General features: G+C 47.2%; 5 protein-coding genes across 5 annotated transcripts; 2 read left to right on the forward strand and 3 right to left on the reverse strand.

Annotated features, from left to right (window-relative positions):
- The first annotated feature begins 2,117 nt into the window (after positions 1-2,117).
- Positions 2,118-6,495, forward strand: LOC101774193 (E3 ubiquitin-protein ligase MBR2). The gene is made up of 6 exons (XM_004966087.3): positions 2,118-2,254; positions 3,489-4,827; positions 4,963-5,013; positions 5,098-5,196; positions 5,312-5,470; positions 5,937-6,495. Exons 2-6 carry the CDS (start codon positions 3,547-3,549, stop codon positions 6,087-6,089), a joined length of 1,743 nt encoding a protein of 580 aa, XP_004966144.1. The 5' UTR covers positions 2,118-2,254; positions 3,489-3,546; the 3' UTR covers positions 6,090-6,495.
- Positions 6,496-22,705: 16,210 nt separating this feature from the next.
- Positions 22,706-26,426, reverse strand: LOC101774598 (peroxidase 16). Its single transcript, XM_004966088.4, has 4 exons — positions 25,709-26,426; positions 25,423-25,614; positions 24,021-24,186; positions 22,706-23,480 (listed from the first exon to the last, which is right to left on the reverse strand). Exons 1-4 carry the CDS (start codon positions 25,949-25,951, stop codon positions 23,062-23,064), a joined length of 1,020 nt encoding a protein of 339 aa, XP_004966145.1. The 5' UTR covers positions 25,952-26,426; the 3' UTR covers positions 22,706-23,061.
- A 21,726-nt stretch (positions 26,427-48,152) lies between these two features.
- Positions 48,153-49,855, reverse strand: LOC101774991 (peroxidase 45). Its single transcript, XM_004966089.2, has 4 exons — positions 49,488-49,855; positions 49,181-49,378; positions 48,828-48,987; positions 48,153-48,734 (listed from the first exon to the last, which is right to left on the reverse strand). Exons 1-4 carry the CDS (start codon positions 49,707-49,709, stop codon positions 48,355-48,357), a joined length of 960 nt encoding a protein of 319 aa, XP_004966146.1. The 5' UTR covers positions 49,710-49,855; the 3' UTR covers positions 48,153-48,354.
- Positions 49,856-57,680: 7,825 nt separating this feature from the next.
- Positions 57,681-59,284, reverse strand: LOC101775401 (peroxidase 45). The gene is made up of 4 exons (XM_004966090.3): positions 58,956-59,284; positions 58,657-58,854; positions 58,361-58,520; positions 57,681-58,237 (listed from the first exon to the last, which is right to left on the reverse strand). Exons 1-4 carry the CDS (start codon positions 59,172-59,174, stop codon positions 57,858-57,860), a joined length of 957 nt encoding a protein of 318 aa, XP_004966147.1. The 5' UTR covers positions 59,175-59,284; the 3' UTR covers positions 57,681-57,857.
- Positions 59,285-67,669: 8,385 nt separating this feature from the next.
- LOC101775807 (peroxidase 45) lies at positions 67,670-69,009 on the forward strand. Its single transcript, XM_004966091.1, has 4 exons — positions 67,670-67,894; positions 68,010-68,207; positions 68,312-68,471; positions 68,633-69,009. Exons 1-4 carry the CDS (start codon positions 67,670-67,672, stop codon positions 69,007-69,009), a joined length of 960 nt encoding a protein of 319 aa, XP_004966148.1.
- Positions 69,010-69,605: the final 596 nt, after the last annotated feature.

A 69,605-nucleotide genomic window follows, 5' to 3' on the forward strand; every position in this document is an offset into this window, starting at 1 on the left:
AACTGTTGCAAGGATTAATGAATCATCAAAGATTATAAACAGAGAGACAGACAGCGTGAAGAACAAAGATTCCTTTGATGGATTAACATAAAAGATCTTTGCGGCCACTATGAATAACATAGTGCATGCCGTCATCCAGAACTCGGCTTACCTGGCCGGCCATTAGTCCTCCACCTCTCTTTCTCTCTCTCTCTATCTCCTCTTTAATGTGTTATTTGTTTGACGTATATGTCCACATACACGCTGCAAAACACACACACACACACAAATAAGTGTACACGCGTGCTACAGACATGCATGGAGCTTCCCCCTTTGGCGCCGTTACAAAGTGGATCCACTTTGTCAGGCTGTATGCCTCAATGCCTCTATGTTTCTTTGTTTAGTTCTTTTTCAATTAAGTATTTCGAAAAAAAAGTTCTTTTTTCAATTAAAAAAGCATAGAACTTATAATAAGGACACGGTTGCTGGTGCTGATTTGGTCCGACACTTGTCCCGGTATTGTGCATGAGCTACCTACTCCATGTATCATTTTTCTTTTCCATTTCATTTCGTCTAATTTGCAACTGCCATAGCAACTCACGTTCACAAGCTCTGTTTCGACCTAACCCTTCTGTCTTTCTTTTTAAAAAGGACAAAACCTAACCCTTTCTTTTCGGTATCTACTTAACTCTGTTGATATGCTTTGATTAAGAAGCTTATTTATATGTGTTAGCCTGTCATTCGAGCAGCTTGAATGTTTTAATCGAAATGATCCCAATATTTAAGCACCCCTTTGCAGTTGGTAGTTTGTACTTGCCGCTGGTCCCAGTTCCTTATTGGTCAAAAAATGACAAAGAAAAGGAGTTAACTCCTCACATCACCAGACCATCAATCACCAAATAAGCACCCTTGAAGCATACATAATCACAAAACCATATATATTTTTCCATTCCTATATCAAGAAGCAGGCTTGTACCAGAAACCTGCTATTCTTTTATTCTGAAAGGCACTGTTTACCACTGTCTAATGGATTCTAGAGGAAAGATTAAGGCGAGATTAGGACTTGAACAAGCCATGCATCTGTTTCATTTGAGAAAGGAGCAACTCATCTCATGTTAACCTACCTACTCATCTTTCTAACCAAGATTAACAGGAATTATATCCCATCTACATTGAACGATGAGGTGGATTAGGCACCTTATTAACAAAACAAACGCTAAGTATATTTAAACAAGAAAAAAGCCCATGTATTCAACCTTGAGCTATAGCCTTGATCTGTTTTTCAACCTTAAACTTGAAAAGGGTGTTCATTTTGTACCCTCGAACTACCAATTTTTTTTTCAATTTGCAACCCTAGGATGGTTTTATGAGTAGTTTTGGCATGCTCTTCTCCATGATACCTAGTTTTGGCATACAATCTAGTAGTTGCATGCTAATGAGGAAATGTTTGCAGCATCTCTGTGAGTTTGGAACAAGTTTTTTTGTTAATGCAGAGCAATCTCCAAATGGCCGACATCCTTTCCCTGCTCCTGCTTTCGAATCTTTCTGATGGAGCATTGCATTCTCTATCTAAAATTTGATCCATAGCCGATGATGGATGACAGGCCCCTTCAAAAGGACGGAAAATGATGGATGGGGCCAAGAAAGCTACTCCTACCATCTTTCAAAATTCCAATTAGAACTCAATCTTTTTCTTAAACAATTAAGTTTTCCTTTCCGACTTTACTTTAAACTGAAAGAAATTTCAAACGGATAAGTCACGGAAAAACCTTGCTCTGTCATTTTTTTTTGATAAAGGATTGCTTTGTCGATTGGTTTCTTCTGCTGAAATTTCCAACCGGCGGCGGCGGCCGGCGTTTAACCCGTGCTCGCGCCGACGCGGACAACCGGGTCCTCGTCCCCCCCCCACGAATCTCAACGGCGGCTGATCTCTACCTGACCGTGCGCGTGAGCCGCCCAGGCCCCCGGGTGAGTCACGGGCACCCACCGGTGAGTCCACGACGACGACGCGTGCGCCGGTGCGGCCCAGTCAGCGCCGCCACGTGGGGGCGAGACCGAGACGGGGCTTCGCTAACCCGCCGAGGGATCATCACGCCTCACGCGCTCACTCTGCGTGACGGCGACCCGACCCGCTAAGGCCGCTAAATAAATCCGCCTCGGATCTGACCAAATCGTCCCTTCGTTTGCTCGCCGTCTTGTCCGGCTTCCATTTCCTCCCGCGAGGGAACGAAAGGAGAAAAGGGGGAGACGCCGCCGCCGCTTCCGCTTCCGCGAGGTACGGCCATGGCTGACTTTGATTTGATGGGGGAGGGAGGAGTTCTAGAATTCGGAATCCTCTGATCGTTTCCTTGTTTGGTATGTTTGAATTTGGGGGGGGGGGGGGGGGGGGGGGGTTTGGAATTAAGAAGTCGTACAGGCCTGCTCTCTGTCTCTTTTTTTTTTCAAATGATTTGTGAATATATGTCGATTTCGATTCGAAGGTTGGGCATGGATTGGTTGATGCTCTGGTGCGGCTCGTTTCGACCTTGGATTGGTGTGCTCAGTTGTGTTCTTCCCTCTTTTTTCTTCCTAGTTTGGTATACCTGTTTGGTATGTAGGGAGGTTTTCTCTCCGAATATCAGAACTCAGAAGTAATCAACATGTGTCTGAGTTCAGTGGTAGAGCTGCGGGATGAAATTTAGTGGGCACCATCCTCTTGAAATTATTCAGAAGCCACTGCATTCAATCCGCCATGGAGGAATTTCGATAGTGCCATGCATATTTTTCTTTGAACTGGATGGAATACGCAGTGCCATATGTTAGAATTTCTTTCCGTTGGTGGATGGATGTTCATTATAGAATATATTTTTTTAAGAACCTGAAAGGAATTGCTTAGCATGGGATGCTAGATAGGTGAATGATGTTTCCACATGCTATCATGATCAATGGCCCAAGTGTTTTATTCAGCGTGTGGTCCCAAGAAATGCCTCTCGTTCGGCGTATACTGTATCACACTCTAACTGTAACTTCTACGGGTCTTTTGCGTGATATTGATGTGGTAATTTCATTCCTCTGAAAGGAAGGAGCCAGACAAGATCACAAGAGTACTATAGCACACAGATAATGTCCCCTTGTCCGTTTTGCTGTGGACAAAACTTTGTGATGTCGATTAACTTTTTGCTCTTAAAGGTGAAGAACAAATATGGTAATGATCAAAGATGCTGAGCTTGCTATATTGCTACAATGCACTAAATTTGTAGGATCGCACGATCATGGTAAATATAACTATCAAGGGGTGATGATGAATTTTGTTTTTTAAAAAATGGACTGATGGTGAATATTCTTAACTAACAGTAGGCCCAAAGTTGGTTGTTGCTATTGGAGATTGGTAACATTGCCTTCTCTACTGTTACTTTGCTGAACCGCATTGCGCTTATTCTTGTTTTTTTTCCAGTATGTCTTGCATGTGTGTATTCATATCATCTTGACCCTATTGTCCATTGCTAACCATTACCAAATTTGTGTTGCAGAATTCTAGCAAAAGTCTTCTGGAGAATAATACACCTCTGCATTGTGCTGCATTTTGGTATGGACGAATCTTCCAGTAGGTCCGCTGCCCCAATTGGGTTTCTTAGAAGAGGCTCTGGCATTTCCTTGAGAAATCAAAGCAATGAGGATAGGCCAAGCCAATACAACAATAGGCCAGGGAAGAGTACAAATCTCAATCCTGTGAAAGCCCGATTCACTGAAAATAAGGAGAAGCCAAGGTATTTACAGGGTCCATTCCATTCATCAGGCTCCAAGGCCTCATCTGTGAGCTCTTCAAAAGCTCCTGTTAGAAAATATCACGATGAAAGGCAAAAAAGGCCCTTTTTGGCAGAGGCAGACATTGCTGAAAGCAGCAACGGAAGAACTGAAGTCAGACGTCTACAATGTGGCAAGAAAGCTGTTGCTAATGAACATAGGCATCCATACACACAGAAGGGTACATCAGGAGGTTCGTCATCCTCAACATTTACTGAAGGAGGCTTGCCAGAAGAACATGATCTTGGAGTTTTAGACTTTTCTGTTTCTTCAAGGAGTTCTGCACGTACTATTGATTCTGGAAATACTGCATTGAGTGGTATGGAACATAGGCAAAAGGATAGAGAAGAATTGAGTTCAGGTAGACCTCAAGGTGCTTCCACTTTTGTTAATCGGCGTACTGTACCTCAAAGTTTCACCACTGGTGCCAAGTTATCAAGTGCCCCTGGTACCACCAGTACTGCACTGCAGAGACGTGGTCTAAAAAGCCTTGGTTGCACTTCAATATCTGATGTTTTGCCTTCAGGTTGTTCTTCTTCTGATTCTGTTCACAATAGGAGGGTTGAAGTTACTAAGAAGAGAACTTCAGATGCAGGAAGTTCTTCAAGATCAAGGGGAATAAATGAACAATCTAATTTAGGTCAGCCACGTGCTAGTTTGCCTAGACCTAGAGCTGCTGAACAATCAGCAAGGACCAATAGCACAAGTGTTCAGGATTCCACAGATTCAGTAAGGACTAGACGACCTTCTACTCTGCGTGCCAGGGAGAGGATGCCGGGTGAAAGAGAGGACGGTGTATTTGCTCTTCGTGAGACTGTTACGAGGGTTCGTCGTCCAGAAAGAGGTCATTTTCCCACGGATGACATTTCCCCACAGAGACTAGCAAGACCCTTTTATGGAGAATTGCCTCATGCAGTTTATTCATCTAATCGTCAAGGCTCAAGTAGTCGGACAGCAAGGAGGAGGTCTCCTTCTCATCCTGAAGAAAGGCCTCAACAAATGTTCCACGGTCTTTTTGGGGAGAGAGATGGCTACAGACACATAAACATGGAAGGAATTGCAGAGGTTGGTTTGTATTACTTTTTAAATGCATTTTCTGAGTTGTTAATTTTCATTTGCAATGAAATTGATTCAAGCTATGTGCATTTTTTTTTGTGATGTAGTAGTAATTGTGATATCTGCAATGTTTACTCTCTGTAGGTGTTGCTAGCATTGGATAGGATTGAACATGATGATGATTTGACTTACGAGGTTCGTCCTTTACCTTGATATCCATTTCTTTCTTCTTTTACTAACTTTGCACTGAGATGTGTTCTGAACAAAAAAAAATGGCAGCAATTGCTGGTGTTGGAAACTAATCTTCTTCTGAGTGGCCTTGGCTTGCATGATCAGCACCAAGATATGAGATTGGATATCGACAATATGTCGTATGAGGTATTACTTGCAACTTGTTGTCTCCATTGTTTGTCTGATTCAATATCCTTAGGAAAAATTTAAATATTTTTGGTTCGTTGGTATGTAATCTGTCTCCCTTTGTTTTCTCTTTCAGGAACTACTAGCTTTGGAAGAGCATATTGGCTCAGTGAGTACTGCCCTTACTGAGGAGCAATTTGCCAAGTGTATCAACCAAAGTGTGTACGAAGCAAGAAATTCAGATAGAGATGGGAACAACATTGAAGTAGATGATGTCAAATGTAGCATATGTCAGGTATTGCTTTGCTCAAGTATTTTTAGTGTTCAATCATGGTTCTAAATTCTGATGAAAAATTGATATTGTAACTTGAGTACTTGACGGTATACTTCTTGTGTTCAACCAATTTCCTGGGGGAAGACATGCACTGCATTAGTGCCTTGTCTGACAAATGGCAAAGCATAGGCTAACTGGAAGGGGAACTATGTACTTATGAATTGGAATTACATAGGTTGCACACAAAGCAAAAGAACACAAGTATCATGCTGTGGAAGTTTGTGTCTAGGATTCATGTCTCCCCCCATTCTAAAGCTTCTATGTGTTCCAATTAAGAAAACGAATACATATCTATGTACTTTGCCTTTTGACATGTAATGTTCCTTAGCCATTGCTTATTTAAGATAAACAACTATCTACCTGGACCCTAGATGATTATTGTTTTCTGCATCCTGTACTTCTGAGTAACACCGACTTAATGTTCCAGGAGGAATACGTTGAAGGAGAAGAGATTGGTAGGATGCAATGTGAACATCAGTACCATGTGTGCTGCATTCACGAATGGCTAAGGCAGAAGAACTGGTGTCCAATATGCAAAGCTTCAGCAATACCATCAGAGGTGGACAAGGGAGACGCGTGAATCTTTTCTCAAACTCGTAAATAGTGCGGATTTGTTAGTAGACACTGTAGATGCTGACGAAGTTCACTCCAATTTGTGAATATGATAGATCCTCCCTCTCCTGTACATTTTGTTACTGCATCTTTCCTCTTCATAGCACATCCTCGATAGTAGTATGGTCAGAAACTAGAAAATAATGGGAGTTCTCCCTGTTCTTAAGAAATGGTTCTCCTTGATTGAAATGTTTGGCACAAAAACATTCCTGCTGAAAGGAGATGTGTTCATGATTGTATAAGTGGCTACTGTGATGGCTGTAAAACTTGTGGGGAGTAGAACAATGGCAAAGTGCATCTCAGCCCTCAAAATAATCTGTAGATACTGGTGCAGTAGCGGTGCTGAGAAATTTTCTGGGCAACACTTCTTGTTCTCCACTTTGCTTGCACTATACTGCTGACTACAGACTAGTTTCTTCAGTCTGTCACTCGTATTCCTACTACTCTTGTGAACTTGGATACCGTTCCTTGCTGCGCTGCCTGGATATGTGGTATTCTTTCTGGTTGATATTCATATATCTTATCTCCCATGATGTTCTGCGCAAACTACTATGTTAGGTTTTTCTACTAGATAAAACTGCACCATAGACTGATTTGCTGTGTTGGTCTCAAAGGAATTCGAGCACAACAGGTGGATCTTGAAAACCATCAGTCTCTCTCTCCTTACAACAGAGTAGGGCTCCCTTTTTATAGTGACCCGTGAGCCACTTTACATTTTGAAAATGTTCTTTCTCATCTGCTACATTACTATAATATGTCGTACATAAAGGTTATTGGGGTAACGTGTACAAATTGAATTCTCCTACGTGGTCACGCTTCTCACGCCTTCATGTAATCATGCTTGTCACGCTTTCATGTAGTCACGCTTGTCATGCCTTCATGTAGTCACGCTTCTCACGTCTTTGTCTTCTTTTAACCTCAGGACTTCTTCTCCGCGTTGGATTAAGCTTCTAACCGCCAACCTCGAGCTGGGAAAAACCCTTAGCCTCGTGCCTTCATCCTTGGTCTAGGAGAGATGCTTAACCTCGGGATGCTTGGTCCAGTTCCTGTCCTGAGTTAAAAGTAGAGTCGAAAACTCGGTGTTCAATACTAGCTTCGAACACTCGAAGGTAAGTTAAATTGCAGCATAGTTATAAACCAATAGTTGTTAGCTTCGAAATCTCAAAATAGCAGAGAGGATGCGAGGTTAGGTAAGTTTTAGTTAGTCCATAACGGGTGAGGTTAACGAGTTTCTGCCTACTGACGGTCCTCGAGGTTGAGTAGTTTTTGGGCGGTCCCCAACAGTAGCCCATCGTGGGTGAGGGTCGACTCCGACGGGCTGAACCTGCGACAAAGCGGAGTCGACCCTCACCTGCGATAAAGGATCGCTCTACCAAAAAAGTCACCCTCGAGCGTCGGAGGAGAGATGAGCCAATGGTTACTTTCTGTGCCTTACGTGTCGACTTTTGATTGGTTGATGCTTCGGCTTTGGTTCGAGGTTCAAGATGCCCGTTCGCGCCCGTTAGCACACCTATAGAAGGCGGGAGGGGGGGTGCAAGTTGCCTTGGATTACCCTCGCGCCTTGTTGTTACTTTGCGCGCTGCCTGCTTGGTGCTTTAAGATTCGTGCTTGTTCTACTATTTTCCTTGATCTTCAAAGCTTCCAAGGTATTGATGTTGTCTAAATTTTTCATTCTTGCTTAATTCTTGTTTTATTATTTCGTTTTGATTTTCTGCTTGTGTGTTTTTCAATTGGCTCGGATTATGCAAACTGCAAGGTTGATGTCTTCCAAAGAACAAGCAGAGAAAACAAGGTTGTGTGACAACGCTGCTGAGGGACAAGGGTCTGGCGAGGCTGGTGAAGTTTTGGTTTCTTCTGATTTTGAGAGTGGGGAGGATCTTTCAAACGTAGAAGCTGACCCATCGGAATTAATGACTGGCAAGGACGAGTACCCTCCTACCTTGCACTTCGGACGATCATTGGCTTCGCAGACCACTATTGACTTCTATGTCAACAAAGGATACTTTCCCGAGGGTGTTGCTAGGCCTCCTGGTGATGAGCTTGTGCCGAAACCAAGAATTGGCGAGGCTGTGGTATTTAGGAACTTCTTTACCGCTGGTTTGCGGTTTCCCTATGACAAAACATTGCCTGTGATCTTGGAAAGATACAATGCCAAGCTTCACCAGCTTACCCCTAACTCTTTTGTTGCACTTTCCAAATTTTATTAGGTTCAGCGTACTTTCGGAGGTGCCATCGATGTTGATGGGTTTGCGAGGTTATTTGAGCTTCATGTTCAAAACAAAAGGGTGGATTTTGATGATGAGGATGGTGTTTTTGAAACGCAATTTGACTTCTGTATGTTCACGACTCGAAGGAAGAATGAAAGCAGGAAAATTACCAGGGTCGAGCTTTCTTTGGCACAAAAGAATAGATGGGACGACGGCTGGCTCAACTATTGGTTCTATAATAAGATGGATATGTCTGAGACTTCCAGCTATAGTCAGTCGTTTTATCCATTTTTTACCTCATTGTCGCCTTTGGACATTACAACTGCTCCTCCATTTGTAAGGTCAAAAGCTTTTCAAGAATGCGAAGATGCTTTTGTCCTTGCCTCCTCATCAATTGCTAGGTGAGATTTGGTTGAGGAATTTTTGGTGGCTAACATTTGGCCCCTTTCTAGTGGATGGGCGCCAAAGGAAATCGTGATGAAGTCTGTGCCGTGGTACCCTAAGCCAGTTCCTTATCCAATATTTGGATTGAGTTTGTGAGAAGGTGTTAACGCCGGCATTTTTGTTGACGAGGTTGAAAGGCGGGCTGTGGATCTTATTGGACCTTGTCATGCGAGCGAATACTTGTTTGCTCGCAAGTTTGTTACACACGGTCTCTGAGTGAACCGTGTTCTTTCGGAGATGGGTATCGAGGTCGAGGCTTGCACCAAGCCTTGCAAGCCCTCCAAATGGATGCGCAAGGTTGGCATGACTGGCTCAGTTGAAATTGGTGGGAATGGTGGCAAAGGGAAGAAGAAGAAAGCTGATGACTTGGCCTCTAAGCCTGTGAACGAGGTTGGCAAGAAGTCCAAGACCTCCAGCCTCAAGGCTCTTAAAAAGAAAAGCTTGCTCAGCCAAAACTCTTTTGATGATCAACAGCTAGACATCTTTGGCGAGAAACCCGAGGTTGTTAAGAGCTCTATGCCCCCAACTCGCAATCCCGAGGCTACAAAGCCAAAACTCGAGGCTGCCAGTGCTCTTGCTAGTCTGAAGTTGAAGAAAGCTGGCAAAAACATCGGGAAATTATCAGTGCCATTGTTAGTTGGCGGGGCTAGAATTGTCAGCGCCGTGGATGAAGAGGAAAATGAGGGTTTTCTGGATGAGGATTTGTCTCTGGCCTCATCTCAACACCCTGAAGCTAAGACTAAGTCTCCTCTGAAAGAGGTGCAACTCGGGGCTACTGCTGCTGGTAAGACGGACAAGCCTGATCCGGTGCCTGCTGAGCCAGGTAAAAATGTTGTCAAATTTTTGCCTAAGTTAGGCCTTGTCGATTCCATCGGTGCCTCTGTTAAGTTTTTGATGGAATTGCAAAATACTGTTAGCGCAGCTGGAGAGGCGTATAGCGAGCCCCCGTTGCTTCTCAGAGTAGACCCTTTACCCGAGGGTTCCACTTTGCCTCCGTTTGTTATTGGATACAACAAGGCTTTTGGCACCGATATTAAAGAAAAATTGTTATCTATTCATGTGCCCGAGTCAGGTGAGGATGACGACCCTTACAATCCACCACTATTGTGGGTTTTAAGGACTCACTCTGTGCTGTAGATGAGACAGCGAGGGCAGCTTTGGGAGAAGCTAAGGCTGACAATGACGAGGTTCGTGAGGAGGGTATCAAAAAAGAAGAAGAAAAGGATATGGTTCCTCAGGCCTCTACAACGGCTATGTTATCTGTTGAAGATGATGCTCGAGGCAACGCTTTTGATCCTGAGAGTTAGTATTTTGATTGTTTCTTGTCTTGTTTTGTTCTTTGCTCACTTGCTTGCTTATATGGTGTCCTTCGTTTTGACAGAGTATGAGAAATATTTTGGGTGTTTTGACCCCGATCACTTGGCCAGGATAACAGCTACCCTCGGATATAAGGTATTATTTTTGGAACTATTGAGGTTTCTATATTTTTATCAATATGTTCCTTTTTCTTGGTTTTTTATTTGTTTTCATTGCTTCTATTTTTCAGGCTGTAATTGCTGGTAAGGTAGCTGTCGAGAAGCTTAAGGAGAGGGAGAAGGACACACTCAACCACAACACTAGATTTGTGGAACTCAAGACTGAAGTCGCGAGGTTGAGGAAGGAAAATAGTGCCTTAAATCATCTCAAGACTTCACTTTCTGAGGCCAATGCTGACTTGCAGAAGAATAAGGATTTGCTTGTGAAATATGTAGCGATCTCGTTCAGAGGGTGGAGATCTTGGAGAAAAATTCACAAGATAACCTTGGCGTTTTGGAGAAGCTTCAAAGTACTACAGAGGAGGACTCAACAACCATCTCATCTTTGAAGAAGGCCTATGCCGATAAGGATAAAGCTTGTGAAGAAAGAGACATGATGATTCATACACTTGCCAAGAACCTCGAGGAACAGAAAGCTTTCATTGATGGAGCGGAACAGGTGCTAAAGGCCAGGTTTACAGAGATTTGCAATGGGTATAAAGCGACTTTAGCAGAGTTTGACGCTGAACGTCTTCCTTTCCCCACCGATAAGGGTGCAAAGTAAATGTTCAATTGGATGGACCAGGAGTTCGAGTATTTGCTTGGGGTTATAACTGGAACTAACGACTATGCTACCTCGTTTTGCATCGAGGGCATGCTCAAACTGCTGGAGAATGAGGGTTGTTGTGACTTTCTCAAGTTTGGGGCACGTAGTTATCAGTTTCCTTTAGCCTCGGAGCTTGAAGAACAGGAAATGTCTAAGAATATTAGAGTTGTGAAGAGAAATTTTTATAAACAACTTTAGGCTGCTTCTAGGTGCGACCATGCGAGGCTAGTTGCCCAAGATCATCTTGTGAAGGTTTGGGCTCTTTATCTTGTTTGTTTTGGTCTTATATTTTCTCTGCTTTTTTCTAACCGATATTATTTTGCTTTTGAACAGGCCAAGGGAGAGGGCTCAAGGGATGAAGGTGAAGCTAATGGATCTGGGCGACATGAGGAATAGTGCTTGAAGCTATAAATGAAAAACTTGACTATTGTAGTGTTTTAATGAAATCAAACACTTGGTGCCTGTAAAATTTGGCGGTTGTAAACTTTTAGTGTAAATAATGGCTTGTTTAACCTTATCTGTCTTAACGTTGCTAACTATTTGTGCTTTTATCTTGTTTTTGTTTCATATACTATCCCTTGTGAAAGTTTTTGCTTTGAGGTTGGTTCTATGTTTGGCTCGAGAGTTTGTTATGCAACAAAAACTATTCTTGGATTTTTAGCAAAACTCATAGCATAAACGAATGAGCACCATTTTCCTTTTTTGAAAAAACATCACCCTCCCTATTCCTTTGTGCGAGGTTTTGCGTAGGTAGCTAAAGCTTTCTGATGCTTGTTTGTAGTAAAAGTTTTTTTTTGTAAATTTTCATGTAAAGGGATGAAGAGCTTTTTTGTTAAAAAAATATCACCCCCCCTTTCATTCCTTTGCGTGAAGAATGTTGGTTGGTGTCTTTCTAATTAAAGGTTAAGTTATAGCTTGGGTAACCTGGAGATAAGTTGATAAAAACTTATTCTCAAGTTTTGTTGACTTAAAAATCTAACGTAAGGTTGGGTCGAAGTCGCAACTCTTGGTTGCTTCGACCGTAGAGCTTTTGGATCTTCGAGGTTAGAGTGTTTTTATAAAAATTGATTTCGTGACACTTGTTAACCCGTGAGGTTGGATAGAATTTATTCGTCGCTTATGGGAGTGAGGTTTGAATGCTTGCATTTTATTGTTGGTTTTGTCTCCTGCTTGAACGGAAACACAATTTTTTGTCTTATAGAAACAAGCGAGGTTCTGCAACTTGTTGTTGCTTCACTATGGTATTTGCGCAAAAAATGCAAGTCCTTGCGCAGTAAAGCAAGTTTTCGTCGCACGGAAATGCGAGGTTCCGCAACTTGTTGTTCCTTTATTGTAGATCTTGCGCAGAGATGCAAGTTTTCATCGCACAGAAATGCGAGGTTCCGTAACTTGTTGTTGCTTTACTGTAGATCTTGCACAGAAATGGAAGTTTTCATCGCATAGAAATGCGAGGTTCTGCAACTTGTTGTTGCTTATAAATGCATGTTCTTGCGCGGAAACACAAGTTAGTAGCCTCTTTGAGGCTTGATACTCGCAAGACATAAGGGGAATTGTATTTTATTAAATAGTAAAAGGTTTACATGGATCCGTCATGTTAAAAACCTCACCTCCAGTGCGGAGCCCCCCTAGCAAGGAAAAGAGTACGGTTCGTTTGCGAAAAGTAAATACGATAAAGTAAATTTGGTGCCCTCGACATTGTTTATAGATTCACAAGCCGAAGGCTTTGCTAAATGTAACGACTAAGGGTAGTATTTGTGTAAGTTGTCCACATTCCATGTATGTGGCAACTCTGCTCCAAGCTGGTCTGCGAGGTAAAAGGATCCTGACCTGTTGCTTCGAGTGACAACATATGGCCCTTCCCAAGTTTCTTGCAACCTTTTGAGGTTCTCCCAGTTTTTTCTCTTCTTGATGACCAGGTCTCCCACCTTAATTTCTTTTTCGACCACTTTCTTATCTCTCCACTTTCTCGTCTCCTTTTGATACTTGTCAAGGTTTTCTGCTGCTTGTAGTATGTCAAGCTCTATCATGTCTTTTTTGATTTTTTTTCATTATCTGAGTTAACCTCGATCTTCAGCACTCTTAGGCTTTCATTCTTGATTTCTTCAGGCGTCTTTGCCTCAGAGCCAAATAAAAGACAAAAAGGTGTAAAACCTGTTGCTCTTGATGCTGTGGTGTTGTGGGACCATATTGCCCTCGGGAGCTCGTCTACCCATTTTCCTTTCTTTTGATCAAATAGAAATTTTTTGATGCTTGAAAAGATTATGCTGTTTGTTGTTTCTACAGTTCCATTTGATTGAGGATGATATACCGAGGAAAATTTAACTTTAGTGCCTACACTTGCATAGAATTCCTTGAAATCATTGCAGTCAAATTGCTTGCCATTGTCCACTATTAGTTCTTTAGGAACTCTGAATCTGTAGATGATGTTTTGCCAAAAGAACTTTTGCACAGAGCTCGAGGTTATATTTGCTAATGGCTTAGCTTCGATCCACTTGGTGAAGTAGTCGACTGCCACCACCGCGAATTTGCAGTTGCCTTGAGCGGTTGGTAGTGGTCCTACCAAGTCCATGCCCCATCTTTGCAGCAGCCAAGTTGGCGGTATGAGTTGTACTAGAAGTGAGGGTGCCATTTGTTGATTGGCTGTTTTCTGGCAAGCCTCTTAACTTCTTACCAAGCTTCGAGCATCGAGGATTGTAATAGGCCTGTAGAAACCTTGTCTTATGGCTTTGCCCACCAAGGCTTTGGTTCCAATGTGTGAACCACAAAAACCACTATGAATTTCAACTAGCAAATTCTTTTCCGTTTTTTACGGTTATGCACCTTAGCCAAGGAGATGAAATTTCGGATTTGTACAGCTCTCCATTGACTATTGCGTAGCCCCTGGCCCTTTGCTTCATTTTGCTTAACTCAGCTTCATCGTGAGGCTCGAAATGTCCCCTGAGATAGGTCATGATTGAAGCCCTCCAGTTAAATCTGGTAATTTCATTCACAACCCTCGAGGCTAGTTCTTTTGTTGATGGCGTACAAATGGCTTCGTAGAATATATCAGGAGGCATAGGTTGATTTTGTGTTGCTGCTTTTGCTAGGGATGTGCTGTACAGTGAATCCCTTGAAGTATTTTTCCATCGCTCTTACCGCAGCCAGGTACTTGATAAGTTCTGGATCTCTAGCCTCGCTATTTTTTTTTTCAACATACTCTTAAATTACTTTTGAGTCCGTCTTTACAATAAATACTTGTTGGCCCAAGATCCTCATTTTTCTTAGCCCCAAGAGCAATGCTTCATATTCGGTGGTATTGTTCATGGAGCTTGCTTCGCTTGTGAAATCAAGCCTTGCAGCGTATCTTATTTTGACGCCCGATGGTGAGGTGATGATAGCGGACACCCCAGCCCTCTTGTCACATCAGGCCCCATCACAATTTATGATCCAAGAGATCTCGATCTCAGTTTGGCTAGCATATGGGGATGTCCAATCTACTATAAAGTCCGCTAGGACTTGAGATTTGATTGCGCATCTTCTTTCAAAGTCCACAACATACTCTGATAACTCTGATGCCCATTTTATTATTCTTCCTGAGGCTTCTCTATTTGTGAAGAGATCGTGAAGCGGCTGATTGGTGACTACCACTATTCTGTGATCCTCGAAGTAATGCCTTAGCTTGCATGCTGCCATGATTAAAGCATAGGCAATTTTTTTCCAACTCTGAGTAGAATAGCTTTGAGCCTGATAGTGCCTCTGATGCGAAGTTCTGATGCGAAGTAAACTGGTGTTTGTTTTAACTTGCCATTGATCTCTTTTTCTTGAACCAAGGTGGTGCTGACTGTTGAGTTCGAGGCTGACAAGTATAGCAGCAAAGGGGATTTTGGTTCGGGCGGGTATAGCTTTGTCATGTTTGTTAAGTAGTCCTTTAGCTGCGTGAAGGATTTGCTCTGTTTCTCCCCCCATTCAAATTTCTTGGAGCTTCGCAACACTTAGAAAAAGGGCAAGCTTTGTTCAGCAGCTTTTGGGATGAACTTGTTGAGAGCTGCAATTCTTCCTGTTAGCTTTTGCACATCTTTTACTGAGGTTGACTCTTTCATGTCGACGAGAGCTTGGATTTTGTTTGGATTAGCTTTGATGCCTTTTGTTGAGACTAGGCATCCCAGAACCTTGCCTCGCTGGATTCCAAATACACATTTTTCTAGGTTCAAGTTTAGATTCGCTGCTCTCAAGTTGGCAAAAGTTTCTACGAGGTCGAGGATGTGATTTTCTCATTTGTCACTTTTTACAACAATGTCATCCACATAAGTCAGGATGTTTCTTCGGAATTGCCTGCATAGGACTATTGCTATCATTCTTGAAAAAGTTTGCTCCGCATTCTTGAGCCCCTCAGGCATTCTCACGAAGCAGTAAGTTCCAAATGGAGTTATGAAACTTGTTTTTTTTGCTCATCTTCCTTCTTCATTCGGACTTGGTGATAGCCTGAGAACATGTCAAGTAGTGACAACATTTTACTATCTGCAGTGTTGTCTACTACTTTGTCAACTCTTTCTAATGGGAAGTCATCTTTTGGGTAGATCTTGTTTAGGTCAGTGAAATCTATATACATTCTTCATTTACTGTTCTTCTTCTTGACTGGTACCGTGTTAGCCAGTCATTCTAGGTACATGACTGGGCGTATAACATTTGCATCAATTAATCTTTGGACCTCTAATTTTACTGCTTGTGATTTTTCTTCTAACATTTTTTGGAGTTTTTATTTTTTTGGTTTCATGCCTTTCTTTATTTCAAGCTCGTGCTCAATTATACCTCTGTCCACCCCTTGCAGGTCACTTGCAAACCAAGCGAAGACATCCTTATTTTTATTTAGGAACTTGATTATCTTTTTCTCTTCTTCGGGCTCGAGCTTAGCCCCTATTATCACAGCTCTGTCTAGAATGCAATCATCTAGCAATACTCGTTTTGTTTCGCCATCAACACTTACTTTCACTTTTTCTTTGTCCCTCTTAGGCTCAACGTACGGTTTTTTTTTCCTGTTGCTCAGCCTCGTCGGGACTTGTTAAATGGTGCACATTTTTTTGGCCCGAAATTGCACCTTTTTCAATGTTCCTAGTAGTTTGCTGATCACCATAAACTGTGATGACCCCTTTCAAGGCTGGGATCTTCATGCACAGAAATAATTGCCTTATTGCTGCGTCAAACTTGTTGATGAACCCTCTGCCAAGGATAGCAAAGTATAGATAGTACATCTCGACAATGTAGGTTTCCAAATGACATCGGAAGCGATATTTTCCCCAAGGCTCTAACTGGCCTTCCCCCGAAGTCAAGCAATGGCACTTCTGCCGGCTCTAGTAGGTGAGGATCGATCTTCATTTCTCTAAATGTATTTGCGAAGATGATGTCTACTGAGCTTCCGTTATCGACTAAAACCTTTCCAATATTCCACCCAACTATGATAGCTTCGATCACCATCGTATTGTTATGTGAGGTTGTCTTTAGTTTGAAATCCTCTTCTATGAAGGAGATGGGCATGTGTGCCCATTGCGGCTTAGCTGGTGGTCCATCGGGGATGATGGTATTTACTTGCCTGAAGTAATTTTGCTTTTGTCTTTTATTTTCGAACTCAAGAGAAGATCCTCCTGCTATTGGCATTATCATGCCGTAGGTGGGTAGGGCGTTTGGACTGGTTTCTGTGTGCTCGAGTTGTGAGGATCCTCCTGATATTGGCAATATCATGCTGTAAGTGGGTAAAGCTTTGGGGTTGTTCTATGTGTTGTTAGGCTTGGCTTTAGGTATTTGGTTGGGTAGGTTTGGTGGGCGTAGTGGTATTTCGTGGAGAGGCTGGGAAGGCGTGAAGCTCGCAGCTTGTGAGGCTTGCTGAGTTTGGGGTTGGAACTATGGTGAATGTTGCCACATTATGGCAGGTTGAAAGTTTGCGAGGTTAGTGTTTGTGAAGCATGGCTGTTGTGGCTAAAAAGAAGTATGGTGGATGGTTTTGGGTGCTGCGGCAGCCCTTTTCTCTCCAGCTATTCTTTCAAAGGTCTTTTTTGTTTCTAGGCAAAAGTCAGTTGTATGGTCTAGTTGCTTGCCATGGAAAGTGCAGTAAAACATTCGAGGTTTGTTGTTCTGGTTATTCGGCCTCAAGGGCCCTCTACGTAGGTCTCTTCCTCTTCCGGCGTAACCGCCCCTCTGTCCATTGCCATAATTTGGCGGTTGTTGCTGCTGAGGCTGCCTGTTATGACTTTAATTTTGTTGTTGTGAGGATTGAGCACCCTTGATTGGCAGCACGTGTTGAGTTGGGTATGGGTGTTGATGTTGCGTGTAATTGTACCTCGAGACTTCCTAGTTTTGGTCTTTTTCGACTTGCCTTTGGCGGTTTCTTTCCATCACTCTTTTTCTGTGATCCTCATCCGACCTGCAATACCTTTCCAACTCAGCAAACAAAGCTTCCATGGTTTTTGGCTTCTCTCTTGTTAGATGCGAGGCTGTTGGGCTTGGTGCTAGCCCTCGGATGCAGGCTGCTATGGTCACACTTTCATCCATATTTGGAGTTTGCAACTTTAATTGCACGGATTTTTTGACATAGTTGGCCAGTGGCTCTTTATCTTTCTGGATGCAATGAAATAGGTCGCTCAGGTCTGAAGCTGCCCGATGGAAACCTTGAAAATTTTATATCAGCTTGGTTTTGAGGTCTATCCAGCTGTATTTTGACTGTGGTGGAAGTAGCAAGTATCAGTTCAACGCTGCTCCTTCACAGGCGATGATTAGAGACTTGGCTAAAATCACGTCATCTCCTCCAGCAGATGCTACCGCAGCCTCATAGCTCATTAGGAATTGGCGAGGGTCATTTTGCCCATTGAATTTTGGCAATGTGACTGCCTTGTAAGTTGTAGGCTACGGAGCTGTTTGCAAGCCCAAGGATAATGGAGAGTTTTTGTTAATTGTTATGTATGTATTTATCATCATTGGGGCGTTGTGCCCAACGAGGTTGGGATTTGTGTGCGGGATAGGTGTGTCATTCATGACATGCTATTATCCCAGAAGTGGTGGTTGTGATGGCATGGAGTGCAAGTATTGCAGCTCATCCAGCTCCTGTTGCAATTCTGCTAGCTATTTTCTTACTTCATTTAATTTTGCTATTTTGCTGGTTGTTAGTCATTGTGCCTACAGCTCTTGAGCGAATCTTTCCTTTTCTTTTTTCAGCATTTTGATCTGCTTTAGCATCGAGGCTAACTCTTTCTCCGTCTCCCCAAGTGGATAATTTCGTGTGCTTATTTCTGGTTGTGCTTGGCTCGAGGTCTCCACCTCGGCTCTTTTCTTCTCACTTCTTGTTCTTAAGCTGGCTTTGATTCTTTTTAATTTTTTCAGAGTGTCCGTGTTGTCTTGATCAATAGGAACAAACTGTCTCTCTTGCTCTCTTTGGCCCTCGGTGGTCTTCTTCTTATTTTGTGGTGGCATCGTGGGTTACTTTGTGGCTGAGAATACAATGGGCGCCCTATTGGTCTCAAAGGAATTTGAGCACAACAGGTGGAATGGGAAAGACACTTGTAACTTCTTGAAAACCATCAGTCTTTCTTTACAACAGAGTAGAGCTCCCCTTTTATAGTGACCCGTAAGCCACTTTACATTTCGAAAATGTCCTTTCTCACCTACTACGTTCATAGGATATGCCGTACATAAAGGTCATTGGGGTAACGTGTACAAATTGAATTCTTCTACATGGTCACGCTTCTTACGCCTTCATGTAATCACGCTTGTCACGCCTTCATGTAGTCACGCTTGTCACGCCTTCATGTAGTCACGCTTCTCACGCCTTTACCTTCTTTTAACCTCATGACTTCTTCTCTGCGTTGGATTAAGCTTCAAACCGCCACCCTCGAGCTGGGAAAAACCCTTAGCCTCGTGCCTTCATCCTTGGTCCAGGAGAGATGCTTAACCTCGGGACGCTTGGTCCAGTTCCCGTCCTGAGTAAAAGTAGAGTCGAAAGCTTGGTGTTCAAGACTAGCTTCGAACACTCGAGGGTAAGTTAAATTGCAGCATAGTTATAAACCAATAGTTGTTAGCTTCGAAATCTCAAAATAGCAGAGAGGATGCGAGGTTAGGTAAGTTTTAGTTAGTCCATAACCGGCGAGGTTAACGAGTTTCTACCTACTGACGGTCCTCGAGGTTGAGTAGTTTTTGGGCGGTCCCCAACACGCTGATCTGCTGTTTGCTTTATCATTTCTTTTCTGATCCTGACCTGCACCATAGATGGACGCCAAGGCCTCATAGAGCTTCTCGGCGTAGTTCGCCTCACCCTTGATGTTAGTTTTGACCGAGATAACCCTGACCTCCCGACCGGCCCGGGATCTTTAGAGTGGAGTAGGCATAATGTACGGCAGCCATTTGGAGGCTTTTCATTTGTTTGAGAATTCTTTGGGATTCAAATTTGAAATAGATTTCAAATTTGAGGAGGCTTTGAATTGTAGGTTAAAGATGGAATGCTTTTGGAGGTAGGGGTAGATGATTAGCTCAACCATATGCATACGAGGTTGAGAATTGGGAGGATTGTCCCTATCATATTTCCTGATATTGATATAAATATGCTCCCATATTCCCATATCATAATAAGAAAATAAATGGATACTGTTCATAGAATATTTTCTTAGGAACCCACAGCAATTTCATGACAACTTTATGGCAGATATGCTTTGCTGCCATTCAGGTTGGCCTTATCTAGACGTGTCATTATTCAAAAGAATCCTGCACCATCATTTCCAATTATCTGAGATCTTTGTAGGGTCTTTGGTACGGAATGTAGCACATTATTTTCACATTTATCCTGGCACGTGCGATGATTCATAAGGTTCTCTGGTGTAGCAGAAATTATTTGTAGACGATTTTTTTGTCCTGAAATCCCCTTTTGCAGATCTGCCTGTAGATTTCTAGTACACAAAGTGCCCCCAATTAGCCACATCCACATGACATTAGCTTATAACGGTTTCATGTGACCATGGCATGGCCCTCGCCACATTGTGAAGCAAGTCATGTGCTTTGGTTTGCGAGACGTGCCCCACTAGAGATTAAGAGGGTGTTTGGATACCTTGAGCTAAAGTCTAGTCTATGTCATATCGAATCTTCGGAGGCTAATTATGAGGACTAAATATGAGTTAATTATAAAACTAATTACACATATGGAGGTTAATTCGCGAGATGAATTTATTAAGTCTAATTAATTCATGATTAGCATATGTTTATTGTAGCATTATATTGTCAAATCACGGACTAATTAGGTTTAATAGATTCGTCTCACAAATTAGCCTCCATCTGTACAATTAGTTTTGTAATTAGTCTATGTTTAATATTTATAATTAGTATCTAAACATTCAATGTGACATGAACTTTAGTTCGACTAAAGAACCAAACACCCCCTGAGAACAGCACATCAGCAGATACAGCCCAGCCGAATAAGCAGAGAGACAGGTACTTGCTTGTAGCTTTCTGCAGAAAAGAGCAGGGCATGATCAGATTGATCGTCCTGGCCCTGCATGCCACCTGTTGCAGCAACATCGTCTGGGTTGGTTCTTTGGGATGCGTTAGGAGTCCATGAGTACAAAGGGAAGTGAGAAGTCGACTTTTTTGTTGCATTTAGGTGCTAGACAGGATGTGCGCTAAGACGAGTGATTTTCAGATGAATTTTGCATTGCTAGGTGGGAAGGGATAAGGGCATGAATAGGTACAGGGGCACAATTTGAGCATGGAAATAGGAGTTTGGTAGCTTCAACTTTTCAGAGCTATGGTGCATGTTGTTGGTACTTTATCTATGTCAAGTTGCCAAAATCCCATATATGTTCTTTTTTTAAAAAGTTATTCCTGGTTTCCCAAAACTGAAAATTTTGCTATCTTAGTAGGAACTTCTCAATTCCCTGAATTTTTTTTTACAACGACATGGCTATCTTTTTTGCACAGCCTGTGTAAAACCTGTGTAGGAAATTGCTAGGTTCTGTCTTTTGTAGTCCTGTTCCCAGTTTACTAGCTGATAACCTCAAGCTATAGGTTAAAATGATCATGATGTATGCTTTGGCAGCTTGGTATTGATTTCATAATTTACCAGCCTTGGTGGTTGGATCTATCTGGACCATAGGATTCAATTTATACATGAATTGTACTAATTCTGTAAGGTATGTTGGCCTAAATAGTTATTCAAATTCTTCCTTAAATCACTTGGCATGGTAACCAGCTTAAAATCTTTAGTTGCGACAGCTGCTTTACCTTCAGAAAGCGACTGCACATTTTCGCCAAACAAGGAATGGAATGATAGAATGCAATCCAAAGGCATGCTACTGGCTTCAATAATGTAAACCTAGAAAAGCAGTAGAGTGTGGCAGGCAAGAGGAATTATACTCTATAGCCATATATTTGGGCACTAATTCTTTTCTTGTGTGCTTGACTTGTGGATTCTAATTTACGTTATTTTGCCAAGATAGGGGACCAAACTAAGAGCATGCCTACTGTCAGTGCTTATAAAATCCTCTTCTATATTCAGTTGCTTAGAGCAGGCAGATTTAGCCAAAAAAACGAAAAAAAGAAAAAGGAAAGAAAAAAAACAGTTTCGGACAACCTAAACTGTTTAGTTTAAATGCACTTCAAGACTGAAAATGGATGGTCAAGTATTTAAGGTGATGTGAGATTTGAGGTCCGAGGCCATCTGAAATTTCTGGCCAGATTCATAGAATTTCTGGCCGTCAGGTACACATGCTTCAGCTGGTATTAAAGAGACAATATCAATATTCAATAGCGGTGCCGAATTGCTGATCACATTCATACTGCTGTGTACTTGGTATAAGGTCTCTTGGACCATTCTGAATCTTCCTGTTCAGTATTACTAGTCTTGGAGACATTTGTTCATGGAGCAAAGTTTCAAATATTACTGCCATGTTCGTCAGAAAACTATTTGTTCGACAAATATTACTTCTATAAACTGTGGTGCTTACTATTTATTACTACAGTGTGTGTGCTTCTGTCAGATATGCAGGGGCCTGAAAACAGCCTATGATGTTTGACATATTTCGTTGAGAAACATGAAAAGGATTAGCATCAGAAGATGGGCGTAAAATGCAATGTGGACATGAACAGGAAGGTGACATAGACTTGACTGTGAGCCCTGTGAGACTGTGACCCACCACCGTGCCATGTGAGGCACACTTACTGCTTAGGCTTAAATTTCACTGGTCAGATATAAGGTCAAGATTACCCATGTTGCAGATTGCAACATTCAGTTAATGTGCTCCTTGATGCTAGGCTCCAGAACATCCAAAGGGAGAACCACTTCATCAGTTGGTTGGAAAACAGCAAATTTGGCGGCGGCTCCTCTGCGATTGTGCCATACCAACGCATGAAGGTATGCATTCGGAATCCATCATGCCAATGCCTTGAAACTTCTATTAATTGACCTAGAATAGAAAAGGAGTGGCTCATTGCCGCACATTTCAGATTTGTTGTGTCACAGAATCACATTTTCCAGTCACCTTTTCCTGTTCATCACATGAAAACAGAATCACCATTTCTTTCTCATCAAAACTAAAAGCAGAAACCATCCTCTCCATCAGAGTAGGCATCAACACACCACAGATCACTGTTCCAGATCACTGTTCCTCCTCAGCAACCACCTTAACTCTTGCGCGCTCATCCTCTGAAAGCATCACATGGTTTCCTGAACTGCATTGCATACACACACAGCTCATGCCCGGCTGTATTTATGAGAAACTTGGACCATGCATGCTCTGTCATCAGCCTGGACAGCGTACAGGCGGCTCAACCCTCATTTCTGTTTCTCGTGACTGAGAGCAGCAACTGTCAAAAAGGAAGGTGGGCATATACTTTGATCAACTGGACCAAACAGTAGCATTTACATCGATGTAGTGAGTATGGTACCTTCTTTCTCCTATCACATTCACATGGTAGGCCATGAACTGAAAATATCCTAAGACGTTCTGTATGGATCTCCCTCTTCTTGTTACATGTTTTTTTACTACACAATCAAGGAAAGAATCGGCGGATTAACGAATTCATACACTGTGACTGTGAATCTGTGATCGATGGACTCCGACTTGGCATGGACATGGACATTCACATTCATCTTAACCCTCTACTACCCAGGTATAATGTACGGTGAAGGCAGATCAACCTCGGGCGAAGTGACGAGTAGTGCTAGTTGACCTTGGTGCAGACCCGGCGGATCTCGCCATCGGATCCGGTCTTGACGCCGACGCGGCCGAGCTTGGCCATGGCGGCGACGAAGGCGTCGAAGAAGGCGGTCTGGTTTGCGGCGAAGTAGTTGACGGTGGCGCGGGAGCGGCGGTCGGCGAAGAGGACCTGGTCGGAGGCGAGCAGGCCCTTCATCTGCTGCAGCGTCTGGTAGTAGCCGTTGTCGAACTTGCGCGGCGTCACGGCGTCCAGCATCGCGAACGCCGACGGGCTGTAGTTGAGCGGGCACGTCTGCCGCATCTGCCGCAGGAAGTAGAGGTTCATCGGCGGCCCCGCACCGCCGGCGCCGCCTCGGGAGCCCTTGAACGGGTACAGCCGCCGCACGAACTTGTCGCAGTGCGTCACGCCGATCGTGTGCCCACCTGCATGAGTCGCGCATCGCAAGCACAGCACGTCAGTGACACTGTGGCGGCGTCATCGCTCGATCACCAATCGTGATGGTTGCACTGCTGTGTACAAACGCTGACACAGAACAGTTCAAAGTTTTTACTACGGCCAGGCTGACACCCAGAACGTGTAGCGAGCAGCAGCAATGGACTGACTGACTCCATGGACACGGAAGAACCAAACCAACGGGACCATGCCAAGGGAAAAGCCTGCACGCCGCAGTGAGAAGCTGGGCATGCATACCCAACGCCAGGCTGGAAAGGACATGCGCTTCTACGAGCAACAAATGCTCAGTAGCCCAGTCGCCGGGATCGGAGGCGCAGACGAGACGGAGCCAACGGAGTTATGAGGCACAGCGATCCCGACCGCAGCTGCCAACCGGCCTGCTCGCCGCCGCGTTCGTGACAGGCGACTCGCTAACCACAAGATGGCAATGGCATGGCATGTCGTGAACTCGTGATGCGGACGTGAAGAGGTATATACATATATATAAATAATGCGCGGTGGCGGCGTACCTGAGAGCGCGATCATGTCGGTCTGGGTGAGGCCGTTGGCGGCGAAGAGGGTGTTGAGCTGGTCCAGGTCGAAGCCGGCGCCGGGGAGGCTGTGCTTCACCACGGCGCGCGTGCCCACCTTGCCGTCAAGCCGCCCCAGCTCCACCTGATAGTACGGCCCGCCCGTCTGCACATCCACCAAACAAATCCTCACCGTCAGTAGTACTCAGTAGTCTTGCAGTCAAATCTTCAGTTACTACAAAAACAAAAGGAATTCACATCCAAAGCAGCTTGCAACCTACTCCAACGCAGTACACTCGCTCCCGAATAGCATATGAACATGGGCAGAAATTTCGGCAGAGTTGCTCGGCTCAATCATAACTGACGAGCCCGTATCTCTACTCTACTCTACGAGCGCCGGCGGGCTGGCCGGCCGGCCGGTCTGTCCGTCCAGGGAGGCCGGGGAAACTGCACAGCATCGCCCGGCGGATTAGGTATCGGGTGGCCGTATCTGTCGACCCCGTGCAGCCTCATTTACGGCGCCAAACCGTGTCCGGGGTTCCGTCAGGGAAGGGAATTGAAGAAAGGCCCGCCGGCACCACGAGCAGAGCAGTAACGCGCTCCCCGTCGCGCCATGCCCCGTCCCGGCCGGCTCTGGACCGGCTGCCTTCCCTGCCTGCCCCGAGCGAGTGAATGAATGAGCTGGGACAGCGGAATTCCGACAGGGCGCGGTACCAGCCTACCAGGACCACTCCCAATCCCATGTCTTAGCGCCAAATCTGAATCCAATTTTTCTTTGTTTGAACTCCTCCCCTCCTCTTTGCAGCTCCTGCTTTGTGCTAATCCTGGCTTCCTAACAAAGCATTCAGTCTGCACAGACCTAATCAGCTTCGAGGTTGCTTGGGAGAATCAGGGGAAGACGACGACAGGGGGATGGACTGGACACGGATGGTTGTTGCGGCACAGCTAAGGGTCAGCAGTGCGGACTGGCGCTGCCGCTGCGGCTGCGGAATCCGTCGGCGCCGGGCACGCGCGTGCACACGCGGGCGCAGTGGCCGCCGTACATGTCAGCCTGCCCCTTCCTCATCATGGCTGTCGCCCGGCGGGCGCGCGGCAGCCGAGAACCACTCGAGAGCAGGGGAGAAATTAATTAGCGTGGCGAGGGTGTGCGGTGCGCTAATGGCGTAGGGTTTAAGCGTGAGCTCCCTTCGCTAATCCCACACCGGCCAAAGTGGCATAACCGCCTGGAAAGCAAGCAAGCTTTGTTTGCGCAAACGGCTGGCTCGCCGGTTTCCCTCCCCGTCCCGTTCAGGCGCCGAAAGCGACGGAAAGGGAGACAGCGCCAACGAAATTTCTTTCTACGGGAGTTGGGGTTGGGGTAGAGAGTGCCGGGTGTGCAGTGGGAATTGGGATCGCTGAGTACCTGGGAGACGACGTCGCGGGCGGCGAGGGCGAGGATGTCGGCGCAGGAGACCTTGTTGGCGCACTGCGCGTCGCCGTCGACGGCGGCCTTGGCGCGGGTGATGAGGTCCAGCGCGTCCGGGGACAGCGTCGTGTCGGCGCCGGCGCTGTGCTCGTCGTCGGGGCCCGACAGCAGCACCGACGCGTCGCAGCCCTGCAATCAATCAAGATCGCCGTGCGTCAATCTCGACCGACGCAACAAGTACAGAACGTAGGAATCGACGGACGTGACAGGTGATTGAAGTTACCCTGACGAAGCAGTCGTGGAAGAAGAGGCGGAGCGTGCCCGGCGCGGCGTTGAAGGTCTCCTGCAGCTTCTGGGTGACGGCGCCGCGGACAAGGGTCTCCACGTTGGGGCACGTCGACGCGTAGTAGCTCTGGCTCAGCTGCGCCGCTTGCGCCGCCGCGCACCACGCCGTCGCGGCCATCACTACGACCACCGCAACCATGCTTTGCCGCAACGGCGACGGCGACGGCCTCCACGACCTCATTGCCTCCGAGCTATACTTGTTCCAGCTGCTGCTCTCTCCCTCAATCCGTCTCTCAGCAGCTAGCTCTCGCTAGCCTTCTTCTCCCTCTCACCTCTACCTCTAACACCTATCTGTCTGGCGTTAATGGCCTGCTCGCACAGCCGCAGCCGCTGCCCCGCCTTCTCTTTCTCTCGCTCCGTGCGTGGTGCGGAGCTAACACTGGGTGTTTGCTTTAAGTGAGGAGAGAGGCGGGCGCTTATATAGATGAGCCGAGGCTGACACGAGGCCGATAAGCTGCTGAGTGCTGAGCTCGCGCGCGGCTGGATGGCCCTGTTGCTGTTGGTCTCTTCTTGCCCTTGCCGGGGGAGCGCGCGAGCTGGCTGGCGATGAGAAAAGAAAGGAGCGCCCGGCGGCGGAGAGGTTACTTGCAATGATGGGGACGGACAAGGGAGAGAAGAGAATAAGGCCTCGGCATGGGCCTCCTGGGGACGGGACACGGCACACTCGCTGCTCTTCTCAAGCTAAACAAATGAAACGCCGAGGCGCCCAACTAGCAACGGCTGGCGGCCTCTGCTCCTCACTTTCTCACTGCTTCCTCTGCCGGAAAACTCCAGAGAGGGGTGGTAATGTGCGTGGCTGTTGTCCACGATGTACAGTACAGACATCCATATGCTCGCCCTGATCACCATTAACCTCGAAACCGGAAAACTAAACTCAGTCTCGGCAGCTTGCTTGCTCTGCAGTCCCCTAGCCTCTGCTCGGTACGAGCAGCCAGTATCTGCAGCCAGCTCATTTCCTTCGTTCTCAGCCCGTCTCGGTGTTCTGCACGTTTGTTTAGAGTACCGAAACGGGAGTCCGGCGAGGACAGCGCGAGGTGGTCGCCGAATCAGAAACCCAGGACGGGCGACGTGCGCCGAATCAGCCACGCTCAACCCATAGAGGACATGGCATGTGGGTGCACCCTGCTGGCTTTGCTGCACGTATCGGCAACGCTACAGAGACGTCGCGTCGCGCGCGTGTAGATACGGCCCATGCGCGAGGTGACTCTGGTGAGGCGCCGTGAGAGATGAAGGAACTCGTGGGCGAGCGCGAGCGCGCCGGAGGATGGCGACGGGGAGCGCCCGGGCGAGCCGCGGGAGTCAAAAGCAGGGGGCGCGCGCTCTTTTTGTTTTTTGCTTGCGCATATATTCCCGAAAGATTGCCGGGGGTTTTCTTTAACATTTCCACTAACAAAAGTGGCCGTTGTGGAGCAAATGAAGATACCTTTTTTTTTCTTTTTGCCGGGTTTCGAGGGTCTCCGATGCTAACCGCCGCCCCGGGTGAAGGCATCCGTCCGTGATCCTGCCGAAAGAAGGCACGGCACAGAAATGTTTCTGAGGCTTCAGAGTTCAGAGCATGGAGATTGCTATTTTCTCGCTTCATTGCAGAATAAACGTGCTTTCCTTCCTGAGCAAAGGCCCTACCTGCAACCCTGTTGGGGAATGGAACGCTCAACGCTGCACTGGACGCACGTAATAGTATGCGATCTTGCGCAGTTAGAGCGGGCAGGCGTACGATGCCGGTGCTAGATCCAGTAACTCCGGCCACTGTTCTGTACGGCGAACTGAATTTGCGTACAGGCCGCAGTTCGCCCGTGCAGACAGAGACAACAGAACGCCGTGTTAGGACGGTCCGGAAGCCACCGCAAAATGTCTCCACGTTTCCAAGTCGGCTTCGCACGTCGACGACGTGAAAGGATTGCCGTGCTCCTTCGCATGCTGTGTCCTACAAAGTCAGGCGTAGTGTAAGGTAAGGTAGGCTCCCAAGTCCTACGCGTGCCTGGACTGGATTGCGTTGCCGCGTCTGATCACAAGTGCTTAAAGAATGCTGGTGCTTTGGTAGGAACTAGGAAAGGAGAGAGCCAGAAGGTTCCAAGTGGGGAGAAAGGAAAAGCGCGGTTCTGGTGGTACTCTCTGGCGCTAAGTAACCGGGACGGACTATAAAATTCAGCTTGATCAACCTGTCTGATTTTTTTTTATCAAAAACAAAAACTGTCTGATTCGAACGTTGCGCCTGTGGTTGGCGATTAAAGAACCGCAAGCTTTCACGCTTTAGCGGCGCACGCACGAGTGGGTGCATATGTTTTATCCTCCACGATTTGTTACTGCGCGCTAGCATTCGCGAGGAGATCGAAGAGCATAATGGTCATGTCAGAGTCAGACACGAATCAGCTTGCTTCTGCATCAAAAGACTCTGCACGCATGCGTGGACTCTAATGCACAGTACTACTGTGTTCCGCTCCAAGGTATATGTGCTTCTCCAAACCGGCCAAGGAAACCAGAGTATTCCGCTCGCCGGAAAAAAAGAGAGAAAAAAATTCATTTTACTCCCCTTACTTATCCACTTTGTCCGCTTAACTCCCCGAACAAAGTTTTAGCCTGAACTATTTCATTTGTTCCAATCCACCCCTAATTAAATTTCTCTTTTTTTTCTTCGTGTATGAGTTGAATTTTGAGTTCAGATTTTGTGAGCACATATAAAACATGATGTCTTATGTTAGAAAATTATACTAAGAATTTTTCATAGTTATTTTCATAGGTTAGGAATATTTAATACGAAATTGACCTTAGATATACAAAATTTACAAAAAGTAATCATGAAAAAATTCTAATATATTTTTTTAACATGGAGCATCATGTTATAAGTGAACTGATAAAATTTGAAATTAAAATTCAATTTTTACGTGAAGAAAAAAAAAGAGAAGGGGTAGATTGGATCAAATGAAATAGTTTGTAGGAGTAAAGTGAGTCTAAATTTTACTTAAGGGATTAAGTGGATAAAATAAATATGCGAGGGGAGTAAAATAGACTTTTTCAAAAAAAACAAAAGTTTCGAGCTCCGGGCCGTACCTAACTGGGAATGTGCCTCATCAATTATCATTCCACAGGGCAGCTGCCTTGCTTGCTGCCCTCCAAGTCGGATAGAAGTGCGTGCCAAGCTACGGGAATGATGATGGGGAAAAAGAGCAGGTGACTTATATTCCGTAGAAGAAAAAGCGTGGCAGCAGTACGTGTGAGCTTTCGAGGCCAGTCATCACTCATCAGTGGGCAAGAAAAGAAGCAGAGGCGCAAACGCTTTAACGGCACCTGCTTTGCAAAAGTTTGACAGGAACGCAGTGCATCAGGTCGCTGCTTTGCTTAGCCGTGCTCCCGGTACAGGAGAATGCGAGGGTTATCGCCGGCAGCGGGCTCACGGTGGCGCGATTATCTTATCGGTAAGCGTGTTTGTGGTAGCTGTTAGCTACGCAAAGCGCCGCGCGAGGCGATGGTAATCGGCACACTGACGTAGCTTCAACGGCAAAGTCCGGCGAGCCATGATGAGTTACAGAGCCAGACGACGACAACGATGATTGCGCTCCTCCCGGCTCCGCGCCCACTCGGCGACGGACGACACGACACGGCCTCGGCGGACGGCGACTCGTCGCGCCCGGGAAGGAAATCATGCGATCAGAAATAACCGATTTGACTCCACTCTCGTTCTCACCATCAGTGCAGCAGCCTGTGCAGGGACGGCGACGCCTGATCAGAATCCGATCCAGCCATCACGCGGCCGTAGAAAAAACGCAGCGCTCCAGGTGTGTCGAAAAGACTCTCTCTATTTTTAGGGTGGGTGTCGAAGAGACTTGCGAACAGTGCCACGTACCGAGCTGACTGGGCACGTCTGGGCGCTTCGCGGTGGCAGACAACGTCGCCATGTGAGAACGAACGAACGGTGCCGTGGACGAAACAAACCCCGTCGGCGTCACCGCGAGTCCGCGACCGAATCCCTCTCGAGCGCGCATGTGAGCATTCGCGAGCCGCAAGGCCACGCGAAAACCTTGGGGGTGTCTCGGAGAATTCCCCGGCACGTGAATATTTCCGGTAGAGGGATGGAAGGCCGCCGTGGCGGAGCACGACGCGACAGATGCCGTTGGGCGCATGTGCGCGCGCGTATCTATCTGCTGCCCTGCCCTGGCGTGCGCTCGCGGGTTGCGGCGGTCACGTCCGGATAGGGGAGGCGCGCGGCGCGCCCAATCCGCTCGCGTTTCCCCGTGACCCCGGCGATGAATTCACGATGGATCAATCTGCCGGCTGGCGCCTGGCTGCGCGTACTATGCCGCCCGGCCGGATTGACCAGTGACGCACGCGAAATTTAATTGTCCCCTAGCAAAAGCGGCCAAGGCCGGGCCAGCCGGCGCACCACTGGCACGCACGTCGCGCCCGCAGCGGGTGGAATAGCCCCATGGTTTCGGCTCCCCGGCATGGATGGGTCATCACGGCGGGAGGCGCCGCGCCATGCGCCCACGCCGATGGCTTCGATCTAGCGGTTTGGTAGCGGGTTAGTACCGGCACAGTGGATCACGGATGGTGGGTGCTATAGCGGACACTAAGTCCAAATAGCGAAATTTAAAAATAGTCACAAATTTAGAGTATATATGAATATTAACATCTAGTTTACTTTTAAAAGAGTTAAAAGTTAAAGTATTTAAGTTAGCTATGACATTTGAATGTAAGAATCACAACTAAATAGATATAATTAAGATGTATGAATATATATTAACATTAAATTCTCATATCAATGAATAAGAAATTCATTCGTCATCTCATAATTCTTCATCATTACCTAAATAATCATTTTAAATATTATTATTACTATTTGATTCATATTCATATGTCACTTGAACCATAAATGTAGCGAACATCAGCTTTACATTAGCAATAGCGGCCACAGTGGTAGTTAATAGCGGACGCTAAGTCCAAACATATTATCTTGGGTCCACTAAACTGTAGCGGTACCGCTATCACTATAGCGACCACTGTTGCAGGCGCTCCAGATGCTACTTAGTACCTTAATCGATCGGTCCACCATGGCGGATGGGCGGCACGAGATCTGAAGAAACGGGCGTTGTTTTCGCGGCCACGGCCGCCGCCGGACCACGCCGGCCGTCTTTGCACTGGATTCCCTCGCGCGCACGCGCGGGTGCCTGTGCCTGCCCGTAATCGGTGTGGGTGGGTGCCTTCGTGGCGTCCGGCGTGGCCGTGTCTATCTATCCGGCCCTTTTTTCTCGGATGCGCCCACGCACTCACTAAAAGGAAAAACGCTGCCATCTCTTGAGATTTGCCATTATCCACGTACTCGATCGTGTCCACGAACGCATTCGCCTGGTTAGTTGCTGCAAGCCGGCAACAGTGCAACACCAGCACGCTGTTAGACCCGTGAACTGAAGTTGGTACTGGTGCACAGCTGATCAACAGATGACTACATAACAGAGGAACAGGAGAAGCACCCTGCAGAAAACTGTGCACATCATTTTTGTGCCATCCAATCGTCGCATCCGGCATTATGCGCCACGCACGAGCATAGCTACCCGTGAGCATTCAGCAAATAGTCAAAAAGACTATGTTACTTAACGCCGACCCTGACAACTAATCCAGCCGGTTTCAATTAAGTTGGTGTCCTGATAAGACAACGATCCTGTCACCGAACGTCTTCTTCCAGCGGCGCCGCTGCCGCCTTCGTTGCTTTCCTCGCGCCGCGCCGCGCACAACGCATCGCCGGACCGCGACACGCAACGGGGCACGGGCGCTTAAGCCTACATGCTGCTGCCACCATCGCCCAATCATCCCGTCTCGGTTTCGGATTCGTGTACGGCACCTCTTCCCCAAGTCATCGCTACGTACGCCTGCAGATCCAGTTCCTTGTCCCTGTCGCGGCAGCCAAACCTACGGTCGCGCTCCCTCGTGCATGCGCATCCCCGTCGCGCCCTCTCCGTCGTCCCTTGCTTGCTTCACGGGCGGCGATCGGTGCTCTCACAAACACAAAGCCGGCGCGGACCGGACATTGCGCGGCGCGCGCACGGAAAGCCAAAGCCTCGCTGACGCGTTTTAATGCTGGGCCTCGGGCACACGATGGGCGCGTACGTAAGGTGCATATCTTCACGGATCGACAAGGATGGAGCGGAGGGGCCTTTAGCGGCGCACGTCAAAGCTAGCTATTGCAGAAACACAAGCACGCACGCAGCGGCAAGATATTATCACAGGGTAGGCTGAAAAAAAAGTTTTTATGCAACTCGATAAAACCATTTGCAATTCGATAAATTTAAAGATTAAACTAGAAACAATAACAAATCATAATATAAATAGTTCGAAATATAGCATAAAAAACTTACAATATTATTTGTCTGCTTTGTTTACCCGCCGCTTTTTGAATGACATGAATGTCTTGATTATATCTTCTTCATTCACTTGGAAGAAAATATCCCTCTCAATGAATGTGACTAGACAATCATCCAAAACACTATCACCTAGCTTATTCCTTGACTTTATTTTCACTTTGACCATTGCAGAAAATACCCTTTCAACACTCACTGTTGCCACTCGTAAAAGTAATATCAATTTGAGAAGCAAGTAAACCATATCATACATTTTGTACCTCCGTGTTTGAACAAGTTTAACTGAGAGATCAACGATGATGTCTAGACCCTTGAAGCTATCATCTCGTCGCATGTCATCAATATAATTATCAAATTGCAATTCAAGTTTTAGCAAATCATTGTTGGAGAAGTCCTTAAGATAAAATTCAGCCAATCTGCGTACCTTCTGTGCATCAAACGAAGCAAATGAATTGGAAGGACTGAAGGTTGACATACACGAAAGTAGCTCCATATTGATCTCATCAAACCGATTATCAAGCTCTTGACTAATTTGACCAATGACACCAATATATACTTCTCTTCTAAAATGGTCATCATTTGTTTAGTTTTGGGCACGGGCATACCTTGCTGATTTTCCATACGACACATAATCACCATCCATAGTAGGAATTTTAACATCACATTTAATGCAAAAAGAAGTGACCCTATCAAGGAAGTGGTCCCAACCATCAGACCTTAATTGTTGCATTTTGTTCTTTGCCACATTAACAAGGGAGATTGCATTAAGAATATCTTGATCCATTCTCTGCAAACACTCAGATAACTCATTTGTGTATCCAAGAATAACAAACATTAAGTGCACAAAGAAAACAAACTCAAAAGTTTCAAATGCTCCAAGTACAAAATGTATCTTTGTCCAATCATCCTTATGTGAAATATCATCACGAAGATCAATGAGCACATCATGGATTGAGGAATACATTGTAATGATGCTGCATATAGTTTTGTAATGAGTGCCCCATCAAGTTTCACCAGGCCTAGGAAAACTCATCTCTTGATTTAATCCACTCCCTGATTCAAGCTCACCACACTCAAATGCTTTCTTGATATTCTCAAGCCTAGCAGTTCGAAGCATACCATGACGCTTGCAAGAAACTCCAATAATATTCAATAAGATAGATACTTGATCAAAAAAGCTCTTACAATCAATATTTCTCTTGGCAACAACAACAAGAACTAGTTGGAGTTGATGTGCAAACCAATGAATATAATACACAGAAGGTGATTCTTCCATTATCAATGTTTTTAGCCCTTTAATATCTCCTTTCATATTGCTGGCCCCATCATAACCTTGACCTCTAATTTGAGTCATAGTCAATCCATGACTAACAAGTAAACCCTCAATAGCTTCCTTAAGTGACAAAGAGGTAGTATCATCTATATGAACAACTCCAATAAAGTGTTCACAAGGTCTTCCAAGTTTATCAACATAACGCAAGCAAAGAGCTAGTTGTTCTTTATGTGATATGTCACTGGACTCATCAGCTAAATTGCATAGGGCTCATCATCAAGTTCTTCAATTATTTTCTTTCTAGTTTCTATGGTACAACAATGAATAATTTGCTTTTGTATCTCTGGGCTAGTTAAGGTGCAATTACCTGGAGCATTATTCAAGACATACTTGTTCACTTCATCACTATTTCTTGTAAGAAACTTCAAAAGTTCAATGAAATTTCCTCTGTTGCTAGACTCTTCATTTTCATCATGTCCATGAAATGCCAATCCTTGATGCAAAAGAAACTTGATACATTTAAGTGAATATGTCAACCTTTTCTTATAAAGATGAAGATCCTCATCAGTCCACTTCTCAATGTGATAATCAACTGCTACCTTGGGATTTATAAAACCAATGTATTTCTTTTGAGCTGCATTGTGTGCCATAGAACCACTATGTTTGAGAAGTGCTTTGTTTTCTATATTCCAATTATTCCATCCTCCAACAATAAATGTATTTGACCCAGCACCCTTCTTGAACAAGTAGCATATAAAGCAAAACACAGAATCCTTCTTGATACTATATTCAAGCCACTCATGATTATACATCCATACATAATTGGATTGGCGATCCCTACCTCCAATTTTTCTTGATGGAAAATCATGATTAATAGGTTTGAATCGGCCTTTAATAATATATGCTCTTCGAATTGCATCTTGATCATTAACATGATAACTTTCAATGGGCCGCCTTTCACCTAGATCATGTGGAAGATGATTGATGTCATAAACTGGCGGTTGTGATGAGGGTGGTTGCAGTGGTGGAGGCGAGGGTACAGGATCCGCGATTTCTTCAACTACTACTCTATCCTGCTCCTGATTCTGTTCTTCCACAAAAGTTTCAACTGGAGATGGGACAGTATTTGAAGCAGCAGATGCTGCTGCCTTCTTTGTTGCATGTTTCTGAAAAAGAGATGCAATATCTCCGCCTCTCTTTATAATCCAACCGTTCTGAAAAAACAATATCTATGTAATGTAAGTACAACAACTAACTAGACATTATAGCAAAATAAACATGTAACGATAGAATCATGTTTTAAATTTTTGGGTAGAAAACTTACAAATCACAACCTCACAAGATATTAATTTAAGAATGTTGATGGATTGATGGTCCGTTCAATAAAATCACGAACTGAAATAAAAAAAGCACTCATACATAAATAAATAAAAATATTTAAGAATATAAGTCTTTTCAAATAAGAAAAAAATAGAAGATAGATTCATCTTAAACCTGGCCGATGACTTGTGGACGATCAGAAGTTTTCACGCAACCGCACGAAGTCCCCCACGCAGTTACGCACTTGCGCAGATGCGCTGGCCCTGGTGGCCTAGTGCGGCAGCCGGCGGCGGTCCCGCGGAGGACAGGAGGAGTCCTGCGGACTGTCAGGCGGAAAAGTTGTGGCGGCGCAAATCGAGACGTGAAGTCTCACGCGTCAAATCATGGGCCAATCTTGTAACCAGAGGTAGGCAGGCACTCCGCATGCAGTCGTATCCACGCACCAAGCAACCAAGGGGGCTAAAAGCTGGGCCTGGGCATCGTCTGTTGGGCCTAGGCAAAGTGGCAGAGGACCAGGGGACCACGGGAGTACAGGTAAGGTGCTGGGCCCAGGGTATGCTAGGGCCTACCCGGCATACCCTGTAGCTCCGCTTATGCACGCACGCAACAAAAGCTAGAGGGATAGGCACGCGAGCGAGCGACACATCGGCAAAGTGCTCCGGAGAGCTGTCGCGCCCGTACGTGTCTTGCAAATGATGCAGCAGAGCTGGAGGTACGAATGCCATCTGCTCAAGAGTGGGATTAGCAAAGTTAACCATCTCTCTGTCTCACTGGAGGACAATGGCCACCACGAGGGGGAAACCGTGGTCCGTTTTACCTCTAAGACTCAGAGCCACGGTCATGTTATCCTAAGTCATATTGATCACGACTAGGAGCATGCTTGGCAAACCTGCGAGAAGGAACTAAACGCATACTACCCACACGACGAGGTGGAGGAGTTGATCTAGACGCATGTACACCATGAGAAGGGTGGTACATGTCTCGGTTGTCCCACGCACGCTCACGCCTCAAAGCTTTCTTCGTTCGAAAGCAAAACTCCTCAAGAGGACCCTCCCTTTTGCAATACTCACAGTGGAACCGAATTGGTTGCTTTGGCTATGGGTTAGCTCTCGGCTGTGGGTTAGCTTTGGGTTGAGGGTTCACTCTTGGTTGAGGATTCACTCTTGGTTGTGGTTTGGCTTTGGGTTTTGTTGGAGGATACTTCAAAGCTATATGTAGAAGTGTATCAAGCTTGTTTCTGAGATGGTTGGGTTTTTCCACCCAGATGGTTTTCTTTGGAGTTTGTTTTGGTGGTTCAGTAAACACTCCATCTTTAGGGTTTTCCTCACATTCTGGGATGGGTTGCTCTCCACTCAGTTTAGATGGCTCACATGTGGTGGAAGTTGCTTGTTTCTCTCTCTCACCACTGCACTGACCAACCTTCTTATACAACCAATTGAAATTGCAATTCCTAATCACACTCACAATCCCAAAACCATCAGCCCTCTTAAACTCCTGAATCATGATACCCAACTGAGGTTCCCTACTCGATACCCAACTGAGAACTATGCATAAGTAGGTATTTTCATCCTCAGCTGTTCGAATAGCATGTTTGAACTCTTGATTGATAATAACATGATCGGAACACTTTGTGCATTCAGGAACTTTGGATTTAGCAATTAAATCAGATTTCTCAAAAACCTTAATCTTAGCACACACATCATCAAGTTGAATTTTTAAAGCAGGGCAAGATTTGCAAGCACCAAGTAAAATAGGTCTAGTTTTAACTTCATCTAAAGCAGCCCTACTCAAATCAAGTTCATCTACTAGAGAAGCATGCATAGATTGCAAAGAAGCTAAACTAGCTATGTGAACAGCACATTCATCACACTCAACAACATCAGAAACAGTAGGAGCAGATTTAAGCATAACTAACTATTGACGCCAGATTTCGTCACTAGTAGAATCGGCGCCAAGAAGAGAGGGAATCGGAGAAGCACAGTTGGGAATCGGCCAAATGGTGCTACAGTGTGAGATCGGCCGGTGACTTCTGTCTCGCTTCGGGTCGAATAGACCAAAGTCCCAATCAGTAGCCTTTTGCCGATGAGGAATCGGCCGATTAGGGGGATGGGCTAATTGGGCCTGTACGGGCTTGGAAAGGAGTAGAAGGGTAAGGTGGAAATCAGCCCACGAAGCGTGGAGTAACCAACCTAGCACGAATCGTGCTTGTAGATATTCGTTTTCTGTTTGAATTAGGGATAGAATTCTAGTCGGTTAAGAAGATATCTGTACGGGGCTATAAATAGCTACCTTTGTAAATCTGTAATCATCAACCAATCAATACAACAAACTACTTTTTCCTCGTACTTACTTTCAAGCAGGCGACTTCGCCAATACTTTCCTCTTTTTCACGAGTTTGTGCGGGTTGGCAGGGCTGCATCAGCTTGATCTCCGGCCGATTCTGTAAGTTCCGCTTATCGAGTAATATCTAAGCTTTAACTTCGGGCGTATCGCTGTTGTTTCGTTTAGATTTATTCAATAGTTATCGATATTTGCTAGAATCATAGGTTTTGCCTGTTTTTCTAGTTTTATCACCAGTTATCCAGCTAGGAATCAGTAGTTTCGGCTCTCTTTACGATCTGCTATTAAATTCATCTACTGCTGATTAGATCTATTCCTAGTGTTGTTGTCATAGCTTTGTATCAGTTACTCCAGTAGTTTTCTGTCTACAAGGCTACAGTGATCGGCTGCTTTATAGCCGATCCCTTTGTTAAAGCAAATCGGCCGATTCGCTGATAAGCTCTCTCAAGATCGGAAACTTTGCCGATCGTGATCTCTGAACCTGACACGTATTCTTCCTTGCCAATCAACAGGTCAGATTGGCTGGCACGCCGCGCGAACCGCACCAGGGCAATCACCCAAACAAGAGCTAAGCAGATTCTCCCGGGTCGTGTGTCGGACACTGGGATTCAGTTGACCGATTTCTAGCGCCAACACTAACTCAATCAAAGCACTCTCCAACTTAGCCTTAAGCTCAATTCATTCACGAGCAGCCTTTTTGATTAACTTACCTTGATTGATCAAGCAATTATTGAGTTCTTCTACTTTTAAGGCAAGTTGTTCTGGAATAGGCTTTACCTCTATTTTTGGGTTGGAGTTGCTTTCCTCACCATCCTTCTTGTCATCGGTGTTGAGGGCCATGATGCAGTTCTTGCGGTTCTTGCCGGAGTAGAAGCAAAGGCCGTTGAAATTCTTGTTGTCCTTCTTCTTCGCCTTGTTGTTGTCGTCCTCCTCACTTGAGTTTGAATCAGTGTGGTCGTTGGTGTCGGAGTCGACGTCACTGAGGGAGGCGATGAAGGCGCGCGTTTTGGCCTTATTGCAGTGCTCCTTCTTCTCGCGATCATTGTACTTCTTCTTGTTGTTGTCCTTTTCCTTGTACTTGTTGTAGTCGTACCCGTTCTTGGACTTGTTCTTGTCGGGGTAGTTGGCGGCGAAGTGACCTGGCTTGCCACACTCAAAACAGTTGTTGTTGCTCCTTCGCTGGTTCTTGCAGTTGTCGTTGAATCGCATGAACCGCCTCGTGATAAAGGCGAGCTCCTCATCCTCAAGAACCTTCAACTACTCCTCTGAAATAAACACAAAAGAAGACAAAGCACAGGACGTGGTGGAAGAGTTAGCCAACAACGTAACTGTGCAGAGCGTGATACGAGAGCCATACTATGAGGGTCAGTAGGGTTCCCATGTTTTGCTCGGAACCTCATGTCAACCTCTGTCGACTTCAGCTTGGCGAAAAGCTCAGCAATTGTAAGAGTCTCATAGTTTGTGGACTCAATGATAGCGTCAGTCTTCGTACCCCACACATCGTGATTCAAGGCATGCAGGAGCTCTAAAGCTCTATCAGGATCAATGTAGGGCAAGTCGGTGATATTTGCTTTCATCTTGTTCACAATAGTAAGAAAGCGCTGGAAAAAAGCATCAGCAGACTCACTGAGCAAATGAACAAAGTTTTCCTACTCACGCCGGTAAGTCTCAAAGAGACATGCCTTCACCTGATTGCTCCCCTCATGGAAACTCTGCAGGCGGGACCATATCTTATTAGCCAAAGACTGATCCTCTACACGATCAAACTCAGCACGGAACAAACTAGCAAGCAAAATATCCACTGCCTTGTTGTTGGTGTGATATTGATCTCTTGCTTCTTAAGTTAAGCGAGTGGCAGGTATCACATAAGTATCATCCTGAGTGATTTTCCAAACCAATGCTCCTCTACTATTGAGATGGCTCTTATGCGAGTTTTCCAATATCGATAGTCAGACCCATTAAAGTAGGGAGGCGCGGTTGAGGAAGAACGATCAGTGGTCACCATATTGAATCTCGAAACCGATTAGGGTATTGAGAACCTTAACCACCTCTGATACTAATTGAAGAACCGGAATGGACAACCAGAGGAGGGGTGAATGGGAGCCTTTAAAATTCTCTCCAAAAATAAGACATATGTCCCAATTACAACCCAACAAACCTCTCTTTTAATCGCCAAGGCTACGCATCTTAACTTGTGATATGCTAGCCCCAGGAACGATTAAGGAAAACAATTCAAAGCGATGCGGATGCAAAACATAAGTTAACAGCCGGGCACAAACTTGCACTAAGCTACTATACTACTATGCCTAATCTAAAATTAAGAACATAGTAGCACAGTCCTAGTGATCAAGCAAAAGGAATAAGTATTACTGGAAAGTAAGCAAACTGTCAGCTAGAGCAAACTGCAAGCCACATTGGCTATTTTTCTGCAAACAGATAACTCAGTTAACCACTGTCAAACTTTTTTTAGCAGATGATAAAGCCACAAGAGCTACTGAATTGCACAGCTACTAATCAAAACAAGTGAGTGATCTGACAATTAAAAGGCTCATACTTTAAGTTCACTCGACATGTAGAGAATAGCTAGTTGTTCATCTAGACAGACAAGCAAATAGTTAAGACAGCGAGTTATGATGCAAGAAATCCATTGAGTAGCTAAAAGAGCACAAAGCAATGATTGCTTACTGTGTAGCTTTAAAAGGACACTAGCAACTTGATGTCCAAAGCATTGTTGGCATGCGTCATTGAACTGCATGAATTAAACAACTGAGAAGAGCACAAGCTGCAACATGAGATCAAAACAGTGAGAATTAAATTTTCTAGCTGCAGCTGAGAGCAAAAACCAACACAAGAAGCAGTGGAGCAAATGGTTGAAAAATTAGAGTCTAGCAGACCAAGAACAGAAGCCCGAGCTCCCCTTCAGTTTCTCAGAATTCGACCTGCACAACTCCGATTCAGAAAAGCTTCAAACCACAAGCTCCTCTCCCCACAAACGAACAAATCCAAAAAGAAGCGTCCTAAAAGATCAGAAACTCTGCATTGATTTGGGGAAAAATAAAGAACCCTAAGAAAAGAACCAGACTGAACAAAACATCAAATTTGAGAGATTTAAGGGAGGAATTCGCTAGGGAATTGCCACCCTCATCCTCCCACTCTTGAGTTCACATAAAGCCCCTGTCTAGTCTAGCGAGAAGGAAAAACAAAAACTCCAAGAACTGCCTCTCTCAAGCAGCCATCCTGTTGCCTATATGGTCCATGTATAAAGACTAAAATACCCCTACCACTACAACTAGGATACATACCCTCGCAGGGGCAAAACTGTCCAGATTTTTGTAGACGCATCGGACGGACACACCGCCTTCATGACTTCGCTTTGCCTCGACACAAGTTTCGTGATGGCAACACGTGCCCTCCTTCTCGAAGCTCCAGCCACACCAGGCTTGCCCCCCAGTTTTGAGGCCCAAATTAGGAAATTTGCCTGCATGGTGGTTTTGAGGCTCAAACCACCTAAACCGTCCATCTCCTCTTAGCCATCACGCGACCTCCTCGATGTTGACACGTGTCCGACCTCCGCCAAGCCTATGATGCCTCCATCCCGCTTGACTTAACCGACACCGTCTCCATCCCGTCATGTTCTGTTGCTCTTCCGTGCGCCATGTGGATCGCCCATGACTCTGCCCTGACTCCTCAGATCCCTCGGTCCAAGCCTACTCGTGTTCACTCTTCACCACCCTTGGTCCATACGCATGAACCTTTCGCTTGACCTTCACCGCACGCTGTCGGCCGCCATGTCACATCCTACACCTGCACATCACAAGCTAAGAGCAACATCATTACACACAACATTGTCAATCACTCATCATTTAAGGGTGACCATCATTGGTCCTCAATCTCCCCCTTGATGAGTGCATTGACAACACCCAACACAAATTCATAGCTGAAAAGAAGAAAAATAAGAGAAAAAAAAGAAAGCTCATTCAAGTGATCCAAAAGCTAAGAGAAAAGGCAAACACAAGATCACTCAAAATGAGAAGTCTTAGTCCCCTAAGACTAGGGCGATGGCTCGACACAACTGAGACAAAATTACATGATCCCTCAAGAAGAGGCAGAAAGGGCTCAACACCAATCATGTGAAAATCAAAAGTTCAAACCAAATCCGTCTTCTCAAGAAGAGGTAAAAGCTCAACACAACCACCCCGGGTCTGCAAGGTGGCCCCACCTCCTAGCAGAGTTCTCGGGAGGCCTTTGCAGCCTCCCGGGCCCATGTAGTGGGCCCACCCCTCTGGTAGAGGGCACCCGGGAGCTAGGCGGGCGCTCTCGACATGAGGGTAGCGCTCGCCACCTGTTGGACGGGATGGGTGAGGCCGTCAGTCCCCGAGGCATCCAGGCGCGTCCCATCAACCGTAATAATGGTGTTTTTACGGGGATGGGGCACCTGCTGATAGCCTACCTCGACTGTCGCACCTTTCTTTCGCCAGGATGTGCCATTGCTTGCTTATCTTGGAAGCAAACTTTCCCAGGCGACTTCCAGGGAGGCCTCCTTGGTTGCGTCCCGCTCCCTTTGCGTGGGCCTTCAGTGGGTCCCATTATGTGGAGGCAGTATTTCCCGAGCCCTTCCTTGGCTTTGGATTTTTAGGGTCCATCTCCTTAATTGGGCTCTGCGCGGTGGAGACCTCGTTCTGTAGGCAGGCCCCACTTGTAAGGGCCTTCTCAGGGGACCCCCGTTCCCTTGGCGCTGACAACAGCCCCCGACCCTGGGGTGGACCACCTTAGGTCAAGTGTAGGGCCTAGAAGGAGGAAAGGGGGCCGCCTCTCATCGCTTTGTCTTCTCCTCATGCGCAAAATGCTTGGGTTTCGGTTGGGATTCCCCTAGATTTCGAGCTCCCTTCCACGCTTATTTTCCAGCGGCCGTTTCTTGAAGTCGAAGCACCACACCTGTCGCCTTATAAGGCCGCATGAGCTTTAGGGATTCCTTCTGCACTTGTCATCTTCCTCGACTCCTCGCCTTCTCTGCCGCAATCCTTTCACCTTCTCCTCTGCTCACCGCCATGGCTAGGAGTGACCGCTCCAGCCACTGTGAGTCTCCACCGCAGTAGCGCGACCCTTAGGTCGCCCACATCAGGCGCTCCATGCTCACGACCATGGATGCCCTGGGGAAGATCCGGGCGATGCTGCCTCTGGTCGGGTCAGATGGTGGTGCACTGATCCACGGGGTGATGGAGCCGGTGACTCCTAACGAGCCAAGGGAGGTGGTCATGTTCCTCCCCTTCTTCTTCTGCGGGCTCATTCCCCCGTTCTCCACCTTCTTCCTCCGCATGTTAGAGGAGTACCAGGTGCATCTGGTGCACCTCACGCCCAACGCCGTCCTCATACTAGCCATCTTCGCCCATCTGTGTGAGATGTTCGTCAGTGTGTGGCCTTCCGTCGAGCTCTTCCGCCACTTCTTCTACCACCAATGTCCGAGCGCATCGGCCGGTAGCGCTCCTCATGTGGTGGGGGCGTGCTTCTTCAAGCTCCGGGCCGCGTGCGAGGGGGAGTACATCACCATGATCCTTCGCGACAAGTGGGGTGACTGGAACTGGTGGTGGCCGCACATGAATGTCATCGCGCCCCACCAGCGCCTCTGCCTTTCGGCCTCTCCTTCGGTCACCATCGCCGACACCTGTTCTGCCCCGTCGGTCCTTGGAGAAGGATGGTAGCTGGTACTGGATCGAATTGCCCAACTGCCACAGGATAGGATTACATCAACCATGGTGGTGGCGGACTTCCCCCACCGTCGTCTCGCCCCCCTGCGCCGTGGGTCCGCCCACATGGTTCTACACCGGTGTTGATGACACGACCCGCACACGGCGGGAGGGGGCGGGCGGGCACGAACCACACCGTGGCGGAGATCTCAGAGCTATTGGTGCTGATCGTGGAAGTGCAGGATCCGGTGACGGGGATCCTGCTAGGGGGCGTTGTGCCCTTGTGTCTCACCATGCGTGCCATGCTTTCCTCGCGACGCTTCCAGAGACCAACTTGTGCGGGCTCGTCGTGCACTGCGCTCGCCCTTTTGGAGGCATCCACATCTACGGGGGAGCGAGCGGGTCGTCAGGGATGGTGGCTCCTAGAGGGGAGTAAAAGTGTTGGTGGCTCCCTTCTCCATTCCTGACTGGTTCTTCCTCATCGTTGTCGCCGCCACCACTCTCTCCTCCACACGCTCCGCCTGCCCTAGGGTAGGAGACATCGTCTGTGGCGGTGGGTAGACCAACGGGTGCGTCCGCTAGCCATTCTCCCCTGCCCAAGCATCCCAGTGCAGGGCAACAGTGACGGCCTTGGCATCTCGGTGGATCTACACGGGGCCCAGATGCAGGTTTGACCTTCGCGTCCTTTCCTCCCCCCTCTCTCTTTTCTTTTTTCTTTTTGATGGTGATCTTTCTCCAGGAGCACAAGTGGTTCGCCAAGGCAGGCCCCTCCTGGTGAGGCTGGTGGTAGGGCCCCACTGTCTTCACCTCCCTCCGCCCGGCAGATCTCTCCCATGAAGGCTCTTCTTCTCGCTCGTCCGCAGTCCTCTGCGAGTGGGGCCCCTGCGATCGTGTATGACCACAGTGAGCCCCACTAGCTCTCGCTTCGCCCGCTTGTCGCCAACCCGTTGGGTTTCGAGGTTCCTACTGGCGGGGCTCTGGATGTAGTTGGGCAATCATGCGGACCTGCCTCGGCTTCCGTCCCGCCCCCCGCCTTAGGCGGAGGCGACGCCGGAGTGGAGGCGGCGGCTACGGGAGCCCCTGACATTCCGACGGTAGTGGCCCCGGCGGGTGTTGACCCGTCTGGCGGAGGCGACGTCGGAGTGGTGGCGGAGGCGACGTCGGCCCCCGACGTACCGACAGTGGTGGTCCCGGCGGGCGCTGACCCGGCTGTTGTGCCGGCAGCGGAGGAGGCCCCGACGCTGACGGAGCTGGCCGGCGTGGCTACGCCTTTGACGGGAGCACCAGCGGCAAGGAAGACGCGGCCGCTATCCTACCCAGGGTGCGGCGTGCCTTGGAGGTGGCCTTGGGGACATCCAGCGAGTAGTGGTGGGTCCTGGCGGTGCACCCTCCGAGGAGCATGTGGTGGCGCTCCAGGAACACGAGCAGGAACTGCTCTTCCTGGTGTCCGATCTCGCTCGCCGTGAGGAACACGTCATTCTCTGGGAGGTGGACCTGGCGGTGCGCGAGGAGGCGGCTGCCACGCGTGAACGGCTCCTCAACTCGTTGGAGGCGGCGGTGCTAGCCCACGAGCTCGAGCTACAGGAGCACTCTGGTCCGTTCCGACGTTGCGAGGAGGAGCATCGCCAGGCGGTGGACGCTGCCCGTGTGGCCGCCCTAGAGAGGGAGGAACAGCTGGCTCATCAGGCCCACGAACCTGACGTCCTTGCATGAAGCCTGGAGCTCCGCGTGCAATCTTTGGACCGCCATGAGTGCGAGATGACCAAGCAGGCAGCTGAAGCAACTGCCACGCTGAGCAGGTGGTAGTGGTATGGGCGAAGGCCAACGTGGCGGTCCAGGCGGAGCACTTAACGTTGGTTGCCAGGATCCGTGCCGCCAAGGACGTCGTCAACACCTAGCTTCTCGATGCCCAGCGGCAGGTCAGGGAGGCCGAGAGCGCCCGGGAGCTACGTCCGTCCCGACCGGTTTGGCCGTGCGAGCTTTCGCCCTGCCCGTAAGGAGCTGTGCCTTGCCCACTAGTTTGGCCAGATCTTCCAACCATCACCCCTCCGGGGTCTCAACTCCAGCCTCCACCGGTGGGTGCCGGAGAAGGGCCTGGGCGGCTACCAGGGCATCTCCCGGCAGCAGGTTGTCGAAATCAAGGTGGCGGCGAGCGCGGGAGCCACGCCGTCGGGCTGCTGCCTCGGCACGCTTATTCGCCTCCTCCCGGAAGCGAGCCACCCGACCCACGGCGGAGACCGTCCCGACGGAGACCGAGTGAGGAGTGTTGCTGAAGCCGCAACGTCCGGCCGCCGTGGAGCAGGGATGTGTCGCCGACTGTGACGCTGCCGCCCGTCGGTGGGGCGTTTCCTACCCCCCGCTGGCTTTACCATCTGACTCGCTGTGGTGATCCCGGTGATGATCAAAACGGCTCCCCATTGCCTCTGCGCAGATAGGAAGCTTCAAATCTCAACACACCACTATCCTCCTACCTAGCGCGCCAGATGACGGTGGTCAAGCGAGCACGGGCTTGTTTTCTTTTATTTTTCTTTGCGAGAGAGAGCATCTTCACTGCTTCATCAAGTTTGAAATCTGAACTGCTGGTGCTGCTGTGCAATGCTGCCACTTGACATAACTTCGCCGCACTGACACGCCCGTGCGTGCTGGGCCACCCGTCAATCTGGGCCTGTCTGTCGGCACAACAAAACTGTTTCCGGCCCACGTAATAATCTGGGCTGGGTTCTGGAAAGCCCACGCCAGCTTGTCAGATTGATCAGCCTGTGGGCCTTTTCCGCAGGGATTCACTACGGGCCGGGCTGCTGGATGCAACAACGGCCCGCGATTGCTTCTCGCGTCCAAAACGGCACCGGATGAGGACCGGGTGGGAACACGTGCGCGCGAGCGACTGGTATGAATGATCACGCTGGTCGTGCTGTTCTGTTACGTCCGGGACGGAAATGATCAGTTAGTTGCTTAACAAGGCGTCGTCTGCTCTGATATCATGCCGTGACGGATAGGTTTGTGATGTTTGCGTGATCAGTTAATCCACTGTCTATGCACAACTAACAGCAGTGAAAGGAAGAAAGCAGCAAACGGGGTCACTTCAGTAACTGCTCCTGAGGCGACCCCGACACACTGCGCTAGTAATAACTGACAATTGGCCGGCCATTATACTGGTTCACATGGAGAGGTCCGAGCTGAGCAGTAGTGGAGCGCGAACGTCGCCGTCGTTGTTTTTAGAGCAAATTCCCTCAGTACTTGCCATCCAAATTCTTGAATTCCTTTCGCTGCCGCTACTTCAATTTTCCATTCCCTTAACTGCTATTTTCATCCATGACCGTTAAGCTACACAGGGGCCTACAATCCAGGCAGTCCTTTCTCACTGTTTTCATTCTCTAAGGGGATGTTTGATACTAGGTACTAAACTTTAGCAATGTCACATCGGATGTTCGGATGCTAATTAGAAGGACTAAACATGAGCTAATTATAAAACTAATTGCAGAACTCTGTGCTAATTCGCGAGACGAATCTATTAAGCCTAATTAATCTATCATTAGCAAATGATTACTGTAACATTATCAAATCATGAACTAATTAGACTTAATAGATTCGTCTCACGAATTAGACTCCATCTGTGCAATTAGTTTTGTAATTAACCTATGTTTAATACTTCTAATTAGCATCCAAATATCCGATGTGACAGGTGCTAAATTTTGACGGGAAGTATTCAAACAGGGCCTAAGTTGCCCTCTTCCAATGACAGCAGGTCACCACATCTGTCCGGCTTATCTCCTGCCCGATTCAACAGGAGTAGCATCGTCTCCTTGCCTCTTGCCTCTTTCCCTTTCCCCTCCCCTCCCCTCCCCTCCCCGGTCCTTGTCCACTCGCAGCAGGCTCCAAACATTAACTCCCCAAATCCAGCTACCGGAGGGACTTGTTCGACCTAGCCGCAGGAGGGAATCAACAAGGAGCATTCGGGCACCGCGGACGAGCAGGGCGGAGCCTCGCCGTAGAGGACGAGAGGGGCCGAGCCTATGCCGGAGCGGGTGAGCGCACCTGGGTTCCGGGCGGAGCACCGCTGGCACGCACGGGCGGGCGCGCGCACCTCGGTGCCGGGCGGTGAGCCGCTGGCACGCACGGGCGAGCGACTGGCCTGGGCGTCGGGCCGAGCGCTCCCTGCACGCGCGCGGGACGCGGGAGCGCGGCCTGGCCCCGGGCGGAGCGCCGCCGGCACACGCGTGAGAGGGCAAGCACGGCCTGGGCGTCACTGGAGGCCAGCATGCACCGCTGGCCTGTTATGTAGTGCTTGGCTACTTATTTAATGTCTCCTTTTACAACTTATATATGTTGAATTTGGATGCTCAAATAATACACATACACTGCTCGGTGGTACGTTCAACTTATACATTTCTGAGTGCTTGAGCTATGCAATGGCACCCAAGGAATTGAAGCACATTTCACGCCATTGTGTTGAGAGGGGTATAATTGTCTTTTCTACTCGACATAACAGCAAGTTAACAGCGAGGTGACGGCAGTGGCAGTCAAGGGAATGGAAAATTGAAGTAGTGGGCAGTGCAGGAAATTGAAAAATTTAGATGGTAATGAAGGAAGTGGTATAAAATTCAGTGGCATTGAGGGAATTTGCTCTTGTTTTCGGGCACAGTGGTGGAGCGCCCATTGTGCAGGGTGCACTAGCGAGAGGCCCGGCACCGGCAGTGACCTTTGGAAGATTGGATTTGGAGCCACCAAAGTCCAAAGAAACACTACTGCAGAGGCTGATGCCGATCGATATGGACTATGGAGCCATTATGCACGTTGATGCGACACGGTGGTGGTGGTGAAGCTAGAGATGATGGTGCATGCTAGTGCTAATGGTGCGTGGTGACAGGCGACACACATGATCAGGCGGCACCGGTGGAACGGTGTGCCGCGTCCACGTTCACCGGAGGAGCGTATCGGCATCGTCCACGATCGACGAGAAGATGGGGCTGCATTCCATGCGCTTCGGCAAGTGACCGTGACTGTGACTCCAAAGATAGATTTAGTAATTTGCAACGGTTACAGAGCACGGGCGAACACACACGTGCATGCGGTAGATTATCAATTACATGCATCGTCTGGATTGAGATAATGTTTAACCTCTCGATGGATGGCAGTGAAGTGAAGTAGTGAACACCTTTATACTGTCGCCACTAAGCAGCTGACATGTGCTTGTTTTAAGAATCAAGCTTGTACCTACATGTCGATATAAAAAAAAAGTACTGCCCTATTATGTGAAGAGAGCTGAGCATGGTACTTTGTCATGAACACTGTGTCAGTCTCCAATACTGAAAGATCTGTTGTTCGAAAAAAAACGTACTGAAACATCTGTGTATTGACATTATTGACGATCACGCTGGTGCTCTAGACGATCAAAACGTAAAAGATCCAAGAAGAGATAGAAACTTTAGGCACATCACAAGGAGGTAACTGTCATAGACATCATCAGGCCCCTGAATCAAAGCCATGATCAAGCTTATTGTAATTACATCCGTCAACCGTTATAGACTAATAGTACTTTAATATATGTTATTACATGGCTTAATGGCTACATGCATGTATCAATGATGTCAACTGGTCGGCGATCGAGGTGCTCTCCCTAGTTCGGGAACCGGCAGTCACGGCGTATCTCGCCGTTGGCCGCCGTCTTGACCCCGACCCTCCCGAGCTTGGTGATGGCCGCCACGAAGTCGGCGAAGAAGGCGCCCTGGTTGGACGCGTAGTTGTCGACGGCGCCGCGGGACCTCGTGTCGCTGTACAGCACCTGGTCGGAGCCCAGGAGGCCCCTGCCGCCCTGCAGGTTCCGGTAGAAGGCGTTGTCGAAGGTCACCGGCGAGGGGTCCAGGAACGCGAAGCCGTTGGTGGGGTTGGAGCCGCAGGTGCCGCGCAGCTGCGACGCCAGGCCCTGGTCCATGGTCGGGTCGCTGCCGATCCGGTACTGGAAGAAGGGGCAGTCTGCCGCGCCGAGGGTGTGGGCTCCTGGATTGTAAGATTGGCGTAAGTCTTGGTGGTCAGTCGTCGGCTGGCGATTGCGAGAGGAAGTGAGACGATTGAGACGTCGTTTGATTTTACCTAGGAGGGCGACCATCTCGGTCTGGTTGAAGCCGAGGCCGGAGAAGAAGGCGTTGAGCTGGTCGAGGTTGAAGTTGACGCGCGGGAGCACGACGCTGGCCCTGGTCGACGCCCGGCCGTCGTACCTGCCCAGCTCCACTGGGTAGTACGGCCCGCCACTCTGCCATCAGTGCACGCAGAGAGTTAGTTATTAGGTAGTTACATCCTGGCAAAAAAAGTTAGTTACATGTATGTAATAACTGAAAAAGATTTGAACGGAGTTTCTCGAAGCTGTACATGGATCAGAGAGTTAGTTATGTGATGATGCCGCTCGTGGCTGGTGCCTATCCGAGTGGCATGGAAGCTGTGGGTACCTGGAGGACGGATTCCCTGGCGGCGAGGGCCAGGATGTCCGCGCACGACACCTTGTTGCGGCACTGCGGGTCGCTGTCCACGGCGGCCTTGGCGCTCAGGATCGTCGTGAACCCCTCCCGCTTCAGCGACTGGTTGTCGCTGTTTCGCCACTCGTCGTCGCCGTTCGAGTTCGTGATCATGATCGACGCGTCGCAGCCCTGCAGCATCCGCATCATCAGACGCTCGATTGATCATTGGACGATGGCACACACACGCAATCGAGCTCAGTAAGCTATTTGGAGCTTGGAAACATAAGATTTTACGCACCATGACGGCGCAGTCGTGGAAGAAGAGCCTGAGCGCGGCGGGCGCCGAGATCTGGGACTGCGCCATGGACTGCCTGACGGAGTTCCGGACGATGTTCTCGAGGTTGGGGCAGACACTGGCGTAGTAGTCCGTCCTCAGCTGCGCGACGGCGGGCGGCGGCACGAACGCCACGAACATGACGGTGGCGGCGACAAACAAGACCACCACCCGAAGGCTCGCCATCGATGATAGCTAGACTACTACTCCCCGCAGCTTGCGCTTGCTAGCTAGCTGCTGGCTGCTCGGCTGTTGCGTGCGTCTTCCAAAAGCGTGGCAGCTGGCCGTGGGTAGCTCTAGCTGGTGATTTCGCTCGATCGAGGCTGGGTTTGAAAGCGATGGCGCATTGGAACGGAGGATGCATGGGATTTATAGGCTGGCGTCCTGGCGTGTGGCTCTCCTCGTCCTTTAGAACTGCCAATGCGATCAACTCGAGGCAGAAGAAATAAGGAAAAGGCTATACTATGCCCAGGTGGAAAAAAGACTCCCGCACCCGATTTTTTTCTTCTTTGACCTTTCTTATTCCTAAATAGCATTAGCTCAATCTCAATGCAAAAGTTTCATAAAAATTTCATGAGCATTAAATATTATGCCACATCAGCAATTCAACTGACTTAGCATGGTCATTATGAGGAGAGAGGAGTTTCACGAGACGAGAGAGAAGTTTCATCTCCATAACACTCAACAAGCACAGTTATTAAAATTTTAGTCTCGGTAATTGCCATGAAAATATGCAATGAGATTGACCTTAGCATGCACGGAAGAAAAAGGAAAACTAAATCTGGATGACAAAACTCCCCCTCCACCCCCAAGTAATACAATTCTAGGACAAATTAATACCAAAAGAAAATGACGCGTGCCCCTAACCTCTACTGACCCCATGTCCTGGATGGTTTGTTTGCCGAGATAGTTGATGTTGCAAGTGGTTCTCAAAGGAAACAAACTTAACAAGATTATTCAACAGGAGTACTCTTTTCGTGCATGAAAATTGTAATTATAGCATTTGAAAAAGATCCCACAAATAATAGTACAATCTTAGAAACTGGACAACAAATTAGGCCTACTTAATTACCTTGCATACGGCCAAAACAGATTTGCTAGCCTTAAAGACCTTGCATGCCGTGGTTTACGTGAGTGAAAAAGGAAAGGCAACATACCTAATTAGGTGGACTCATCTAAACAAAGTACTAATCTTCTGAATAAACTACAATTGTAGTCTTCGTCTTTCCATGAGATGAAGGGAGTAGTTTTCACACGGTATAGATGCAGACGCTCACATATACGCACGTACACTCGTCCAAACGAATACACACACGCAATTCTACCCCTGTGAGCACCTCCAAAAGACTGAGTCAGTAAATCCTCGAGATTGACGAAATCACCACTAGCACCTCGCTATACAAAAAGACACGTGTCGCCCACCACAGCTAAACTACACTCAGTTCATGATGGAGGGAGTATATGATATATTAAGATGACCCTTATATTGTTAGTCCACAGGCTAACAGCGATCCTTTTAGTACGGGAGAGTAACTTATACCACAATAATTATTTTGGTTACACTCCTATGAAATATCTGAATTTTTTCTCATCGAAGTTGCATACATGTTCACAAAATTCGGGTATGGAAGGGAGCATTTTTCGTCCGGATGTGAAGTAGAAGTTTTCATATTTCTCTCCGTTCTAAAAAAATCAGGTGTTTTAGTTTTGTACTGAGTCAAAAAAAAAAATTGTACTTTGACTAAATTTATAAAAAATTCAATATAAAATATATATACCATCTCATTAGTTTCATTATATCGCGAGCCAATCCGATGTGGATGGGCTCTTGCACAAAGTCGTTGCTGTGCGTGACTCGTCGGCCGTCGTTGTCACACTCGATTTTAAAGGCAAAACCAGATGAATAAAATTATATGTGCGACAGGATCAAGTTCCACACATGCAACGACTTCAGTGAATACTATAGATAGTACCAAAATGTAAAGACAGCGGTTGTATTTGTCCCACTGGGCGTGCCAAAAGTGTGTTGGCGCTAGAAATCGGTCAACCGAATCCCAGCGACCGACACACGACCCGGGAGAATCTGCTTAGCTCCTGTTCGGGTGAATGCCCTGGTGCGGTTCGCGCGGCGTGCCAGCCAATCTGACCTGTTGATTGGCAAGGAAGAACACGTGTCAAATTCAGTAACTACGATCGGCTAAGTTTCCGATCGAGAGAGCTTATCGGCAAATCGGCCGATTTACTGTGATGATGAAATCGGTTATAAGACAACACGATCCCTGTAGCTTTGTAGACAGAAAAATACTAAAGTAATCGGTACAAAGCGCGTAATAACAGCACTTAGGAAAAGATCTAATCGGCAACGAATGGATCTAACAACAGAAAGTAATGAAAGCCGATACTACCGATTCCTAGCGAGATAACTGGTGATAAAAACTAGGAAAACAGGTAAAAACCTATGAATCTAGTCGATATCGATAACTGATGAATAAATCTAAACGAAACAACAGCGATGCGCCGGAAGTTAAAGCTTAGATATTACTCGATAAACGGAACTTACAGAATCGGCCGGAGATCAAGATGATGCAGCCCTGCCAACCCGCACGAACTCGTGAGAAAGAAAAGTGACGGCGAAGTCGCCTGCTCGAAAGTAAGTACGAAGAATAAAGTAACTTGTTGTATTGATTGATTGTTGTTTTTACAGATTTACAAAGGTAGCTATTTATAGCCCCGTACAAATAATCTTCTTAACCGACTAGAACTCTATCTCTAATTCAAACAGAAAACAAATATCTACAAGCACAATCCGTGCTAAACTAATTACCCCACGCTTCGTGGGCTGAACTCCACCTTATCCCTCCATCTTTCCAGGCCCATACAGGCCCACCTTAGTCCACCTTCCTGATCGGCCGATTTCTTATCGGCAAAGGATTGCCGATTGGGAATCTGGCGCATTCACCCTGAAGCGAAGTAAAAGCTACTGACCGATTCCGCATTATAGCACCTTTTGACCGATTCCCATCCGTACTTCTTCGACTTCTTTCCTCCTTGGCGCCGATTCTACTGATGACGAAATCCGGCGTCAACAAATTCGAATAGCAAAACGAGTCTTTAGTCTAGCAGCGGAACTCCAACGAAGACGACAACTCCACAGGCAGTTGATTGGTGGCACACGTATGTCTAGAACTCCTCAAAGTTGACTTGGTCTGAGCAGCAGTTTTAGCAAGGGTGAGTACACTTATGATTGGTACTCAGCAAGCGTGGGGAATGCGTAGTGCAAGGTTATGTAAGGATAGGCTATGGTTTAATAGTATTTCAACATTTTAATTGATTGGTTAAGTTTTATTAGCAATTACTAGTATAAGTTTATACCAACCATGTTAAGCATGAACATCAACAAAGATAACAACAATAAATAACAACAATTTAATTCAACTTTTGATAGATTAATCATGCGAGGGTCCAAGCCGCTCTTGATCGTGAGCACGGTTATTAGAATAGTTTTACACTCTGCAGAGGTTGTACACTTTCACCACAAGTTACGTAAAAGTTCAAAAGAACTTTAGACCCTACCATGTTGTGTGGGCCAGGCACAACACCACACTTCTGAGGTGTGATTGCATAGGGATGCTACGACGCCTTTACAAAGATTCCCTAATAAGAAGTAGCCCACTAAGGTTTCTGGATCATTAGCAGAGCATAAACCTCTTTCAAGACTGCAAAGCTACCATAGAGCAGATCAGTCTAAGGGCCAGGTTATACCCCATCTGCCGCCGCCCCTCTTGTCCTTTCGGTAAGACTGCTTAAAACTAGAGTCTCTAATTAATTAGCCAAGACTAGAGCCATGTAGTTCTTATAGTTGTACTGTTTTCCTGGATGGTTCTCCATGTTTTAATTAAGCATGGTGATCTTGTATTAATGGAAGGTATAGCATAAATAAAGCAAGTTTAAGCATTGGTTCATTAATATCACCATACCCAGTTAGAGCAACTAAGCAAGAATTACCCAACATTAAAGTAAACCCGAGTTGATCAAGGTGTAAGGATAAAACTAGGCACACCTTAAATAGTACCCATCACGTTTATATACTTAAAGTACATAGCATATGTGTATTGAACATGAAAGTAAAGGTTTCATAGAATCAAATTATGATCAAGGGCATGACTTGCCTTCCTGAACTTGCTCTTGCTGCTCAAAGTCTTCAAAACCTTGCTCTTGGAATTCCTCGAACTACGATCCTTCTATGCGCATCAAACAAGTACATACAAGCAAACAAAGGACTAAAGTATAAAAACATTACATCAAACAGTAGCAACAGAGCAAAACAAGACCATAAAACTAATCTATACGTCAACATGAACTTGTAGGCGCAAGAATCGCTAAAAACGGATTTAAAACGCTAAAGGTATGAGCTAAACAAGGTTCAGGAGATTAACTACAAGAAAACTAAACTTCCAGGGACTAAACTTAAAGAAATCAAGGGCTAAAACCTAATTAAACATATAAATAGAAGGTCTAATGCGTAAAAGAGCAGATCTAGGATGGCGGGCGGGATTTTATAAAAGAGCAGGGGTCTAAACAAAAAGAAAAGGACTAAAACCTAATTACTTTTGAACTGCGTAGGACCTCGGGTGCAAAAAACTATAAAACTCAGGGGTTCTTTAGAAAAATGAACAGACGGTGGCGGGGTTGAAATATTGACCCGAGTCGGATCCGATCTGGGCCTTCGGCGCTCGATCGGACAGGTGCGACACGCCGGGAGGAGATGGGCAGTGCGTGAGCAATGGAGATGGTGGTGCGCGGAGGTGGAGCAGGGCTTGTTCACCGAAATCAAGCGTAGCTCGAGTGGTGGTTCACGGTTTTCGACGGGGACTACCTTGAGACGAAGCTGGGTGCACGGAGAACTGATCTAGGTCTTCAGAGTGGCGGCTGGAGTGGCGACGATGATGTGAAGCTCGAAGAGGTTCTCTGCGGTGGACTGGCAACTCCGGCGAACTCGGGGATGTAGTAGAGGGCACGGGAGCGCACGAGAAGACCTCTGGCGGGTTTTGACCACGACGCGAACCTCCGGGCAGTGATCTTGTCGATAGGAAGGCGGTGGCGGCGGAGATCGAGCGCGGCAACCTGGCGGCTAGGGTTGAGCTCTAGCGGCGGTGCTAGGGCTCGAAGGTGATGGCGCTAGGGTTTTGGTGGGGGCGTAAGGGTGTGGCGGCTCAGTTTTATAGCCTGGAGCTTGGCCTTGGCCTGCGGGCCCAAGGCCAGAGGTAGGCGGACACGGAGCAGGGGCGGCACGGACTCGAGCTCGAGTCCGGCTCGGGCGGGCAAGAGGAGAGGGATGACGCCGGGCCCCACGCATTAGCGAGATGGGCGAAGGAGCGGGCCGGCACTGTGCTGGGCTGCGGGAGACGGGCCAGCATGGAGGAGGTGCTGCTGGGCTAGCCTGCTGCTGCAGAGCCGGGCCGAAAGGAGAAACGGGCCAAAAGAAGAAGGAGAAGGAGAAAGAAAAAGAAAGGTTTTCCTATTGTTTAAAAGGGATCAAACAAATGAGTTCAAATACAAATTTAAATTCAAACAATCAAAATCAATGCACCAGCATAAATGTAACAATGAACTCCTACAATTCATTAACTTATTTTAGAAAAGATTTAAATGCCTAACAAAATAAATGCATCCTTAGAAAATCTTTAGATCCTTAAACACAAGCAATTAAATTCTAGCTAACAAATTTTATTAATTTGCAAAAGTTGAAAATTAGTGTGTTCCGCGGTGTAAGTCGCTGCAGTTTGTTTGCGTGCTGAGCGCAAGCAGATGGATGTTACTCTCTCAGTACGCGGTGATGGCCACGTGCCACATTGTCACTGAAGTTTACTGAAGGCCTGTTTGGCTCTGGGGTGTTAAAATTTAACACCTGTCACATCGGATGTTTGGATGTTAATTAGGAGTATTAAACATAGGCTAATTACAAAACTAATTACACAAATGGAGTGTAATTTGCGAGACGAATCTATTAAGCCTAATTAGTCCATGATTTGACAATGTGGTGCTACAGTAACCATTTGCTAATGATGGATTAATTAGGCTTAATAGATTCATCTCGCGAATTAACACAGGATTCTGCAATTAGTTTTATAATTAGCTCATGTTTAGTTCTCCTAATTAGCATTCGAACATCCGATGTGACACTGTTAAAGTTTAGCACCTCGTATCCAAACACCCCGTTGCCGACTTCGTATGAGTCGCTACCAGTGTGAGCATCTAGATGCTGTTGCTCTCCGTATGCGGCAGTGGGGACGCGCCAAGGGTCCTCCGTTTCAGTCATCGGTCGACGCGTGTGATGGTCACCACTCAAGAGCCGCGGCAGCGTCTCCTCTTGACGACCGGCACTGCAGCTCCATCAGGTGATAAAAAGGTGCAAATTTCAGACAGTGCACATTTGATTTGGGTCCATGGCCCAATAAACAGACAACAGGCCCATGTGGCTGTGTCGCACTGTTTGATGACCCATATCTTTACTCTTTTTTTTCTCTCAAAATGATGATGAATAAAACTCTTAAGATTTTTCTAAAAAAAATTGATAGTAGGTGGGCCCGTGTGAGATTGGGAGTTTCAGAATTATTCCTAGTTATGATAGATTACTTAAAGGTGTATTTTTTAAATAAATAAAGCATACATTTTGGTCGATGCACCAACTATGTATGTAATACATGTTAGATCAAAATTGGAGAACCAAAATATGAAAAATTGGCTGCGACAAGATTTGATATAAATTTCTCTTATCTTAAGCAAACATTTCAATTAAACACATCACGTAATGAACACACATGGAGGTGTAATGTAAAGGGAAACAATTTGTGGATGGAATTGAAAAGGCACATAGAGTATCTGGTAATTGAAGTCTATCACTGAACAAATTCTATTTTGTACCACAATATCATGTGTTTCTCAGAGGTACTTGTATGGGTAGTGTGTTCATGCGTTCCTAGGGTAGTTCATGTATAGACGTGCTCTAGAGTCAAGAAAAAGTGAAAGAACCAGGAGGGAGGATAGACAAATGCATGTCATCTTGAGATCGTTCCAATCATCCAATGCAAAGAACACATGGGCTATCACAAGCAGGTATTATACACATCGATCAGGCTTCTGAATCAAAGCCATGAGCTTATTATTATTACAGCCTTTATGTACTGATGATGGCACTGTAACATATGGTACATGTACGAGTGTTCAATGATGTCAACCTGTCGGCAAAGTTGGCTAGTAAACTAGTTCGGGAACAGGCAGTCGCGGCGTATCTCGCCGGTGGCCGCCGTCTTGGCTAGTAAACTAGTTCGCCAACATGGGAAGAAGAAAGAACTAAAGGAAGAAGAAAGAGGAAATGAGGAGGAAGAACGGTAGAAAGGAGCCCTTCGGTCATTGTTTTTTTAAGGAACAGGAGGGGCATAGCCCCTACTGACTAATATATTAATAAAAAGAAAGGAAAGGGTACAAAAAATTCTTACAAGAGCTGCCAAGAAAAGAAAAGAAAAGAGGGGGGGGGGGGGGGGGGGGGGAGCACGAGCCTCCTGGATCCACCCCTGAATAAATTTATTCAAGAATTTATAAGACCTATATCTCTTAAATAAATTACTAGCTCGGGTTGATTGGACTAATATTGCATATGAGTGACAATGGTTTTTTTTATGAAACAATTGCAACTTTACTCGTTTCATCTTTTTTAATCCGAGTCTTCCATCTGCCCCTCTTTCTATACGCCGTGACCTGAATCGATTTAAGTTGAAAAAAATCAAATGAAAAAGAGAAAAAAAAGTGAAATGAGTTAAAATGCCCTTGCCTTATCCACAACACGCCGGCCTCCTCATTCATACCATCTAGTCAGCAAACATGCAAAGCCGAAAAAAGAGGAGGTAAATGTGCAATTAGCGTGGTGAAAATGAGGGCAATTATGCATTTGGCCCTTTTATATCTGCAAGTAGTGATACTCATTCCATTTTGTACCGCAATACCATGTACCGATCTAGCCTCTTGGAGGTACTTATATGGTAGGAAGTGTTCATGTGTCCATAGGGTAGTTTAGGTATGGACGTGTGCTCTAGACTGTAGGAAAAAAAAAGTGAAAGAGCCAGAAGGGAGAATAGATAATGTCATCTTGAGATCGCTCCAATGCAAAGAACACACATGGACTATCACAAAGAGGTATTATACACATCGATAAGGCTCTGAATCAACGCCATGAGCTTATTATAATTACAGCCTTTATGTACTGATGATGATGTTGTAACATATGGTACATGTATGAGTGTTCAATGATGTCAACCGTACCTGTCTGGCTAGCAACTAGTTCGGGAACCGGCAGTCGCGGCGTATCTCGCCGGTGGCCGCCGTCTTGACGCCGACCCTGCCGAGCTTGGTGATGGCCGCCACGAAGTCGCCGAAGAAGGCGCCCTGGTTGGACGCGTAGTAGTTGACGGTGCCGCGGGACCGGGTGTCGGAGTAGAGCACCTGGTCGGAGCCCAGGAGCCCCTTGCCGCCCTGCAGGTTCCGGAAGAAGGCGTTGTCGAAGGTCACCGGCGAGGGGTCCAGGAAGGCGAAGCCATTGGTGGGGTTGGAGCTGCAGGTGGCATTCAGCTGCGACGCGAAGTTGGGGTCCATGGTCGGGTCGGTGCCGATCCGGTACTGGAAGAAGGGGCAGTCCGCGGCGCCGAGGGTGTGGCCGCCTGAATTCACGCACAAGAAAGATACTTCATGGTCAGGCTGGCATGGATGGCGACGCGACGACGTGTATCGCAAGCGGAGTGAATGGAAAGTGATTGAGCTGGTGAGTATGAGCAGGCGTTTACCTGAAAGGGCGATCATTTCAGACTGGGAGAGGCCGAGGCCGGAGAAGTAGGAGTTGAGCTGGTCGAGGTTGAAGTTGGCGTGAGGCAGCACGACGCTGGCCTTGGTCGACACCCTGCCGTCGTACCGGCCCAGCTCCACCTCATAGTACGGCCCGCCGCTCTGCGACCAATACAATGCGAATCCATGCGTGTGCAGAGTTAGTAGTACGGAGTATTATTTACATGTATCTGACAACGTGTAACTGTATCCAGAAGCTGGTGGTGATGAGTGGATGTGTGCTCGGCTCGGCAGTTACCTGGGAGATGGATTCCCTGGCGGCGAGGGCCATGATGTCCGCGCAGGAGACCTTGTACTGGCACCGCGGGTCGCTGTCCACGGCGGCCTTGGCGTTGAGGATCACCTGGAACCCCTCCGGCTTCAGCGACTGGTTGTCGGGGTTGCGCCACTCGTCGTCGCCGTTCGAGTTCACGATCATGATCGACGCGTCACACCCCTGCACGCGCATCAACAGAGACAGTTGAATGGATCACTGGGTGCTACAAAGGCGCGAGCTGGTTTGATGGGCACACTGCGTGATAAGCATACGCTACGCACCCTGACGGCGCAGTCGTGGAAGAAGAGCCTGAGCGCGGCGGGTGCGGAGATCGGGGACTGCGCCATGGACTGCTGGACGGAGCTCCGGACGATGACCTCCAGGTTGGGGCAGATGCTGGAGTAGTAGTACGGCCTCAGCTGCGCGACGGCAGACGGCGGCATGAGCGCCGCGGACACGACGGCGGCGGCGACAAAGAAGCCCAACCGAAGGCTCGCCATTGATGACAGTCAGTTCTTCCCTGCAGCTTGCTTAGCGACGGCTGTTGCGTGGGTGCTCCAAAAGTGCGTGGATTCAGAGGCTGTGTCTAGCTGGTGATCTCGTGAATCGAGGCGGGTTAGGAAGCGATGGTGCATTGGAATGGAGGCTGCATGGGATTTATATAGCAGAAGCTGGCGTGCTAGCGCTTGGCTTCCTCGTCATTTTTAACGGCCAATTGGAGCAATTTGAGGTAGAACAGTAGAACAAGTAGTAATCTGCTATGGTAATTGGAGTTTGATCGAAGTGATATGTTTGTAATAGTTTAGCAGATGATACCCGTGACCAAATGACACCTCAGTTTAATTAGCCGCCAGGAATTCTGAACCAAGGCACCGATTCTTCAGCTACAGTCACACGCTTAATAGCATTTGCTTCCTTCAAACTTCAGGTTCAGAAATCAGGGTTACGTACTAATAATCGCGTCACTAAATCTTGGACAAGAATAAATGTACCTCATTATTCCCTATCAAAAATATGTGCTACTTGACTACTTGAGGCACTGTTTCTTTATAATCTTCTTGAGTGAATTTGACACATTTTGCAATAACCTTTTTCTTTCAAAATTCAAAATTCAGATTGAGAAAAGAAATTTCAGGCTTATACATACTAATTAGCCTTGTCCTTTGGATTTGAACAAATGTTGCTGTTAGTAGTGAGCAGTAGTTAACAACGGTGTAACATATTACTCCCTCCGTCCATTTATTGGAATCGTTTTAGCTATGTGCGCAGTGACAGGGGGGGCTGGTGGAACCCGGTTTGCCATTAAATCGGTGCTTTTCTTTAACTCCGCATGTGTCTGTTGAGTTACCGAGTAAACGCTCCTTTCAGTTTCAATCGGCAGGCCGTTACCGCGCGCTAATCCCGCTCGAAATGCTGTAAGCGCGCGCGGCAGGCTTGTTTCAGTTTCAGTCGCCAGGCTCCTTTCATTTTCAGTCGCAGAAACAACGCGCGCTTATGCCTTTCATTTTCACGCGCGCTTCTTTGCCGCGCGATGCCTTTCATTTTCACTCGCCATAAATCACACGCGTGCAGTTCTCTTCAGTTTTGGCCGCTGCATCAAAGCACCAGGCTCCTTTCCTTCCATGCTGTAGCCTTTCAGTTCTCTTCTTTCTCTCTATCTCTCATTCATTCTATAGCACACCAACGATGCCCGGGATAGAGATTGACTTGAACCAAAATCCACCAAAATCAACCTTAGATAATCCTGTAGATTGGGATGACATAGGGGAGTGGGATGGCCCTGCCAATGAACTCGATTATGCCATGATCTGGAATGATGAATATCAAGGTGATTAGTTAACCATGATCCACGATGTGTTCTGTCTTCCTTCTGCGTGTGATCTGATTTTTTTTTTGCTGCTTGTGTTCCATGTCATAGGTGATCAAGATAGAGATGGATGAACTGAAGGAGTGCAAGTACCTGATGCCGATGGCCAAGTAGCATATGGAGATCAAGATGTGCAAGCAGAGGGTCTTTCAAATGGTGATTTTCAATTTCATCTCTTAATCCTTTTAGATGAACTACCTGTGTTACAAATTTTCAGTGACATGTGCTATCTGTACCTGTGTTACATTAACATGCTTCTGTCGTACAAATTTGCTATCTGTACTAATGACATTTGCTTTTAGATCAAATTTGCTATCTGTACTAACCACATTTGCTAGCAGAGATCAAGACGTGCAAGCAGAGATCACATTTGCTATCTGTGTTACATTAACATGCTTCTGTTGTATACAAATTTGCTATCAGTGACATGTGCTATCTGTACTAATCACATTAACATGCTTCTACTGTACAGGTTCCAATAATAACAAACGAAGATTCTACTCGGATGACTTAAAGATCGCCATATACCTAGAGCTATTGGCAAAAACTGATCCTCCTATTCCGCGCCGTGGGGTTTCAAAGGGAGTTGCACGAAAATTTAATGTGCCTCTAAGAGTTGTGCAGTCCATTTGGAAAAATGGACAAACTGGTGGAGTAAATGGTGTTGTGAACAAATGGTCTAAGAATTGTGGTAGGAAAAGAATAGAAATAGACTTGGAATCCATAAAAGACGTTCCTCTTAGTCAGCGCACCACTTTTCAGGATCTTGCTAATGCATTGGGTGTCAAGAAGAGCACACTTCATAACCGTTTCAAGGAAGGATATTTTCGTCGACACACTAATGACATCAAGTTTAGCTTGACTGATGAAAACAAGAAGGCCCGCGTCAAGTATTGTTTATCCATGGTGAATGATCAGTCTCTGTCTTTTAAACCAATGTACAATGTCATGTACATTGATGAAAAATGGTTCTATAGGACTCGTAGGAACCAAAAATATTACCTTGCCAATTTTATTGATGAAGAAAGACCACAACGAGCAGTTAAAAGCAAAAATTTTATTGAGAAGGTGATGTTCCTAGCTGTGGTTACGAGGCCTAGATATGCTGACAATGATCAATGCATTTTTGATGGTAAACTAGGCATTTTTCCCTTTGTGAAAGTAGAGCCAGCAAAGAGATGGAGCCCAAACAGGGACGCAGGTACTAGAAATTGCGAACTTTTTTTTCCCAATTCTCCTGAATGAATTATGAGTCTTACTAACAATGTTTACATCTGTAGGTACCCTTGTAACAAAGGTCATGACGTCGGTAACAAAAGAAGTTAGCCGAGATTTTCTTGTGAACAAGGTTCTACCCGCAATCAAAGTAAAGTGGCCAGCAGAAGAGAGAGGTTTGCCCATATACATACAGCAAGACAATGCTAAAACTCACATTGATGTGAATGACCCTGCATTTGTTCATGCTGCCCAAGCAGATGGTTGGGACATTAGGCTCACATGTCAACCTCCCAATTCTCCTGACCTTAATGTATTGGATCTCGGTTTTTTTGCCGCAATTCAAGCACTGTGTTGACGCCAGATTTCGTCACCAGTAGAATCGGCGCCAAGAAGAAAGGAAATCGGAGAAGCACAGTTGGGAATCGGCCAAATGGTGCTATAGTGCGGAATCGGCTGGCGACTTTTGTCTCGTTTCAGGACGAATGCACCAGAGTCCCAATCGGCAATCTTTTGCCGATGAGAAATCGGCCGATTAGGAGGGTGGACTAATTGGGCCTGTATGGGCTCGGAAAGGGATAGAAGGATAAGGTGGAGGTCAGCCCACGAAGCGTGGAGTAACTAACCTAGCACGAATTGTGCTTGTAGATATCCGTTTTCTGTTTGAATTAGAGATAGGATTCTAGTCGGTTAAGAAGTTATTTGTACGGGGCTATAAATAGCTACCTTTGTAAATCTGTAATCATATAAACCAATCAATACAACAAGCTACTTTTTTCCTCGTACTTACTTTCAGGCGACTTTGCTACTACTTTTCTCTTTTCTACGAGTTCGTACGGGTTGGCGGGGCTGCATCATCTTGATCTCCGGTCGATTCTGTAAGTTCCGTTTATCGAGTAATATCTAGGCTTTAACTCCGGGCGTATCGCTGTTGTTTCGTTTAGATTTATTCACTAGTTATCGATATTTGCTAGATCTATAGGTTTTTACCTGTTTTTCTAGTTTTTTATCACCAGTTATCCAGCTAGGAATCGGTAGTATCGGCTTTCTTTATTTTCTACCGTTATATTCATCTATTGCCAATTAGATCTTTTCCTAGTGTTGTTATCATAAGCTTTGTACCGATCACTTTAGTAATCTCCTGTCTACAAGGCTATAGGGATCAGCTGTCTTATAGCCGATTTCATTTATCACAGTAAATCGGCCGATTCGCCGATAAACTCTCTCGATCGGAAACTTAGCCGATCGTAATATCTGGACCTGACACGTATTCTTCCTTGCCAATCAACAGGTCAGATTGGCTGGCACGCCGCGTGAACCGCACCAGGGCATTCACCCGAACAGGAGCTAAGCAGATTCTCCCGGGTCGTGTGTCGGCTGCTAGGATTCGGTTGACTGATTTCTAGCACCAACACACTGTTTGAAAAGGGAACACCAAACAACATTAACGACATTGTGGCAAAGGTTGATAAGGCATATATGGACTATCCTGTGCAAAGGGCCAACCATATTTTTCTAACCCAACAGGGTTGCATGATGGAGATCATGAATCACAATGGAGGCCAGCACTGCAACATCCCTCACATGAAGAAAAAAACTCTAGAGCTACAAGGATGTCTTCCAACTTCTCTGAGTTGCCCTATGCAACTTCACAATCAAGCCATGCAGTTCATCGGTAGTTAGAATTAGAAGTCATGGAAACTGCAAGCAATATTATCCCTTGTTTCTCAAATGCAATTCATCTTGAACATGAAAATTTTTATCCATAAGCTAACAGAGACTAGTACTGCTAAATTTTCATCTTTGTGCCCACGACCAATCCAAAGCAGGGTTGCTGCAGCATCATTGGCATCCTCCTCGTGGTGTCCATACAAGAGAGGCAATAGCACAGGGAGCATCAAAGTAGAGGCTTCATGATTCACCTTGTCGGATTGAAACTTGTTAACATCAGTTGAAGAAAACTTCACTAGGGCATACACGGCATTAGGTTCGTCAACTTCGGCATCAGGTTCGTCGACTTTGGCGATATCCATCTGGGAGTCCGGCACCTCGGTCTCACCTGCAAAAGAATCCATCACGAACTGCACCTCGCTGTCGGCCATGGGGTCTTCATCTTCTTCGGTAGAATCGGGTGCCCAATTGATGACGGCCTTGCTCTTCTACCTTTCGTCGTCCTTGGTTCTTGATGGGAGCGACGGGGAGGTGCATGCAGGCAGGCTGACGACGGCCTTGCCCTTCTGCCGCTCGTCGTCCTTGGGTGCTGATGGGAGCGTCGGCGAGGTGCACGCAGGCAGGCTGATGACGGCCTTGCCGTTCTGCCGCTCGTCATCCTTGGGTGTTGATGGGAGCGATGGCGAGGTGCATGCAGGCAGGCTGACGACGGCCTTGCCGTTCTGCCGCTCGTCGTCCTTGGGTGTTGATGGGAGCGACGGCGAGGTGCATGCAGGCAGGCGACGGCGATCCATCGCATGCAGGCAACGGCGCCCTTCTGCCTGGTACCCCTTGTGTCCCGTCCGGCCGTCTTGTCCCGCTGGACGTGAATCCTAACGGATAGGAACGGAGCTGCTTTTTGAAGAATGGAAAGACTGCGCCCCTTCAATTGCCGCGTACGAAACGAGGAGCCACAAACTTAAACGACGCAGATTCTTGGAAAGGATTTTTTTGCTAAAACGATTCGGATAAATGGACGGAGGGATTCAGTAATCGGATGAGCCGCTCCGCTCGTGTCACCCCAGAGCGGCTCGGGCGGACCGCCGCCGTGCCCCTTCAGCCCCTTCCCCTCCCACCTTTCACCTCGCCGCCGCAGGAGCGCGTCGTCGGAAGCCTGCGCGGGTACAAGGACGGCGGTGGCGAGGCCTCCCTCCCTGAGTTGTCCTTACCCAACAAAACCTGGATCTAGCGGACCGCGACGGCAGCGGCAGCGGCGGTTGCAGCAGGGCGGTGGCGGCAGCCCGCGACGGCAGCAGCCCGCAGCAGGGCGGTGGCACGCCGAAGCCAGCACCTTCGGCTTGCGGCCGCCGCCGTGGGGGGGGGGGTCCTCGCCTCCGATTGCCAGGATCTGGTGGTGCGACCAGGGGGATCTGGTGGTGCGACCAGGGGTCGGCGGTTACCATGCAGTGCTTTTTTGTGTGCAGGTTCTCGGGCGAAAGGTCCTCGACTGTTTGCCGGTGACGATGGTGTCGTGGGCATAGTTTTCCTTCTCGAAGTCATTGCCGTGAGGACCTCAAATATTCAGGGATAGATCCATGTGAAAACCAAAGAACCGACTCGCTGGTTCGAGCGACGGCAGCATCTTGACGATGCTTTCCTCTTGAGGCGTCATCTTGGAGTCCTTGATGGCGACATCATGGTCAGCTTGGAGCGATGGCGGTGCCTGATCTATTTTCGTGGTAGAAATTGACTCAGTGCGGTTTACAGAGGATAAGGATTACCAGGCAGCACATGACCGTCGACGATCCTAACATCAAAAGTTTCTAAGAAAGCTGATGTGAGGTGTTTTGTGACTGCATAAGGATCAAAGTAAAGTTGAAGGAAGGACGTAGAAGAAGTTCGAAACTTAGTCTTTCAAGCTTTCTTTCTTATCTTTTGTGTTCCTCGGTTTGAGACTTGGAATCTAAGTACTCACGTAATTTCTGGCTATATGACCAGATTTATTTTTTTTGGTTGTAGACATTCACGTGTAAATGTTCAAGATCGGATATTTTTCTTAATTAAAAAAAGCATTCAGTAATCAGCAGCAGCCGAGTTGTCAACCAATTATGTGCTAACTACGGCAGTGTTCCCATAAGCACGAGCAAATCGCGCCAACAAAATTTGCTGCAAAACATTAGATTTCTTAGGATCATCACGTACGCTAGCACACAATGCCTCCTTAGTATAGTACATATTGATACTTGTATTTTTCCCAGAAGTCTCTTCATGACTTTGTCAATTTGCCACAACTTAAGCAAAGCGTTTCTTTATGAGAACAAGAGCTGAACTGATTTCCTTGATTGGCACAACTCTGCACATGCACAGAGCTGGATTGTTCCTTGCTGCGGAATCACACGAAGACGACGGTGTGCACAAATAAGGGTCATTTCGGCGCATGCTTGCGTATTTCGACCTGCGTCTTACGCGTAATCTTGCGAGTGCTGCAAACGACAAAGTTGACTTGACAAAGATGCACTATTATTCCATTATTTATGTGAACAACGGTTGAACTGAGTTCCTTGATTTAAATAACGACATCAGCTCTATTCCGTGTTATCCTAGACACTAAACAATCAGGACCATAGAGGGGAGGAGGGGGGAGCCTGACTAAACGAACATGCATTGTGTAGCGCGTACACGACACGTAAACAGGTTAAGGGCGTGCTTGGTTCTGAGCCACCAAAAACCACGCCACAGGCTACGGTGGCTGTGCCGCTTAGAATCGGCGTCACAGGCCATGGCGTAGCGCCGCAAGGTCGGGGACCAAGCACACCATAAGTAACCGTTTATTGAGATGAAAAACTATAATTTCGGTAAGGAATCATAAATTAATCAACAACTTCAAAGTTCAAGATTAATTCCGAGGCGTGTTTTAGAATATGGAAGGGGCATTTGCGATGTTGTTGCTGGTTTTTATTTTTCTTTTTTTGAAAAAGTCCGAAATACCTCCTTGTATATGAGCAAAGTTCAAATAACCTCCTAAACTATTTTTTTCAATTTACCTCGTAACTGTGTTAATAGTTCCAATTTACCCCTCTATAAGATTTATTTTTATTTGTTTCTCCGCACATAAGTCAAATTTAAGTTTAAATTTTGCGTAGTGATTGGGGAGTTCTCCAACTAATCGAGGCTCACCTTGTTGCGCGACAATTTTGTATTTGTTCACATCATGTGCAGTGATGTAGTGCAAGTGGGAGTGGGGGTGGGGGTGGGGGTGGGGGGTTGCCGGTCGGGTTGGGCTGTTGGGTATGTGTTGACTTGAAGTGCAGTGGGCTACATGTTTTTTAAGAAGATATGGGCTGTTGGACTGCATGGTCCATTTAGTTTCAGATTTTCAATATTGAATTCTCCTAATTAAATTGTGGAATTCAGAGAATTCAAATTACTCTTATATTATGCACATAAAATCGAACCATAGAATTGACCACCGTGTTCATTTAAGAAACTTGACAACGGAATTTGTAAAGCATTTTTTATCATTTCTATTAAATTTAGTTATTTTTTAGTTGCATGGACTCTTTATTTAGTTATTTTACTTCCGGCTTCTAATTTCCTTTTTTATATTTCGAATTTTTTTTATATTTATTAGTTGTATATTTCAAGATGACGCGAGTTCAAGGACACCGTGTTGGTCGTGGACCGTGCCAACAAGGAGGCTATCAGAGATGGTCGGAGCTGCAGGTACGGAGTGAACATGTATGTTGATGGGAAGCTCTGGGAGGAACAAACCAATGAGATGCCTATGACTGCGGTTCTTTGGGAGAGCTGGTCACATCCTCTCCAAGGAGGAGGAAGAGGATTTCCCAGACGATCCATCTGCTTGAATCCCCATCATCTATGAATCTGGATGGCCCCTTGAATAATCAGATCAGCCACCCTGATTTGTGTGCTCATGGTGTGCTTACTTCTGTAAGATTATGCTTCCGCAGGTCATGCATATTTGTACTAAGCTGTGAGGTGTCACTTCTGGCATCTGCAGGTCATGCGTATAGTATGTTCTAAGCAATAAGCCTTCTCAAATCTCAAATATCCAATCCAAACGAAGCTAGGTTAATGGACGAGAGAGCGCGAGGCGGCCACACGCCCCCTCTGCTCTTCTATATAAACCCACGCTGTCATCGCTTGCGAACCACCCCGAGCGCATGCAGTTTAACGGCTTTGGCTAATTTAAGAGAGATTAGTAAACAAACCGCGGCCTTAAGAGCGGAGCTCATCAGTATGATGAGGCGCCTCCAGTTCTTGGCCACCGCCTCCTTCTTCCTCCTCGCAATCGATGCCTTCCCGCCGTCAATGGCCGGGGCCCAGCAGCTGTCGCCGGACCACTACGCCGACGTCTGCCCCAACCTCGAGAGCATTGTCCGCGCCGCCGTGCGGATGTCCGTGGCGCACTCGCCGGTCGCCGCGCCCGCCACGCTCCGGCTCTTCTTCCATGACTGCGCTGTCAGGGTACGTTCGTTCGGTTTCTGACGTTATGTATGCCGATGGATCAGTTGACCTACGAATCAACTGGTGAGATTATTGGCTTGTGATTGTTTGTTGATGCCGTGCGATCCTCATTAAGGGCTGCGACGCGTCGATCATGCTCATCAACCCCGATGGCGACGACGAGTGGCGGAGCCTCGACGGCATGACGCTGAAGCTTGAGGGGTTCAACACGGTGATGAGCGCCAAGGCGGCCGTGGACAGCGACCCGCGGTGCCGGAACATGGTGTCGTGCGCCGACATCCTGGCACTCGCCGCCAGGGACTCCGTGTTCCTGGTAAGCACGACACCATCCTTGCCGCTCGCGTTCGCGCTCGAGGGCGTTCATTTGTCTCGCCGGATCGTGACCGTGTCTCGCGTGAACACACGGCGGCCGCGCAGAGCGGAGGGCCGGACTACCTGGTGGAGCTGGGCCGGTACGACGGCCGGGTGTCGACTCAAGGCAGCGTCCTGATCCCTCATGGCAACTTCAACCTCGACCAGCTCAACGCCTTCTTCTCCGGCCTCGGCCTCTCCCAAGCCGACATGATCGCGCTCTCAGGTATACCTAGAATTGCACGTGTACATATCAATATGTCACAGCTATATCTGCTAGCTAGAACACGCCAAGATCATGCACACGCAGCATTTACTTGCGAGACTGGTGGTGTCGTCGTGTCCTGTTGCTAACTGCCGTTCTTGCATGTGGGCATCGCAAAGCAGGGGCTCACACGATCGGCGCGGCGTCGTGCGGCGTCTTCGGGTACCGGCTGGGCACGGACGCGGCCATGGACCCGGCGTTCGCGGAGCAGCTCCGGGGCAGCTGCCCGGGCGCCGGCGGTTTCGCGTTCCTTGACGCCGCGACGCCGCTGCGGTTCGACAACGAGTACTACCGGAACCTGCGCGGCGGGAGGGGGCTCCTGGCGTCCGACCAGGCGCTGTACGCGGACCCGAGGTCGCGCGGCGCCGTCGACCGCTACGCCGCGGACCAGGGCGCCTTCTTCGGCGACTTCGCCGCGTCCATGACCAGGCTCGGCAGGGTCGGGGTCAGGACGGCGGACGACGGCGAGATACGCCGCGACTGCAGGTTCCCCAACTGATAGGGATTCACTTGGTTGCGCGACGGTTTTGTACTCGTGTGACGTCGTGTACGGTGTGATGTTTCAGACTTTGAGCCTTAAAGAAAAAAAAAGAGGAATTTGAGCCTGAAGTGCAGCGGGCAGCGTGTTTTTTGGGAAGATGCTAGTTGGGCCGTAGGGCCCCATTTGATTTCAGCCTTTCATCCTTAGATCCTCCTCCCCCTCACAAAAAAAAAAACTTAGATCCTCCTGATTGAACTGTGGAATTCAGAGAATTCAGCTTTGTCTCCTATCATGCACGTAGGATTGAATCATAGAATTGACCCCCAAGTTTCAAATGAATTTGGCCATAGCTACCAAGTGACTGTCACTATTTAGAGCTAACCCCTCCGATTTGAGACTGATCCCTTTTACTTTAAGCATGACTTCTTGACCAAATATCAACTAGGGATAAATACAACTATTAAACTCCACACTAAATAGATGCACACCGAGGCCCGAGATTGAATATTCCTTCATCTAAAAATGCGCCTACAGATTCCGCCACCACACCCTAGTGATGCTTTGGCTGACCTCTGAATCTCTGATCCTTAGTAGGGTCTTTGCATTTTTTTTTT

The sequence above is a fragment of the Setaria italica genome, chromosome IV (assembly GCF_000263155.2).
Source record: "Setaria italica strain Yugu1 chromosome IV, Setaria_italica_v2.0, whole genome shotgun sequence".
Lineage (NCBI taxonomy): Eukaryota > Viridiplantae > Streptophyta > Magnoliopsida > Poales > Poaceae > Setaria > Setaria italica.

What these genes read in the sequence shown, in the direction of transcription:
- LOC101774193 (XM_004966087.3), top strand. Translation starts at nt 3,547, where the DNA reads ATGGACGAATCTTCCAGTAGGTCCGCTGCCCCAATTGGGTTTCTTAGA. An exon ending in ACATGGAAGGAATTGCAGAG is followed by an intron (nt 4,828 to 4,962) that starts GTTGGTTTGTAT and finishes TACTCTCTGTAG; the next exon opens with GTGTTGCTAGCATTGGATAG. An exon ending in TCGACAATATGTCGTATGAG is followed by an intron (nt 5,197 to 5,311) that starts GTATTACTTGCA and finishes TTTCTCTTTCAG; the next exon opens with GAACTACTAGCTTTGGAAGA.
- LOC101774598 (XM_004966088.4), bottom strand. Translation starts at nt 25,951, where the DNA reads ATGAGGTCGTGGAGGCCGTCGCCGTCGCCGTTGCGGCAAAGCATGGTT. An exon ending in CCCGCGACGTCGTCTCCCAG is followed by an intron (nt 24,187 to 25,422) that starts GTACTCAGCGAT and finishes GTGGATGTGCAG; the next exon opens with ACGGGCGGGCCGTACTATCA. An exon ending in CGACATGATCGCGCTCTCAG is followed by an intron (nt 23,481 to 24,020) that starts GTACGCCGCCAC and finishes CGACTCATGCAG; the next exon opens with GTGGGCACACGATCGGCGTG.
- LOC101775807 (XM_004966091.1), top strand. Translation starts at nt 67,670, where the DNA reads ATGAGGCGCCTCCAGTTCTTGGCCACCGCCTCCTTCTTCCTCCTCGCA. An exon ending in TCCATGACTGCGCTGTCAGG is followed by an intron (nt 67,895 to 68,009) that starts GTACGTTCGTTC and finishes ATCCTCATTAAG; the next exon opens with GGCTGCGACGCGTCGATCAT. An exon ending in CGACATGATCGCGCTCTCAG is followed by an intron (nt 68,472 to 68,632) that starts GTATACCTAGAA and finishes ATCGCAAAGCAG; the next exon opens with GGGCTCACACGATCGGCGCG.
- LOC101774991 (XM_004966089.2), bottom strand. Translation starts at nt 49,709, where the DNA reads ATGGCGAGCCTTCGGGTGGTGGTCTTGTTTGTCGCCGCCACCGTCATG. An exon ending in CCAGGGAATCCGTCCTCCAG is followed by an intron (nt 48,988 to 49,180) that starts GTACCCACAGCT and finishes CACTGATGGCAG; the next exon opens with AGTGGCGGGCCGTACTACCC. An exon ending in CGAGATGGTCGCCCTCCTAG is followed by an intron (nt 48,735 to 48,827) that starts GTAAAATCAAAC and finishes CTTACAATCCAG; the next exon opens with GAGCCCACACCCTCGGCGCG.
- LOC101775401 (XM_004966090.3), bottom strand. Translation starts at nt 59,174, where the DNA reads ATGGCGAGCCTTCGGTTGGGCTTCTTTGTCGCCGCCGCCGTCGTGTCC. An exon ending in CCAGGGAATCCATCTCCCAG is followed by an intron (nt 58,521 to 58,656) that starts GTAACTGCCGAG and finishes TATTGGTCGCAG; the next exon opens with AGCGGCGGGCCGTACTATGA. An exon ending in TGAAATGATCGCCCTTTCAG is followed by an intron (nt 58,238 to 58,360) that starts GTAAACGCCTGC and finishes GCGTGAATTCAG; the next exon opens with GCGGCCACACCCTCGGCGCC.